Genomic DNA, 72,089 nt, shown 5'->3' with positions numbered 1-72,089 from the left:
AGGCATGCAGATAACTAAATAGGGGAATACTTAGGGGACTAATTAGAGGAGTAAAAAGTAGGTGGAATGTAGGGGAATAGATCATTATGGTATTCTTTTATTAGAACCAAAATCAGAAGTTTTGCCTTATGGCCAATAACCTAGAAAGACATGGGATATTTTCCAGTTAGCAATACAGGCATGAGTTCTGTGTGGAAAGATAAATCAAATAAAAACTAGTGGGTTATTCCCACACCATCAATGCCACTATTGAATCAGTGGGTATGTCTTCTAGACCAGCTTATTTATCTCCCATTATTCACAGCTATTTGAGTCTGTTGATGATGCTCCTTCTCTGGTAATAAGCAGAGAACCTTCTATTGCAATGGAAGCTATGCATTCTTACAACAGTGTTCTAAATAATAACCAAGAGCAGTGACTGTAGGCTATACATTTAAAGAGGTTTAAAGGTACTCACTGACCAACAATTTGAAATCATGTTCATTGATACATATAGTATCTATTTTCTGAAGTATCCTTATTGTCAGCTCACATGTTTCCATTAATACTCAACTACAAGTATACCAAGTGTTTGTTATATAAAAACTCTATGTGGGAGGGAAAGATAGCTCAGTACTTAAGCATCTATAGTGCTTTTGTAGTAACCACTCATTTTGAGCAGTTCATAATTGCCTATAAGCCTATATTTGAGAATATCTAAAGCCTCAGACTGTTTCAAATATCAGCAAACACACACACACACACACACATTTAAAATAGTAAAACTATTTTTTAAGCCGGGCGGTGGTGGTACACGCTTTTAATCCCACCACTTGGGAGGCAGAGACAGGCAGATTTCTGAGCTCAAGGCCAGCCTGATCTACAAAGAGAGATTCAGGACAGCCAGGGCAACACAGAGAAACCCTGTCTCAAAAAGCCAAAAAAAAAATTTTTTTTTAATGAAATACTGAAAAGCATTCACTAAATCTTGGCCTAGTCTTAACTTTGTATTCTCATGAGATCGTGAAAATTCCAAACCAAGTAAGAGAGCAAACATATATCAATAAGCTAATAGTATTTTTAATTTCTAATAATTGTAAATTACATATGCCCTTCGATAAATTGGAGGTAATAAAAATAGAAATTACTTAATATAATTAAAGTAATAAACAAATATGAATAAATAAATAGCCAAGGAACTGAATGTACTTTTTTTTAAAAAAATTCTTTAGAGAAAATATTCATGCCATTTAGAGAAAGATGTTTAGAATCACTAATTGTCAAATAAGTCCAAAAAAAGTTTTATTAAAAAACAAAATCGGGTAGGTAATTCTCTTTTTTAGGCTCAATTGATGATCGAGAATATAATTAAGCCTATTTTCTAATGTACATTCCCTAAAGATTTTGTCAAGACCTGTATAAGTATATAAAAGCAACAGAAATGACTGAATTTAATGTACAAAATTACCATCTATATATTTGGTAAATAAATGGTTTAGATATTTCAATTGATATTTTTAAAAGTTTTTGAAATCTCAAAGAAAGCTTTATTCACTATTTTGGTTACTGCCTACTTGAATTCTTGGTAAGTTGTATGGCATATAATATATATTAAAATCAAGTATATTTATAATTCAGCCTATGTATTATACCAAGTGATCTTGGGAAGCAATAAAAATAGAAAATATATATTAATTTGTTTAGATCTGGAGTACTAGATCTTGAATGCAGGGCCTATTACTGGCAATAATGCTATAAGCCAAGCTAAATTCTCAGCCCTTAAATATTTAATTCTTCTTATAAATAAATATGTTGTAATATGCATGTGTGTATATGTTTGTGTGTGTTTTATTTTGCTAATACATACATCTATTTCAAAGGAAGTATCATATATTTGTCAGTAGAATATAAGGAAGTGTCTGTCATAGTTATAGTCACTAATATGTGTTTTATATTTTGATGTAATAACTACAGGAAAACAAAACATTCCTCAGTTGAAACAGCAATTATTTTTAATTAGTATTTCATTATTTTAATGTATATTAATAGTCTAGAAGTATTCAAATACATCAGAGACTTATTGTTTTATTTGCTTGTTTTGTTTTTGTTTATCTTCTGGGGTAGGGGCAAATAAAAATGCAATGAACTCTAAGACAAATACACACCTATCAACATCTTATCTTTAGTAATTATCAAGTATGAGACTTTCTGTACAATAAATTAATAATACCTGCACACAATTTAATTCCAAAAGTATTTGTTATGTAATGAATTCCAGAATTCTTCTTGTATATGAAAACTAATGATAATTAATGCCAACGAATTTGGAGTTTTCTTAACTCTATTCAAAGTAAATGTATTAAAGTATACTTTCAATAATGTTAACAACAAACTCTGTTATTCAATGTTCAAGGATTATAATTATATTCTGTAGATAATTTAAATTAAAAATATTTAGTATTATTTTTCAGCTATGTCAAATATAACCCTTAATTTAGCATCTGTAAAAACTTATTTCTCATAAAAGTATAAACTAAAACAATTCATTATCCTTTCCTCAAATAAGCCATTGTATTATTTAAAAGATACCAGTAGTAATAAAAAGAGAGCTGAACATGTGTCTGTGTGTATGTGAGAGAGAGAGTGTGTCTCTCTGTATATGTGTATGAGTGTATCTGGGTTTAGGTGTGGGTATATATATGGGATTGTGCATTAATGGCACATACATGAGGACTCGAAGCATATGTAATACAAGTTTTATGTTATCTGATGTACCAGATATATGAATATGGCTTATTCATGCAACAAATGTACATGTGGTATCCCCTCACACACATACACATACAAAGCATGTATAATATATATGCATGTGTATAATATATATATAATTTTTGGTTTTTGGTTTTTCAAGACAGGGTTTCTCTGTGTAGCCCTGGCTGTCCTGGAACTCACTTTGTAGACCAGGCTGGCCTCAAACTCAGAAATCCTCCTGCCTCTGCCTCCCAAGTGCTGGGATTAAAGGCATGCACCCCCACCATCCAGCTAAATATAACTTTTCAGAATATAAAAATTTCAAGGATATAAAATATCAGAAAAACACCATAATGTAAATATATTTCATTGAATTTTATACATATAGAACTAGTGGAGTCATCTAATTCATCAATAGTGTAGTTAGAGTTGTATTAGAGATTCATTTTAACATCATTTGTCTTTAATATCTATTTCAGTCTCATAAAGAAAATGTTAGTGTCCTTGTTCCATAGGTGAATAGATTCCAGAGAATTGTTTTATGATATTTCTAGTATTCTACCGCCAATAATTTTCAAAGTTTCAGAAGCCACTCATGCTTGTATGTTCATGTGATTAATATGGAAGATCTAATATATTTATAAGGTGTATTTAAAGCTGCTCTGGTGTTTTGAGAAATGTCATGAACCCACACTGTGAAAACATGGACATATTGTCCCCTTTCTGTATTGAGTACCATGAGCATACAAGGTGTGTTGGTTTTATTCATTTTTAACCAACCCAGAGAAAATTAGCCACTGTTAATGAATATAAATATTAGTATAGATACAGGTTATGTTCTTTAGACTCAATGCACTCTTCTTCTCTTCTTTTACAACCCCACAAAGCTGTAGCTTATGAATATATTCAGCAGCTTTAAAAGTTAAATATAAAGTTAACACCAAAGTCACTGAATTTGTGCTGAAAGGTCTCATGCACCATGATCACCTACGAGTTCTTTTTCCTTTTGCAATTTACATTTTTACTCTCATGGGAAATTCGGATTGGACTGATTGATCTGATCGTTGGATATTCCTGGCTGCACAACTTACATAATATTTTTGAATGCATTGCCCTAAGCAGATGCCTCCATTTTCTTTTGCTATCATTCCCCAATTGTTAGTAAGTTCTTGTCAGAGAGGAAAGGCATTTCATTTCTTAGCTGTGTTGCACAGATACTTCCTGCTGTTATGTTTGGAAACATAGAATGTTTTCTGTTGACCACCATGATTTATGACTACTATGGGTCCATGTACAACCCACTGCTATATGTATTTAGCCACCAAGAGTCTATTTGACACTAATCACTTCTTGTTATAAAGGAGAAGGCTTGCATGTTCTTATTCACACTGTGACCATTTTTAGCAATCCCTTCTGTGGGTCCAATGAAATCATTCATGTTTTCCATGACATCCCTGCTCACCTGGCATTTTTTGTTCTTACAGTTTCTTCTATCAGCTTCTTCTCTTATGTTGTTCTGTGTTTATTGAGACAGTCATAATCCTAATTGTCCTATGTTTGTATGGCTTCATTCTATCTACTATCTAGAGGATATGCTCTGCTGAAGATAAAAGAAAAGTCTTCTCTACTTGTTGCTTTCATACAACTGCAGTTTCCATTTTTCATGTATATAAGACCAATTTCCAACTATACCTTTGAGTGGGACATTGTAGAATTAATATTTTACACCATTGTGATTCACATGCTAGATCCTCTTTTATAGTTAGAGTAATAATGATGTAAAATGAAAAGAGAAAATGTTTGAAAATTTTCTTATTGATAATATATATTTTCCCATTTAAATATTACAGTGCAAATTTTAGTGTGTTTTCTTTGTCATTATGAGGGTCATAGTGAGAATATTTGCTTAAATTCATAGCTCTAACAATATTGTAGAACATTTTTCAAGTAAAGATAATAGATATTAGTCGACTTTGTTATTTTCAGTAATTTAGAGTTCATTTAGTTCATTAAATCTATATGATACCCATATTAATATATTTATGGTGATATTAAATAACCAAAAATTGCATGCAAATTTTTATGTGTTCTTTACTTAAAATCCTGTGATTCATATTTTATTGATTCCTATGTTTGAAATTGTGATTAAGTTTAATATGATCAAATATGCAATCCTAAGTATACTAATGCTCCAATGTCCCAGGGCATGTCTCAGGAATGTATAATGCACAGTGCTATGATTTATCCTCATAGCTCACTGTTAATGACAAGAAGTAACATGGACAAATTCACATACATTTTCAGTGGTTGAGTTAAGGAGCATAATTTCTTCCTCTTTTATTTCCCACATTAAAAAAAAATAAGTGTTTTTCTTCGGTTTCTCACAGTACATGGAAAGTAGGTATTGAGACTATATTTAAAATTATGAATAACAGAAGAAGGCAGAAGAGCTGGTTCAGCAGGTAACAGCACAGCTGCACACTGAGGGTAAAGATTCATTTCCCAGCAACCATATAGCGTTTCATGACCATGATGAACTTTATTACCTGGAGCTCCAATTCCCTCATCTAACCTTCAGCAACACTGGTAGATTATCTCCACTGACAAAATGAGCCAATTTAAGCCAAAATAAAGTATATAAAGGCAGTTTTATTAGGTACAGCTCTCTGGCTGGTTCAAGAATTTTACAGGAGGAGGTCAAGGAAGTTGCCAGGCAGATGGGAGTCTCAGAGACAGAGAACAGCAGGACAGAGGAGAGAGCAAAGAGAAAGCTGATGCAGAGATAGACAGACACACAGATGAGTGCATGGGCTGGTAAGTTCAGGTAGGGACTGAGGGATGCTAGTAGAACTTAGAGGAGCACGGTCTGCTTTTTTAATGTTAGACACCTAATAGACTGGGTCTGAACATTTTTTTTCAAAACAAATATTTTTATTAGCTATTTTTTTTCATTTACATTTCAAATGCTATCCTTAAAGTCTCCTATACACTCCACCTGCCTTACTCAACAACCCATCCACTCCTGTTTCCTGGCCCCGGAATTCCCCTGTACTGGGGCACATAATCTTCACAAGACCGATTGCCTCTCCTTCCATTGATGGCCTACTAGACCATCCTCTGTTACATATGCAACTAGAGACACAAGCTCTGGAGGGTACTAGTTAGCTCATATTGTTGTGCCTCCTATAGGGTTGCAGACCTCTTTAGCTCCTTGGGTACTTCCCCTAGCTCCTTCATTGGGGGCCCTGTGTTATATCCAATAGATGACTGTGAGCATCCACTTCTGTATTTGCAAGGCACTGGCATAGCCCCACAAGAGACAACTATATCAGGGTCCTAACAGCAAAATCTTGCTGGCATATGCAATAGTGTCTGGGTTTGGTGGTTGTTTATGGGATGGATCCTCAGGTGGGGCAGTCTCTGGATGGTCCTTCCTTCCATCTCAGCTCGTAACTTTGTCTCTGTAATTCCTTCCATGGGTATTTTGTTCCTCATTCTAAGAAGGAACCAAGTATCCACACTTTGGTCTTCCTTTTTCTTGAGTGTCATGTGTTTTGCAAATTGTATCTTGAGTATTCTAAGTTTGTGGGCTGGAATAAGACAGGCATGTAGTACACATTCTTGCATTCAGACAAAATTCTCATGTTGATAAAAGAAAATAAATTAATAAATCAAAACTAAAGAAAATGAAGCAAAATTCAATTCAGAGAGTAAATTTAAACTGAATAGAATATTTGACTCTCCTTAAAGTAGAGAATTTACTCATCATTATCCAATTCTGGAAAGCCTTCTCCCACTCAGTTTTTGGGCAAATTTCCTTTTGACGCCAGACACCTCTGTTTGAGAGTAAAGGCTCTTTGTTATGTGGAAGTTTGCTTACAGCAGAGCTCTTTTCAATGCTCCAATGTCACTTTTAATCCTGAAAACAACTTATATTATTCCTTTGCCTTTCTTGAACTTCTTTTTCTTATTAATAAACTACTCTTTTCCCCTCTGCTGAGGTTTTGTCTGGCTATCTCTCTTTTTAAAATTTTTTATTGGATATTTTCTTTATTTACATTTCAAATATTATCCCCTTTCCCGGTCCCCCCGCAAATCCCCTATCCCACACCCCTCCCCTAATTCTATGAGGGTGTTCCCCACCCACCCACTCCTGCCTCTCCACCCTTGAATTCCCTATACTACTTTTGAATAGTATATTGCAAGATGACAGTAGGATGTCACTTTTAAATTATTATTTAATAAACTTAATTTATCTCTTGAGAGATGCTTTTTATTAAAGAACTATAGCTGGGTGATAACCTTGACCCTACTGCACAGTATGTAAGCAAATATGTCAAAATAAGACAGATAGCATTGTAAGAATACAGAATGGAGCATCCTCTATAGAGCATTCATACTTAGCACCATTAGAATTTGTTGTGCTCTCATGTACTCTTCTTTGTGGTAACACATCAGCTCCTATATTGGCAAAAGTAAAACATGTTCGTTTATACCTATTATTTGCATATATCTAAAAAATTCAAGTTGTTACTAACATTGTATGTGGGTTTATACATGAGTATATTTGTTTATATTATTGAAAAAGAAAGAGTATTTTCCATAATTGAGATTAGAATTTAATTAAAATATTCCTTTCCATAATTTTCTCCCTCAAAAGTCTTCCACAGAACCCACACTCTTAAATAACCACAGTCTCTTCCTCACTAACTATATATACAAGTATGTATATTCACATAAATATTCATAAATATAAGATGCTCAACTCCATATAATGTTACTTGAATGGATGTTTTCAAGTATTACCATTTGGCACTGGACAACCAACTGGTATGCTCTTCTCTCAGAAGTATATTTCTCCTGCTCCCAGTTTTCTTCAATTTCTATAGTTCTTTGTGTAGGGTTGAGACCTATGGACATTTTTTTTTTTTGTCCAGTTTGGCATGCTTATTGTTTTCATCCTTGTTTACCTCACATTAGGGCAGTCATGTTGCTCAAATTGGAGGAGAATCTAGAATGACTAATTTGTCAATCCACCATAATCACTAACAACCATCTATATGCATATGATATTATTCCAACAGAAAACTAGTGTTCATCTCTCATAAAGGGAACTTCTCTTTGCAAGAGAAGGAGATGACAACAGAAAAATACAATTAACCAAAACAGAGTTATGGGGCCTTAGTAGCCCACTGTGATTGCATGGTAAATTCCTACGGCTGATAATGCCATGTTTGACCTGTATAACATAGAGAAATCAATCTCAAAGGCACTGAGAACACCCTTTGTGATGGCTAGTTTTTTTGTTTGTTTGTTTTGGTTTTGGTTTATTTTGGTTTTTTTGTTTGTTTGTTTAGGTTTTTTCTTTTTCTTCTTTTTTTGTTTTTGTTTTTGTTTGTTTGTTTGTTTTTGCCATCCATCTTTGCTTTTATTGGTCTTTGACTCCAATCGAGGGTCTTCTATAAAAGTCTTTAACTTCTTTTTTTATTGATTACTTTATTTATTAATATTTTAATGTTATTTCCCCTTCCCAGTTAACCCCCCCAATCCTCTCTCCTGACCCCTATGCTTCTATGAGGTTGCTCCCCAACCCACCCTCCCACTCCTGCCTCACTGCCCTAGCATTCCTCTATGCTGGGTCATTGAGCCTCCATAAGACCAAGGGAGTCCCCTCCCACAGATGCCAGATAAGGCAATCCTCTGCTACATATGCAGCTGTAGTCATGGGTCCTTCCATGTGTAATCTTTGGTTGGTGGTTTAGTTCCTGGGGGTTTTGGGAGGTCTTGTTGGTTGTTATTGTTGTTCTTCCTGTGGGATTGCTAACCCCTTCAACTCCTTAAGTCCTCAGCATTTAGTCTGAACTTTGGTTGCCTGCATCTGTATCTGCATTGGTCAGGCTCTGACCTAACCTCTCAGGGGACAGCTATACCAGGCTCCTAGCAGCAAAGTGCTTTTTGGCATCAGAAATAGTGTCTGTTTGGTGTCTGCAGATGTGATGGATCCCTAGGTAGGGTAGTCTCTGGATGGTTTTATACAGAAGTTATTAGGTAGAATGATGGGATAGAAATGTAACACAGATATAGCCACTGCTTGTAGTCCGTGCCAGGAAAAGTATGTCCACTGATAGAATAAGAAATAAAATAAAAATAAAAATATCTGTCATAGGACAAATAGTTATTTTCTGGGTGGATGTGAGACCTAATCCACAGGAAAAAGATTTATACTTGTTTCTGTAATCAGCCACATCCAAAAACTCATGGTTGAGGAAATCATAATCCTATGGGTAGAACCTGCTATCATAGTCTCACTAAATGGTAAGGTTATCAATTTGTCTTATAAAAATTTGTGGTTTTACCAATACACCTTGGCTGCTCTCAACCTTTGTCAGAGACTTTCTGTGGGAACCAGCTTTCACTAGAGACATGTTTACCTTCTCGAAGTGCTGGGAATGTGAGACTGAGTGCTCAACACTGACACCACATATATACTAAGTCCCACCACCTAGCCTCAGGAACACTGGGGAAAAGAGGCAGAGTGAACATAGGAGCAAGAAGATGAAAGAAAATGCTGTTTGATATTGTCTACTGAAATAATAATGAACTCACAATAGCTATAATTATCTGCCCAAGACCAAGCCAGCCAAAGTCCTGGCAACGTGGAGGAGACGATGTTTAGGCCACGATTTCTTAGTAGCGCAGAGAGGTAAAAGAATCATTCTTTCTGTGGTGTGACCAGTGTTAGGTTTCCTATGGTCTAGTTAGTTACCACCACACCAATACACATATGGACAAAAGAAACTGAATTTAGTGGTTTAACAAAAAAAGTGAGAACATTATAATGTTCAAAGAGGGTGTTTTGAGGATAACATGATAGTAGTTGGAGAAGGAAAATGGCATTGGGTATGATCATATCTCACTATATGCATATCTAAACTCTCAAAAGTAATGAAAAAATTGAAAAATAAAATAGGTCAATAAATTAAAAATTATAAAGAACCATGAAATTTATCCTTATATAATATAAAAAGCTGCGACATGAAAATGAGTTAGAACTATGATGAATGACAATCAATGATTTGAGAAAGAATACCTATTGATATTTTCACATTGAATCAATAAATGAGAAGTGACTAAATTGTAGAACATCAGTTCACAGATACAAATACTTCAGAATGAATTACCAATGACAAATTTAAAGTCATACAAGCATTCTTACTTAAACATGAATACAGATTCAAGAATAAATGAATCTTTTGAGGCATCCGTATGCATGTTCACTTTCTTCCTAATAGTTTCACTTTTCCTCTTAGTCCCCATGCTTCAAACAGCTGTTAAAATCTCATTTAGTAAACCCCAAATCTGTTCACATATATAAAAAGACTGTTACAATCAAGTTGTAATTTGAAGAGTTCCACATGTGTGCAATGACACATGCATACATGTACTTTCCCATGTATATACATAAACACACACACACATATACGCGCGCGCGCGCGCACACACACACACACACACACACACACACACACACACAGACTGGGAGAGATAGAGAGAGATTTCAGAAGTTTACCAGTATTTTTAATATTAGTAGAATTTCTTCAGTTTAGTAAATTTGGAAAAACTTGTGTTATTTCAAATTGTAAATTCCTGATATACATAAAATTTATATAAATACAAAATTATGTCATATCCTACTAAAATATTATTAATTCAGTTTATGTTGTTTTTTACTATTAAAATATGCAAGATTTGTTTCATTATATAATTTATTTTAATTACGGTTTCATTGTCATGTTATAAACTCCAATTTCAGAATATGCAAGTTTAGGGTTTTGTTTTGCACTGATGTGTCGCACTCAACATCATATTCTAAGGATTCATCCTTGTAATTACACACTGCTCTTTTTTAATGATGAATTATATAGTATTTCCTTATTTGTATTTATATCTAATTCATATGTCTCCAGATAATGTATGTCCCATATCTCTGATTTTTAAATATCCTCTACCATGAATACTAACACACAAACATCTTATGATAAAAACATCATTTGTTTTGGACAAAATTCAAATGTTGGAATGCTGGCATACACAATTACTAAATGCACAAGGTCAGAGGAAAATATACTTTGTTTCTGACAATTAGTGGCTAACTTTCTGCCATTTCATTAAGATTTCAAATGCTTTAGGGATAATCTGCAAATTGTGTGGGATCTCCTGAGGGGAGTCTCAAATGGTGAAAAAAATTCTTTAAATTGTCCTCACCAGTGCCCTGTTAAAGAACACATGGAGAAATAAAGAGGTCTCATTACTAGTCACATAATAGACAGGATACATACAGAATCTAAAACAATGATGAGTTTGTTCTGGCTTTGTCCTCATACGTAAGTGAACATTTCTGATTAACTTTCTTGGATTTCTACTTCCACAAGATGTCTGAGCAACATTTGTTTTTTTTTGTTGTTGTTGTTGTTGTTTTTTTTGTTTGTTTGTTTGTTTTTGCCTACTCTTTCAGATTATATTTGAACTTACAGAAATCAGGACAGTGAGGAACATGAAAAACTTAATTTTGTATATGTGCACATATGGATTGGATGGGTCTTTATGAAAATAAATTATGTGATTTCTCATGAAAGATAAAAATGAAAGGAAGAGATGATGCATAAATGACATAACTATTTACATGTGTGAGTAGGTATATGTGTCTGTATGTATATGTATATATATATATATATATATATATATATATATATATATATATAAAACCATTGAATCTCTCTCTCTATATATATATATATACACATATATATACATGTATATATATATATACATATATATACATGTATATGTGGTAGAATTTGAAGCTGTAAAATTTCAGTCATTTATTTTCATAGTTTTACAAATATTAAACTAGTGAATTATATTCTTTAGTAATCATTTCAAAATAAATTTAAATGTTTAGTATCATAGGATTCCTGATTATATGAATGAATGAATCTCTGTTTCTTGGGATTTCTCTTGTGCTTTTTTCTTCTGTTGGGTTGGCTTTTTTGAATTCCTTTGTGTTAACATTTTAAATTTTATTATATTACATTATTATCAATTAGAAACCTGCTTCTTTTCTAATGAGAGACAGAAAGTGAGTTGATCCTGATGAAGCAGGAGATAGTGGGAGAAGTAGAAGAGGGGAAAATGGTAATCAGGATGTACTATGAGAAAAAAATCTACTTTTAATAAAAAGAAAGAATAGAAATGACTTTCAGGACCGTTTTTTCTCATTGAAATCTAGCACCCATTATCCAAAGGGAATTTCAGGACCTTCATTGTAATAATCTGTATTTCTTCTAATTTCTCTGATTTTTCATTTCCAAAGGTGTGGAGAGAAAATGCATCTGATATCTATAGAGAATGATAGTTCATGTGTAGTGACAGTGCCTCCAGAAGAAAAATTAATATTTTAAGTAATTTTCTATTAAAGTAGCTTGTATTAATTTTATCCAAATGTTTGAGGAGGAAATGTACAATCTTAGTTTTGAAGACACTGCTCTATTTTTGTCATAGTGTGGTAGCTTGGCTTGGCATTATCTGTGGACATAAGACACATGTATTGGTCAGCTTTTACCTGTCTCCCATGTATACTTTGTTGTAGCTCTGAAAAGAATGTAGCATCCCCTGCAAAGGCATGCATACATACATTTTTAAAAGAAGATCTCTTTTGGTAGGTTCCTGTCACCTTTAAGGAAACATCATGTAGTTCATGGTAGAGAATGCTGCTTAAGACTGGCAGGTATATAAATCACTTAATCATCGATCCTGCTTCTCTACAACTGTGCAGAGAAATGTTACCATTTTATAATTAAATAAAGAGTTTCTGTTAATCCTTTGGCCAAGAAAGGTGTGTAAACCTAGTTAAGGTATAGCATAGACTCTATAAGCATACAGCATCATTTGTCATTTTAAATACATTCATATAAAAATTTTTTTATCATAATATCTTACAGGTTTTTTCATAATATATATTCTTATTACAGTTTTTCATAATATATATTCTTATTCCACTATTCCTCTCAGATTTAGATGGTGATTTTGGGTGGGTGTTGAATCCTTTGATTTCCATTTCTCTCTCTGGTTCTGAGGAGAGTGTGGTGGTTATCGTTTGTTTGGTATGGGATTCTGCAATCCTGCCAGGTAGGGTCTCTGGGGGGTGGGGGGTCCTGTTAAAATGTGTTTATTGGTACTGTGACTTGATACCTACATATGGATATGGGCTTGAAGGTGGGCGTTTTGAGATAGTCCACACGAGAGAGGAAAGCAAGGTATGCCACCAAAATAGGCTTAGTTCCCTAGAAGTGGAGGCAGAGAAGGAGGAGAGGTCACAACAGTTAGTAGGCTACAGTAATGAGGATGAGACTAGGGATTGCATTTGTGGGAGAGAAGGGAATGCCTATAGGAGTTGGTGGCTGAAAGAAAAGAGTGGGCTGGTGAAATGGCTGTAAGAGTAGATATGCATGATCTAGTAGATGTCAGATTGGGCAGAGGGGAGGCAGGTCCCATAAGAGACTGGAAGAGAACTGAGGATGAAAACGGGATATTTGATTTTTTTTTATGAGTAATAAAATGTTCAGCTCTTTGCCTATCAGTGTAAGGAATTTTTAAGGACTGTTAGGAAATAGAATGCCTGGCCCAGCATTGGCTGTGTAATTACATTCACAAGCTCTCTATCAAGGATCTACCCATGCCTAAAGCAATAGGCAGTCCATAGTCAATACCAAATTTTCTGCAACCTCCACAAAAAAAGTAAGGTGCATTGACTCTTGACCACCTTGAGTTTGCTAACCTTTACATCAGCTACTCAAGCACAAAAGCAACTCCAAAGCCAGGGGACACTGGCATACTTCTATGTGCACTGGCATACTTCTATGTGCATGGGAGTAATAGTCATGGTGTTCATGGTGGATAATTCACCCTGTGGCCACCTAGTGACTCTGAAAACCCTAAAGCTCAGCATATTCTCCTCCACTTTTCTTCTTTCTCTACCAGCTTCTTCTTGACCTTCTCTACTCTTTCCTTTCCACTTCTTTCTTTGATTTCTCATTCTGGTCACTTACCCTATAGTAGTACCTACACCAGTAACAAAAGGGGTTAGTCTCTCAATCTCTCCTTCTCAGATACTTTGATCTGTTATCTCTTTCTGAACCATCTTTCAGTTCTCTCTCTTTCTCTCTCTCTCTCTCTCTCTCTCTCTCTCTCTCTCTCTCTCCCTCTCTCTCTCTCTCTCTCTCTCTCTCTGTGTGTGTGTGTGTGTGTATGTGTGTGATATAATACTACAGCATCCTATGTATACTTTGTGAGCACATCCTTCAGTTGTAGATTTCCAGTCTCTATTCCTGGCTCCAAACTCAAAGCCATGTGTAGGAGACTTAGTTCATTTCTTGAATAGTATTTTTTTATGCTTTAACTTAGTACTCTACACATTGGGGAGTGACAATCATAGGTACATCTCTGAAATATTCTAAATTACTACATATAGAGATTACATTTAGTTTTGTAACCAATGCTATAACAGGATTCCTGGAGATAACCCATCACAATGCCTTCAGAATTATCAGGAATGGAGCCTGGTTCATGCAGTCAGGAAGCAGCAGAGATTATACTTGTTCTTTATTTTAAATGGAAGAGTTGGTAAAAGATCTTTAATCATGTATACTTCATTTATTAGAGATACTTTTAATGTGGATAGACTAAATATACTAAACATGGCATTCCTCATGTATCCTGTGTTTTCTCTTTTCTGGGACTTCTAGATGGCTAAATTCAGGCATCTACTAGAGACTGTGCTACTTAGAGCACCTGTGGTCTGAGCAAGAGCCTAGAGCTGTACTGAATTTTTAGAACTCTCTTGAGTCTGCCTAGACCTTCGAATCTCTAAACTCTTTCATCTTTCTGGATGCTGAGTCATATTGCATCTAGAACAACAAATAGGTCTTGGCTTAAAGCTGCAATTTTCTCCACCCCCCCCCATTTTTGTATTAGATATTTTCTTCATTTACATTTCAAATCTATCCCCAAAGGCCCCTATACACTCCCCGCGCCCTGCTCTCCTACCCACCCACTCCCACTTCTTGGCCCTGGTGTTCCCCTGTACTGGGGCATATAAAGTTTGCTAGATCAAAGGGCCTCTCTTCCCAGTGATGGCTGACTAAGCCATCTTCTGCTACATATGAAGCTAGAGACAAGAGCTCTGGAGGTACTGATTAGTTCATATTATTGTTTCACCTATAGGGTTGCAGACCCCTTCAGCTCTTGGATACTTTCTCTAGCTCCTATATTGGGGACCCTGTGTTCCATCCTATAGATGACTGTGAGCATCCACTTCTGTATTTGTCAGGCATTGGCAAAGCCTCACAGGAGACAGCTATATCAGGGTCCCTTCAGCAAAATCTTACTGGCATATGCAATAGTATCTGTGTTTGGTGGCTGATTATGGGATGGACCCCTGGGTGGGGCAGTCTCTGGATGGTCCATCCTTTCCTCTTAGCTCCAAACTTTGTCTCTGCAACTCCTTCAATGGATATTTTATTCAGTATTCTAGGAAGGAATGAAGTATCCACGCGTAGGTCTTCCTTCGTGATTTTCTTTTGTTTTGGAAGTTGTATCTTGGGTATTCTAGGTTTCTGGACTACTATCCACTTATCAGTAAACGCACATCTAGTGAGTTCTTTTGTAATTGGGTTACCTCTCTCAGGATGATATCCTCCAGATACATCCATTTGCCTAAGAATTTCATAAATTCATTGTTTTTAATAGCTGAGTAGCACTCCATTGTGTAAATGTACCACATTTTCTGTATCCATTCTTCTGTTGAGGGACATCTGGGTTATTTCCAGCTTCTGGCTATTATAAATAGGGGTGCTATGAACATAGTGGAGCATGTGTCCTTATTACCAGTTGGAACATCTTCTGGGTAGATGCTCAGGAGAAGTATTGCTGGATCCTCCGGTAGTACTATGGCCAGTTTTCTGAGGAACCACCAGACTGATTTCCAGAGTGGTTGTACCAAAAGCTGCAATTTTCTTAAAGCTGGCCATATGTAAAGAAGAGCTGACGTTCCTTCTGGCCTGGTAAAAATGGAACTGCACCCAAGACTTCCAGAACCAACAGTAGTTGGAAGTACTCGCTGAAGCTATTTTTTTTTTTTTTTGGATCTTTGTTGATTCAGCTTCCACCAACTGTGGCATGGCAGTATTTGATTCCTTTGATCTCATTTTCCCACATCTTTCTCTCTCTCTCTCTCTGCTCTCTGATTATGAGCATAAGTATTTCTCCCGAGGAAGCTTAGCAGTCCTGAGTTTATCTTGAGGTAATTTGGCATCTGTATATATCTGAGAATGACCCTAGAGAGATTGTTCACGGGAACTTTTTTCTCAACCAAACACTTGACTACAGTATACACCTGAACTTTCATGGATTTCTAGTAGATTTTTTTCTCAGAAAGTAATAAAGATTTCTCTTGTATATCTTATCAAATAACTTTCAATGCCCCTCTCTATCTCCTCTTGTTTTAAAAAAAATATCTATTGTCAGGCAGTAAATGAGTAGAATTATAAAGCCTAATGTCAGGAAAAGAGTTAAATAGACTTAAATGTGCATTCTGAGTCAACCTCTCATATCTGCAGAACATGTTACCATTACTCAGCCCACCTCCTACTTTGGTTTAGTGCAAAGATTCTCAACTTGTGCATCACAAACCCTTTAGCAGGGTCACACAACTCTTTCACAGGGGTCTACATATCAGATATTTACATTCAGGACAATTGAAAAATTACATTTATAGCATGTAAGAAAAGAAGTTTATGGATGGGGGTCACCACAACATGCTGACTATATTAAATGGTTTCAGTATTAGGAGGAATGAGAAGCACTGATCTAGTGGGGCTTGTTTTTTCTGCATTGAATGACTGTGAGGGTTCAGGAAAATATTATAGAAAAGAGAAGACATATAGTAAGAACTACCCAGGAGCCATGTGAAGAATTGAGCCCTCCTGTGCAACCATGGTATTCATATAATGGAATGTTACGGGTATGGAACATAAAGCAAGCAGTGCTGTAGGTATCACTTGAGTATGGTGGCTTGAAACTTAAATTTGAGCAAGAAATAAAAATGTAGAGATTGATAACATTTACCTAAAGGTTAGGAAAGTCATGTGGAACACTAACAAAGGTATTAAGAATATGTGCTCTGTCACATAGGAAATTGGGGTCTGTATCAGAGTATCAAGCCGTGACTGGTTCTAGTTACACTTAGTAAAAGAGAACGGAGATATTCTTGAGACCTTGGAGATTTCCAAGTTACTTTGCAATATTATGTTTCACAGACTGTGTTCTAGATACACAAGCATTTGTTATATTATTCTTCCCAGTTTTTGTAGCTGTAGACTTTTTTTTTTTTTTAGTAAAAAGGAAATAAAATAATCTTATGTAGGTTACTGACTCAACAGAAGTTAATTCAAGAACTTTATTGGCCTTGTGAATATTCTTGCATAGATATTTTATATGTAAATATGGTCAGAAAAAAGAGTTAAATGAGGCCAAGAGTGGGCTTGATAGGAATGATGGTATGGAAATAGAAAGGGTTTACAAAAGAATGGAAATTCGATCTGTAGAATTTCAGAGTTAGGGTATATTCTTTTAATCATGAATCTTAAAGGGATGAGAATATGGTTCAGCTGTTAAAGTGTTTGCTGTGGAAATATGAGGATCCAGAGCTTAACCCTGAGGGTTCCTGTAATCCCAGCACAGAAGAGATCAAGGGGCTAGGTTGATCCACAGGACTCAAGGTCACCCAATCTATCTAATAAGCGAGCCCAGAACTAATGAGTGACACTGTCTCAAAAAATAAAATGGAATTGACTAAGAAAGACTGACACTGACCTGTCCTTCCCTAGCATACATCAATCCACACTCATGCAATGTATCCATGTACACATGTTCTCAGACAAGCACACAAACATATACACCTGCATACACAAGGAACTTCAATGTGCGGTAATTTATATTGAGTTGCTGTAGTCAAATGTTTGCGATACTAAATTGGGAAAAAAAGATAAACTAATTATCTTACTTTGCACATGAGGAGATTTAACAACATCATCGAGGTTAGGGATTCTTCAGTGCTGGGAAAACTCAGGTTTCCCTGGAAGATTTTAAGATGGTGAAAATTAAACTCTATCAACTTCACTTAGATGTATTATTATGTACTTTTTTTTTGTTTGTTTTAAGGCATTCATCTTTATCAAGAGATGGCTTTCAAGAAAGATCTAAAATTCAATGTTAAAATATTTGATGGCATTTGACCTTTATAAATGAAAATATCTAGAAATAAAATAAATCAATTTATTGAGCTAATATGATTTTATTCACGTAAACTAATCTTTCAAGGCCTATGCAAACATTATTTATAATAGGTGAGACGTCATTGATACTGTTATATAAGGAATATATTAGGAAAGATATACACATACATTTTTTTATAAAAGGTTTATGACAACATTTTATGTGAGCCACTGCATATAACTTTGTTGTTTTCTATTTCACATGTGCATAAATTCGATCACATGTTGGGTATTTGCTCTTTGATGTTACTGTAATGTACTTATTCTATTTTTGTGTCTCTGTCTGGAACAGATTTTCTTATAAAAACTAATGGAAAAGAACAACCTCACAGCAGTGACTCAATTCATCCTGATGGGTATTACTGAGCGCCCTGAACTACAGGCCCCATTGTTTGGATTGTTCCTAGTCATCTACTTGAGCTCAATGTTTGGCAACTTGGGCATGATCATTCTAACCACAGTGGACTCCAAATTGCAAACACCCATGTACTTTTTCATTAGACACCTGGCTATCACAGACCTTGGTTATTCTACAGCTGTGGGACCTAAGATGTTGGTAAATTTTGTTGTAGATTTGAACATAATCTCCTATAATCTTTGTGCTACACAGCTAGCTTTTTTTCTTGTGTTTATAATTAGTGAGCTTTTGATTCTGTCTGCAATGTCCTATGACCGCTATGTGGCCATCTGTAAGCCCCTCCTCTACACTGTCATCATGTCGCAAAGGGTGTGTCAGGTGCTGGTGGCAATCCCCTATTTGTACTGCACATTTGTTTCTCTTCTAGTTACCATAAAGATTTTTACATTGTCTTTCTGTGGGTATAATGTCATCAGTCATTTCTACTGTGACAGTCTTCCCTTGTTATCTTTGATCTGTTCAAACACAAATGAAATTGAAATGATTATTCTGGTCTTAGCAGCTTTTAATTTGATATCCTCCCTTCTAGTGGTCCTTGTTTCTTACCTGTTCATCCTTATAGCCATTCTCAGAATGAACTCGGCTGAGGGCAGACGCAAGGCTTTCTCAACCTGTGGTTCCCACCTGACAGTGGTCACTGTCTTCTATGGTACTTTAATATTTATGTATGTGCAGCCTCAGTCCAGTCACTCTTTTGACACGGATAAAGTGGCTTCCATCTTTTATACCCTGATTATACCCATGTTAAACCCCATGATATACAGTTTGAGGAACAAAGATGTAAAATATGCACTTCAAAGGTCATTGAAAAAGATATACAGCATACTCTCATAAATATTACATACAAGAGGATTTCTACTAACCAGAATTGAATGAACCTTTCCTATGATTTTGTCAGAATGTTTATCCTGGAAATAATGACTCTATTGTATATTTAAAGATAGCCCTGCTTTGTACCAACCCATTTCATATTTCTCTGAATACATCACTAAAAATGCTTTTGTCATTTTAAAATTTATTTGTATATGTGTGCATGTCTTAGAGTGGATGAATACCAGAGTACAACTTACAAGAGTCATTTCTCTCTTTCTACCATATGGGTGGTACCTGAGGGTAAGACTCAATAACAAGGCCTTTAACTTGTTGGGCCATCTCCTTGGCTGCTCTTAATTAGAAGGCAGAATTTTAGCAAAATAATAAAGGGATTTATCTAGTGTAACAGAGTGTGTTTGTATTTATACATTATAAGCATGAAGAACAGGGTGTATACTATTTGCAAGCAAAAATAACTACATTCATATGAGGGATTTATTTGCTGTTTGTGGCATTCCTCCTGCAAGGTATAATATGGCATCTATGTGCATTTGTTTATATATTTATTGTCTTTAGTCATCATAATAGTTCCATTTAGACTTCTTAGGTTCCTGTAGATTGTTTTCAAATCATATTTGGGTATGCTGTCAGCATGTTTAATCATGGTCACACAATGATTAGAAAAACACTAGCATATAAATGTGGACTTCAATGTCATTATGGTGTGTGAAGATCTGAAGTTGTTTATTTTGCTTTCATTTTTTTTCTGCTGTTGTTTATGTTTGTTTGATTTTGTAAGTACATTGCTTTTGTATAATGCTCAAGGGGACTTATTAACATAATACACCTGGCTTTTGGTAACATGTTTCAGCTTGGTAACTTAGTAATTAGTTTTGTCTAATGCAGTATTCCTGTGCATATTAATAAATATACTCACTATAATACACTTTCTGGGTTCTGCCATAGAATTAGCCAGAATTATACTTTTCCTTAAAGACTACTTATTATATCTTTAGTGCATAGTTTTTTTTTTCTACAAAGTGATCATTGCCTTTACTGTTAAAGGTAAAAGAACATTTCATTTTTTATGATGGCCTACATTTTACATTCACTAGCAGAAAATACCTGCTCTATGTTGAATTGTAGTGTAGGGACATCTTTTGGCTGCTTCCTTCATTTTTCTCTCTGTGTACAAATGTTCAGAAGTGCTTCTCTATGTATTTCATTCCGTAACATTACATGACAAAACAAAGAAAATCCTATCAGGTGCTCCATGTTTCTTTTCTAGTGAGCTTGTACTATTATATGCCATACTATTGATGACCATGCTTGCAATGTCTTTGGAGCATTTGATTTTCACCATCAAGTCTTTCTTCTGTCTTCCACTGTTTTGTATACTTAACATATTGCTGTTTAATTTACACTATAAGAAGAATAGTGTTTATTATTATTATCGTGTCTCTAGCTGCATATGTATCAGAAGATGGCCTAGTCGGCCATCACTAGAAAGAGAGGCCCATTGGTCGTGCAAACTTTATATGCCTCAGTATAGGGGAACAACAGGGCCAAGAAGTGGGAGTGGGTGGGTAGGGGAGTGGGGGGGAGGGTTTGGCAGACTTTTGGGATAGCACTGGAAATGTAAATGAAGAAAATACCTAACTAAAAGAAAAAGAAAAAATTATCAGAGTAGCATATCAAATACTAATACATATGGTCTATTAAATTACTCAAAAAATACATGAGTTGTCTTCTGCAAAATATTACTAAATTGCCATGCAAGTATATTGATTGATGTTGGTCATAAGTGTAACCATAGAGCAATAAGGTGATCAAAATGCTAAGCCTTCATTTTCCAAAGGGTTTTGGGCTTCTTGGAAAAAAGGACTGATGCTGACTTTCTCATTCCAGCTACTTTTATTTAATCATTATATAAAATTAATTGGAGCCGAGAAGATTCCAACTACCAAAGTTATTTGCCCTTGCTACCTGAGAGTGAAGATGAGTGACACAAATCTTAATCTCTTTTGGCTATGGCTAGCCACAATCTAAAGTAAGAACTTGAACTTTGCCAGGAGTGTCATAGGACCAAGGTTTGTGCGGCTACACGCTCTCATGTAGTACCAAGTACATAATTTAGAGGAAGACAGCATTTCTTTAAGATTCAAATAGTCTCAAACAATTTCTCATCCTATGCTGATTAACCAACCACAGCAAAAGCTTTGCTGAAACATTTCACTTAAAGTCAGACACAAAGACTTTACATATAATTTAAAACCAGACATAAAGGCTTTACCTTACATATCATTATATAGATATTTTTATTCTATTCTTGGTTAGAATCAATTTTTATTTAGAATTATATAACACATCTTTATGTAAAAAGAAAATATTTTACTCATAAAAATGTGTTTTTTGTATATGTGAACACATATGCACTTTTGTCTATGGTATACACACACACACACACATACACATATGTGTGTGTGTATATATATGGTATAGGCATGTTAGAGTGTGAGCATGCCCAAAGACTCACACACGCAGAGGCCAGAGGAGAACTCTGATGTTATTCTTCTCTCAATTACTGCCTTGAGATAGGTCCTCTCAGTGAAAGAAAACTTTCCACTTCATCTCATCTGCCTGTTCCTTGCTCCATTGGGGTCTACTAATCTGCATCTAGCAATTTCAAGATTGTAAGCATGCTTTACTGTACCTGGATTCCAATGTGAATCAGGGGCATGTGAAGCATGTTTCCATGCTTATAGACCACAGAGAACCCTCTGAGACATATCCCAAGACCCAAAAGTTATATGACTGGCAAATGTAAAATCAATAAACTTTACTTTTAATAAATATAATAAATTATTTTTATTTCTTCTTTTTAAAACTTTCTTTCTCTTCTCTCTTCTTTTCTTTCTAAAGAAAGTAAAATATAACTTTGATTTCTAATCTTCTAGCCTTAGTCAAGGATATGATACCTTTACATACAGTCTGGTCATGTTTAAATTAGTAGCATTTCCAATGCTTTATGTTTTTATAAATCAACTTTAAAAATACATTTTATTACTATGAAGCTATTTGAATATCTGTATTTGAAAGACACATTGCTAATGTGTACACTTAAATGTGCAACCTGTAAACTGAATGTTGATTACACCTTTGATGTTTGCATGGATGAAAACATGAAAAAGTCAAGAAGTTTAAATTTCAGTAATATATTAATTTTAGCGTTTTCTATGTCACTGTCATATAATTTTAGATTTTTTTTGGAATAGAAAACCTAATGTATGACATGATTATTCACTATTATATTGTATATTTTATGTAAACATTTTAATATTTATCATAGTGCACATATATTGCTAAAACATCTGCCTCAATGCCTATTAAGCCACATTTCCCCATTCGCCACATACTTCAACCCTGGCACTACATATGCTGGTAGAGCCGTGATTCCCACCATGTGTTTTCTTCACCTGGGAATCCATCTTACAAACAACCACCAAAAACAGACACTATTGTGGATGCAAACAAGACCTTGCTGACAGGAGCCTGAAATAGGCTTATCTTGAGAGGCCCTGCCAGTGCCTGACAAATACAGAAGTGGATGTTGTCCTCTGCTACACAAATGCCTGTCACCATGAACCAGCCTATGCATGCTCTATGATTGGAGACATAGTCACTGCGATCTCTGAGAGGTCCAGGTTAGTTGATACTGTTGCTCTTTCTATGGAGTTGTCATCCCCTTTCAGTTCCTTCAATCCTTCCTCCAACTCTTCAATAGGTGTTCCAGACTTTAGTCCAATACCATTTGACTGTAAGTATCTTCACCATACAACAAGGACATGTGCTCCACTATGTGCATAGCAGCCTTATTCATAATAGCCAGAAGCTGAAAAACAACTTAGATGTCCTCAACTGAAGAAATGGATACAGAAAATATGGTATATTTACATAATGTAATACTATTCAGCTCTTAAAAACAAGGACATCACGAATTTTACAGGCAAGTGGATGGAACTAGCAAATGTCATCCTGAGTGAGATAATCTAGACCAAAAGAATATTTGTGGTCTGTACTCACTGATAAGTGGATATTAGCCAAAAAGTACAGAATACCCATGATAAAACTCACAGACCTTATGAAATTTAACAAAGGAAGAAGGCCTAAGTGAGGGTGTTTCAGTCCCACTTAGAAAGGGGAAGAAAATTATCATCAGAAGCAGAGAGAAGGGACTATTTATTTTTGTATTTTTTCTTTTCTATCCTTTCCTTTTTAGATGTTGTCCAAAAAGCAAATATGCATTTCTTTCCTTTTTATAGTGTATTGGATTTCCTTACACACTATCTAAAGAACCCCTCCCCATCATGATGCTCCTGGTTTACTGTGAAGTTTACCTCGATGTTGTTTTAGCATGGACAGCATGGCTTTCTCTCTTCTTCCTTTTCCTCTTCTTCCTGTTGGCAGGTATCAAGATCTACAGCCTACCTTCCATGAGGTTTTTATTTAAATTCTATTAAATCTCAATTATTTTAAGTTTGTTTGTAACTTATTTTATTGGTGACACTAAGAACCCTAAGAAAACACTTCTCTTGTATTGTCAGAATTCTCTCATGAAACAAGTGGCCTCTGTAAGTAATGACAGCTTGTCCTGTTTCCAGTATTCCTGGGATAGGCTTGCATCATCTGGACATTTCAAACTAGGCTCTCTTACACTGATACTAGCAAATAAATGAAAAGTTTTCTTTCAGAGACATGGCAGTAGATACTGATGCCCAGTTTGGATGGGAAACATGCAGATGTGTTTTAGCATAATGGGACTCCACTTTTTTTTCTATTTTATTGAGCTAAATATCAAATTGGTACTTTAATATTTCAAATATACAATGAAGTACTGTGGGTAGTTAACTTTTATTATATTTTTGCAATATAGTTTTGTGTATAACTCAGATTACAAGTGTATGTAGGAATGAAAGTTCAGTTCTCATATCCCACTTCCTTGAACCCAAATTCTAATATTTAATTCTTTAAGGACATATCACTCTAGATTCCACATGTAGGTGGCAGCCAGCAGAATTTGTTCTATACCTGATATACTTTAGTGTCCTATTCATAATATATTTTTTTGTTATTAGACAAAGCATATTCTTTCAAGCTGATTAATATTCTATTTTAAACTGCACATATTTTGCTGATTAATATTATATTTTAAACTACAAATATTTTTGGATGAAATTGAGAAGCAGGTTTTATAAGAGACAAGGAAAGAGACAATTATTGGGTCAAATCAAATACTCTAGGACAATCACTGAACAAGTCCTTAGGGGAATTTCCAGTGTGTGTGTGTGTGTGTGTGTGTGTGTGTGTGTGTGTGTGTGTGTGTGATATATATATTCCTAAAAATTCCAAGTTAAGGGCTACAGTAAAGAATTAGGTGAGAAGTCTTATATTCCAGGTTGCAAAGACAGTTTTCTAAAGGTTCTGTATGTTGACTGTTTCAGTGGTAATAGCCACAAGTTGCTGTGGCCTACCCTGGATAGTGTAAGTTCCCATCTGTGACTCAGTCTATATTTCCTTTCTTCTGATAGGGAACAGCAGCCAGACCAGTATATTCTTCATCTTTACATTTGTATCTTAAGTTACCTGAGGAAATGTTCACACATATTGTGGGAAAATGACACTTGTTATGTCAGTTTCATCATGATATCTCCACAGCTGTATTTGTCTCCACTAGCCTTACACAAGACTGAACATATCAACAAGTTATGGATGATAAGGGGCATCTAGTGGCTCAACTATTGATTAATGTTAGATTCTAGAAGGTGTTGACTCATCAGATTCTGGGTAAGGAGAAGTCATTTTCTTTAGACATGTATCCAGGGCTGAGATCACCAAGTACAATAGAAAATAAGTTCTGGAAAAAATAGTTTGTCAAAAAGTAAAACACATGGACAGAGAAATAGACCTAGGGAGAGAAGTAGAGGTTTATAGCATGAGGAGGAAGATAAAAACCAAATGAGATATATCAGTACTAAGAATGCACTATATGTTCATATATTTTCAAAGAAATTATTTAATTTAAAAGGAAGAGAATATAGTCAACTGTGTTCATAAAACTTAAAAACCTTATTTTAATTTTAGTTTTGAAATGATATTATGATTACATTTTCCTATAAATTCCTTACCTCAAAACCCTACCGAATAATTACATGCTCTCTTTAAAGTACATGAATTCTTTTCTGATTAATTGTAATTCTATGAATATATGTATACTTATATACATATGTATTGTTTTTAAACAATATATATCTGCTCAGCCTGAGTAATGTAACTTCTATATGTGATTTTTGGCTGATTATTTGGTCTTGATAAAACAACTGCTGTGTTTCTTCCTGGAAGAATATTTCTTCTACTCTCAATAGTCCTTGCTATCTAGTTCTGTGTTCTTGGAGTTGGACTAACAACATTTTTGAACATAAGACAGACTAATTCTATCTCATTAAACATCTTAGTTAACCATTGCTGGAATGTTAGGTAAAGAGAAAACTTGTTAGCAGTAGAAAAGAAGGGGAAGTTAGTTACTCTCTGTTTCTCTGAATGGCCCTTCTTTGGAATAGGGTGGCCACCCGTAATTGCAGATGATCTAAGCAATAGTAGAAAGTCTTTAGGCCAGGATCCCTCCGGAGCCCAAACCAAGTGTGCTCTATAGTTACCTGGAAGACTCTAGTGGAGGACCTCACCCCCAACCCCCAACCCCATGGATAAAAAAGCCTTTCTTTCCCCAAGACCCACCTTGCAGGTTTTGGCTGTCAGGAAAAAGAAAACACAGGAGGAGGGAATCTGGACCAGTCTCTGTTGACAGGTTTCAAGGAGGCCGATCCAGCAATTTGACCAAGGTACGTGAGGTTAAGCAGGAACCGGATGAGTAGACTGCAACCATTCTAGAGCAGCTCAGGGAGGCATTCCGCAAATATACACCCTATGAACCTAGCAGGAAGAGCACAAAGCTACTGTGACTATGGCTTTTATAGACCAGGCTAGTAGAGATAACAGGAAAAAGCTTCAGAGACTAGAGGGACTACAGGATAAATTCTTAAGGGGTTTAGTGCAAGTTGCTGAGAAAGTCTACCATAACAGGGAGACAGAAGAGGAGAAAGAGCAGAAAAAGAGAAACAATGAAGATGAAAGGGATATTAAAAAACAAAAACAAAACAAAACAAACAAAACAAAACAAAACAAGCCGACAACTGTATCATTCACTGCCCAGGACATCAGAAGGGATGAGACTCACTGGCCTGGGTCAATAATCAGGCAGATAATAACTCAGGAATCTATCTGGCTTCGTAAGAATAAACAAACAAACAAACAAACACTTAGCTGGGTGGGAACACATGCTGTCACCATTCCCTAAATATCTTCATCTCCCTCCTTTGTAATTTTCTAACATTGGCTCACAGCACAGACACTTTTGTTCCTTAAAATTTGAGAAGTCCCTTATATATTCACATTGCATTCTTATTTTTGTAGAGTTGAGAAGTTATATATTTTTGATCTCAGGTATTTATACCTCTGTCCCATAGCTTTAAGGCCTGTCCTGAAGGCCTCAGTGTTTGCCATTTTGCCAAGACATAGCTACAACTTCAACTCCAGGACTTGTGCTGTTTCTAATTATCAAGGAGTCATTAAGGTTAACAAGGAGGACACTGCTCAGAAGGAAAGAGTACTCTACTGCTAGTGTGTCCAGAAAATAAGTACATTACTGGGTCTTCAATTCTATTCCATTGATCTACCTGTCAGTCATTGTACCAGTACCACACAGTTTTATCACAATAGCTCTGTAGTACAGCTTAATGTCAGGCATGGTAATTCCACCAGAAGTGTTTTTATTGTTGAGAATAGTTTTTGCTCTCCTAGGTTTTTTATTTTTCCAGATGAATTTGCAATTGCCCTTTCTATCTCAGTGAAGAATTGAGTTGGGATTTTGAGGGGGATTGCATCGAATCTGGAGATTGCTTTTGGAAGGATAGCCACTTTTACTATATTAATCCTGCCAATCCATGAGCATGGGAGATCTTTCCATCTTCTGAGATCTTCTTCAATTTCTTCAGAGACTTGAAGTTCTTATCATACAGATCATTCACTTCCTTAGTTCACACCAAGGTATTTTGTATTATCTGTGATGATTGTGAAGGGTGTTGTTTCATTAATTTCTTTCTCAGCCCATTTATCCTTTGTGTAGAGATAGGCGATTGATTTGTTTAAGTAAATTTTATATCCAGCTACTGCACTGAAGCTGTTTATCAGATTTAGGAGTTCTCTGGTGGAATATTTAGCATCACGTATTTATACTATCATATCATCTGCAAATAGTGATATTTTGACTTCTTCCTTTTCAATTTGTATCCCATTTATGTCCTTTTGTTGTCAAATTGCTCTGGCTAGTACTTCAAGTACTATATTGAATAGGTAGGGAGAAACTGGGCATCCTTGTCTAGTCCCTGATTTTAGTGGGATTGCTTCAAGTTTCTCTCCATTTAGTTTGACGTTGGCTACTGGTTTGCTATAGATTGCTTTTATTATGTTTAGGTATGGGCCTTGAATTCCTGATCTTTCCAAAACTTTTCTTCCAGTAGTATTATGTCCAATTTTGCTGGTGGGATTGCAAGCTTGTACAACCACTCTGCAAGTCAGTCTGGAGGTTCCTCAGAAAATTGGACATAATACTACCGGAAGTCTCAGCAATACTCCTGGGCATATACCCAGAAGTTCCAACTGGTAATAAAAACACATGTTCCACTATGTTCATAGCATCCTTATTTATAATAGCCAGAAGTTGTAAAGAACCCAGAAGTCCCTCAACAGAAGAATGGATACAGAAAATGTGGTACATTTATACAATGGAGTATTAATCAGGTATTAAAAACAATGGATTTATGAAATTCTTAGGCAAATGGATGTATCTGGAGGATATCATCCATTAGTGAGGTAACCCAATCACAAAGAAGTCATTAGATATGCATTCACTGATAAGTAGATATTAGCCCAGAAACATAGAATACCCACAATACAATTTCCAAAACTCAAGAAAATCAAGAAGAGGGAAGACCAATGGGTGGATACTTCATTTCTCCTTACAATAGGGAACAAAATAACTCCCATGAAAGGAGTTACAGAGACAAAGTTTGGAGCTAAGAGGAAAGGATGGACTATCTGGAGAATACCCCACCTGGGGATCCATCCCATAATCAGCCACCAAACCCATACACTATTGCATATGCCAGCAAGATTTTGCTGAAGGGACCCTGTTATAGCTGTCTTGTATGAGGCTATGACAGTGCTTGGCAAATAAAGAAGTGGATGTTCATAGTCATCTATAAGATGAAACACAGGGCCCCCAATGGAGAAGTTAGAGAAAGCACCCAAAGTGCTGAATGGGTATGCAACCCTATAAGTGGAACAACAATATGAACTAACCAGTACCCCCAGAGCTCATGTCTCTAGCTGTATATATAGCAGAAGATGGCCTAGTTGGCCATCACTGGGAAGAGAGGCCTCTTGGTATTGCAAACTTTATATGCCCCAGTACAGGGGAATGCCAGGGCCTAGATGTGGGAATGGGTGGGTAGGGGAGCAAGGCAGAGGGAGGGTATAGGGAACTTTCAGGATAACATTTGAAATGTATATAAAGAAAATACATATATGTGTGTGTGTGTGTGTGTGTGTGTGTGTGTATACATATATATATTACACGAACAAGTCTCATGCCCACAGCAGCCTTTGACACTCATGGAGGCTCACATGGGGACCTTGTCCCAGGGGTAGGAACCGTGTCATTCTGTCCCCACCAGGGCCATACTAAATTTGGCATAATTAGATCCTATTCCCCCAGGTTTGCCTCCTTTGGGTTTCATCACAGTTGAATAAGCAGATATAAACAATTTAAAATACTGAGTTTTACAGCAAGCTCAAACCTTCATTTGCTCTTCTTTAGGTAAGAACAATTTCAGACAATTAGAGAAATGGTTGATGTAGAACCTAACATATGAAATACAACAAAGTTATTTTATACTAGCTATTGTAGCTTTTACCCATTTTCTGTTCTCTTAAGAAAAAAATATTTTAACATGTCTCTATGAATAACAAGCCAGGTTTCTTAACATAAATGAAAAAAAAAGAAATAAAATATTGAAACAAAGTGTGCATACCAAAAATGGGTGTTTGTTGTAGAGTGTTTACTCATTTTTATGCAATTGAGAAAACAATAAAATTAAAAATGTGCATCATAACTATGCAATCCAGTAATCAAATGAAATAACTACTTATTTTATTTAAAATTTCCAGGCTTAACTATTTGAAAATATTCATAGTAAGAAAGAGGATTTGCTTAAATTCCTTGGGGCAAGCACTTGGGAATCCAATTTTACAAAGAGCAAGTATAACTGGCTTCAGTGTTTACATAACAAACTTGAAAGCATATACACAGTGATAGAGTCTCTGCACTAAGTTACGTCTCTGGGAATGATGAAATTCAACACTACCCTTAATGTTAAAAATGGATTCTAAATATTGCCCTCTTACTAATATATTATTTAATTATTTGCTTAGGGCACATGGAATTCTGTACTGTATAACAATGCATACAAGTAGATTTACATTAATTTAGGAGCTGGGCATATGTTGTTCAATATATACAAAGACTTCTGACTATTTTGGCTATAAACCTTGGGGTGTATTTGATTACTGTTTCCTCAAACAAGCATCTGTTCCTTCCACATCTAGTACAAAATCCTGATTGACAATAAACTGAACTCCACTTCCTCATTTACCAAAAGAATAAATGAGTATATTGAAATGATCACTAACCAAATTCACACTCTTTAAATAGTAACTCATGGAGAACTCAGCAGGATGGCATATACAATAACCAAAACTATTGGGAATCTGAAGCATGATTGCTATGAAGTCAAGGTTATCCTGGCTTACAGTAAGATGGAATCTTAACTCAACCCCTGCAAAAAACTCTACCCCTTCAAACAAACAAACAAAACAAAACAAAAACAAAACAACCATATAATTCTTAGACATAGATGATTAACAAATAATTTTTGTTCTAAAATGTTTTATATATTATAACCCAAGTATTAGACAAGCAATATATATCAGTATATTCTATAATTTGCTTTTAAAGATTTGATCTTGCCATATGTTTTTCTCATAAGGCATTCTGACATGTTATTAATTGGTTTTAATTTTCTTTGTCCACTTTTATACATATCTTAACAAATTATTCTGTAGAAATTATGACAGATTTAGAATTATATTTCTAGTACAATGTTCCATTCATATATTGTAACTCAAGAGGTTCTATGTCAAAGATGATTATTGTACCTAACTTTTTTGTTGTAATTAATAGTGTAAATATTTAATAGAAATGATCTATATCCTATATTGTTGACATACAATTCAAGAAGGAATATATCTATTTTATCTATATTACATATAATGTAGTTATATTTATATAAGGTAAATACACATAATTTTGTTGTTTTTTTTCAAACACATAAATATAAAAAAACACACAGTATCAAATATGCCAATATCTTTACACTCTCTATTAACAAATTAATAACTATTTTTTCTTTGTGTTAACATATATCAGGAGATTGATAGTACATACCATACAACAAAAACTCATTTTGTGTATATAAATTTAATTTCAGTATTTTCTTTTTTTGTCTCTTACACACACACACACACATACACACACACACACACACACACACACACACACACACACACATGTATATGTATATATATATACACAAAGATAGAGAGATACAATTAAAATTTAAAAGGCTATGACTTTGAAAGAAGTGAAAGGAAGAAGGTACATAGGGTAGCTGAAAAGAAAAAAGTAGAACAGAAAATGAAAAGGAAATATCATGAGTTAAGACTATGGGTAATAACAGGAGCCTGTATGTTTCTGATTTAGTTTATCTTCATATAGTTTATGGCTGTGAGGCTTGGTTTTCTTTTAATCCTGTCAGTAGGGGATAGGATTTTTTCTCACTCTTGGGACTTTCTCCTCCAAACGAGTTGCCTCTTCCAGTCTTAATATGGGGGCCTTAATGTAACTTGTTATGCTGTATTCTGGTGATATCCCTGGAAGGCCTGCTTTTTTGTTGTTGTTGTTGTTGTTGTTGTTGTTGTTGTTGTTGTTTTGGTTTTTGGGGTTTTTTTTTGTTTTTGTTTTTGCCTCCCAAGTGCTGGGATTAAAGGCGTGTGCCACCATGCCAGTCTGGCCTGCTTTTTACTAAAGGGAAACAAAAGAGGAATGGATCTTCAGGAGAGGGAAAAGGAGGGAGAGACTGGGAGAAATGGAAGAAGGGGAAACTGAGTTCAGGATGTAAAATATAAGGGGATTTTTTTTCTAATTTCAAAAACATCAAAGAGACACAGGGTAAACACACATGCCCACTGTGTGGTTCTGCAATGAGTAGCATATTAAAACTCAAATCATCACCATGTTATTGTCCTTTTCTCTAATTCTTAAAACCATGTGATATGTACGCAAATTTGTGTCTCAAAGTATATGTTTTCTTGCTTAGATACACATATAACGGCACAGCTCACCTCATTCAGAGCAAAAATACTGTATACTCTAAAGTTATATGAACTATAATTTTCTGATTACTTTCAATTTCTTCTATGAGATTTCAACATGGAAAACATCACTGAAGTCACAGAATTTATACTGATGGGCTTTACAGACAATGCTGACCTGGAGATCCTTTCCTTCTTCCTCTTTCTAGCAATTTACCTCTTCACACTCATGGGAAATTTAGGACTGATTACTCTGGTCATTGGTGACTCCCGCCTGCACAATCCCATGTACTATTTTCTGAGTGTGCTGTCCTCAGTAGACGCCTGCTATTCTACTGTTATCACCCCACAAATGGTAGTTGACTTTGTGTCAGAGAAGAAAGTCATTTCATTCATTGGCTGTGCCACACAGATGTTTCTGGCTGTGACTTTTGGTACAACTGAATGTTTTCTTTTGGCAGCAATGGCTTATGACCGCTATGTGGCCATTCACAACCCTCTTATGTATGTAGTGAGCATGTCACCAAGAGTCTATGTGCCACTCATCATTGCTTCCTATGCTGGTGGAATTTTACATGCTGTTATTCACACGGTGGCTACTTTCAGACTCTCTTTTTGTGGATCCAATAAAATCAGTCATATTTTCTGTGACATCCCTCCTCTCCTGGCAATTTCATGTTCTGACACCCACTTCAATCAGCTTCTCCTCTTCTATTGTGCTGGGTTTATTGAGGTAGTCACTATCCTGATTGTCCTGCTGTCCTATGGCTTCATTTTGTCTGTCATTTTGAAGACACGCTCTACTGAAGGTAAAAGAAAAGTCTTTTCTACATGTGGCTCACACCTAATGGCAGTGTCCACATTTCATGGCACTGTTCTTTTCATGTATGTGAGACCAAGTGACAGCTATGCCTTGGAACATGACATGATGGTATCAATATTTTACAGCATTGTAATCCCAATGCTGAATCCTCTCATTTATAGTTTGAGGAACAAAGATGTAAAAGAGGCAATAAAAAAAGTTTTTGGAAAAAGAATACTTTGTGGATAAAATTATTTTCTATAAATCTTATGTAAAAATATAAAAGTCATACTCTAATAATATAAATATTTATGTTGAAAATGTTCCTTTTGTTCATCAATATATTTCAATCTTCAGTAGACATATTAGAAGAAAGGTATTAGTTAATGCCTCTCCTGTCTTATTTTCAATACAAAAGATTATGTCATCCACATTTTCATGTTAATAATCATATATGTGTTTATATGTATATTTCATATGGTAATGATACACTGTACAAATATATATAATATATTTATACAATACTATATACTCTATATACATATATTTACTTTGATGTATTTATATATATTTACTCAGATAACATTTTATATTGTTTCATTTCTTTTTAAATAATATTCTAAATTCTCTTATATTTTTAATTTTATACAACTTTGATGTTATATCACAATACATAAATAAAATGTTGTTGTCCTTGCTTAGTTCATGCTTAAGCAGTTAAGTTGGCTAGACTTTCTGAATGTTGCTACTGATATTACTATGAGACAGTATCTCACAGAAAATTTCTTGATCCTCCAGCATTACAGTCTTAATACTGCCTCTCCTGCAATGCTCCCTGAGCCTTATGGGCAAGTGTCATTTTATAGATATTCTCATTTGGACTTGGACACAGACATATGCAATTTAATTGTTTTTTTTTTCTGTATGATAAGTACTACAGTGGAAACATGAAACACAAGTGGTCACACATTTGAAAGACAGCAAGTAGTGGAATGTGGAAAAGTTGGGAGGCCAAGAAAAGGGGAAATGTTTGATTATTGAGAGCTAGATTTACAGGAGATTCAGACTAACTAATACATATGATGAAAGAGGACTGCAGTCCTTTACTTAGTAGCAAGTCCACCTAAGTGCTGAGTCATCTGTCCAGGCATAATAAGTATTCTTAATGCAAAACTATGTGAAAAATTTCATCTCTTTATTAATACATGTAAGAAAGTGTTCTGCTATCCTTCTGAGTATAAAATGAACAAAGACTCCTAATGTGAATGAAATGGGTAGTCAGTATGTCATTCTTCCAAATCTCCTCTACTTTCTGTCCTGGCAAATAACCCACTATCCTGAGTGCCTGTTAGGTAAGCTGAGATGGATCATCCTACAGGTATGCCACTGAACCCCACATCCATTACCAAATTCCTGCTCATATCCTACTTGGGTTTCACTTTAACCAGGAATACTAATTACCCTTACCAGAGTCTCCTCTCTTCCTTTTTAATATTTGTAATTTATTAATACATTTATTTGCTTTACATTCCAATATCAGATCCCCTCTCTTCCAAGATCCTACCTCTATTCCCTCCTCTTCTTCTCCTCTGAGAATGGGGAGTCCCACACTGGGCTTCTCTTGCCCCTACTCCACCCCAAACATCAACACTGCAGGTTAAGCGCTTTCTCTCCCATTGAGGCAAGACAAGAAATGCCTGATAAGGCAAATGGGATCCCCAGGAAGGCAACAGATTCAGGGACAGCCCTCGCTTCAGTTGTTAGGGAACCAGCATGAAGACCAAGCTGCACATCTTCTTCACATGGGTAAGGGTTGGGGAGTATGTCCAACTGTGCTCTCTGGTTGGAGGTTCAGTCTCTGGGAGCCTCCAAGTGTTCAGGATAGTTGACACTGTTGGTGGTCTTATGTGGTTACAATTCTCTTTGAGTCCTTCAATCCTTCCCCAACTTTTCCATAACACTCACAAAGTGTGTTCTTGCCGGCAAGACTCGGACAACCGGATTCTTCTGTGTCAGCTCCTGATTTGTTGCTCGCCCATCACCTCATTACTACACCCTGAGATGGGCAGTGACTAGGCGTGAGTTCACTCTTGCACTTGCGCACAAGGCTTGTTTACTAATTAGGCACAGCGGAAGCCAGCGCCATCTTATAATGGCGATTGCTCGCGGCACGGCTCTCCACAAAAATGTGCAACATCCTTTGACATCAGGGAAATGCAATCAAAATGACTATGAGACTCCATCTTTCACCCATGAGAAAGGCTAAGATTAAAAACTAAAGGGACATAACATGCTAGCAAGAATGCGGAGCAAGGCAAACACTCCTTCATTGCTAGTGGGAGTGCAAGCCTGTATAACCAACCTGGAAATCTATTTGGTGGTTTCTCAGAAAATTTAGAGTAATTCTACCTTAACACCCAGCATATATCCAAAAGATAATCTATCCTCTCAAAAGGGCATTTGTTCAAATATTTTCATAGCAGCTTTATTCATAAAAACTGGAAACAACTTAGATGTCCCTCAGCTAAAGAATGGACAAAAATAATACAGTTCATTTACACAATGGAATGGTACTGAGCCATTAAAAACAAGATCATCATGATTTTTTCCGGCAAATGGATGGAACTAAATATATATATATATATATATATATATATATATATATATATATATATATATATATATATATTATCCTGAGTTAGATAATGCAGACCCAAAAGGAAATGTGTGGTATATACTTACTTATAAGTACTTACTTTACTAGTCATAAAGTACAGGATTAGTACACAATAATCCACAGACCCACCCCCAAAAGCCAAATAACTATGAGGGTCCAAGGAAGGATGGTTGAATCTTTCTCAGAAGTGGAAATAAAATAAATATAGGAGGAGTATAGGTGGATGAGGGGATGTGAATGTCATCACTCTTCTTTTTAATCAGGAATAATAACTACCTTTACCAGAGTCTCTGCTCTTCCTCTACCAGAGTTCTAATTTAACCAACGCTTCAATTCTTCTGTCACTTCATGAGGCATTTTGCCTTTACTTGATCTTTATCTTCAGAAGAAGATAAAGACTCCTGAGTCCCATCTGGGAACAGTACTGACCACATTGATCCCAAATCCTAGTTCTGCCTTAGAGATTCTAGATTTACTGAGATCAGATAATTCCACGAATGCTAGGGATACAACTTTGGTCTCCCTGGTGGTTTTGCTCACCGTGTCAAAAATTCCATTTTCCCTCTTCATTTTTTTTTCTGTAGTGTATATGACTGTGTCATGCAAATATGAGGATTCATAACTTTGTTGCCCTTGCAAAAAATTTTCAGAGCCAATATTACTCCCCCTGCACACATTCCTTTTCATATCTATAACTGCACCCAAGTTTTAAAGTGTCTCAGTTTATTTTCTATAGATCCTATCAACACACAAAGAATTTGAACACATATGTTCCTGAAATCTGACTTTCCACAATCTTTACATCATTATGTCCCCTACCCAACATCTTTTTTGAAGGTTGCAGTCAAATTTAGGATTCTCACAAGTGATAAGAAAGGCTTCCACAAGGCAGTGAATAATAATAATAATAATATCCAACAAATCACCTGAAAACCCAACAACCTCTGTTAGCCTATTAGCCACCTTACAAAGGCTGTCCTTAACCATAGAAACCTAGATTGTAATTTTGAATCTGGAAGACAGTACTTACATATTCATTTCATCTCCTAATTTTTCTCTTTGAGGAATCTGAGTATATCAATAAATATCAAACATTTGTTATACTTGGTGGTAGTATCAGTCTCCATATGCCCTCAGAATTGAGTGGTTTGGAATATTATGGGGTATTCCATAGTGCAGACAAGGAATGCTGAGTTGTTCCATCAATAATTATACCCCATAGCAGATTTGAACACATTACTGTATAGTTGGTTCATGGTGTATGGGTGGAGCCCACTATAACTTTGTCCTGGAAGTAAAGGAATCAGAATGTCAATGATCATAGATATTTGAGTAAAACTAGATGAACTTACCTACAGCACCTTTTCCATGTCTGCATTCAGGAGATCTATGTAGCTCCTAGATCTTCATGCACAGCCCTGTCTCATTCACAAATATAGATAATCACAGAAACTCATATTCTTTCTCTATAGCCAAAATTTACTCAGTTCTTTCTATAGATATCCAATTTCAGACCCTTATTAGGCCATCATAAACACTTGCTTCATGGGATCCATAAAATCTTCTTAATCTGCCCAAATCCTATCAGAGGTTTTGACCCTCTCTTTCCAGCTCCAAGAACACCTAACCTGTCTCTCCAATTAAATTACTTTCTAATCTCTTCCCTAATATGTTATTTTTTTGTTTTTACCTACCTAACCTCTACCTTCTTTATGCAGAGGAGATCTGCCAAAATTGAATAAGACACCCAAGATTCATATAACATTATCATCTTGACCTCTAATTCAGATTTATGGGCCATGCTAGTTGTTTCTATCAACCTGACACAACTCTAGTCTTATCTGAAAATAAGAAGGGATCTTTCCTGGTAAACATATCCCTATGAGATTGGCCTATAGACAAATGTGTATGATATTTTATTAAATAATTGATGCAAGAGGGTCTAATTCACTCAGCAGTGCCAGGAAAGGGTGAGTGTTCCTAGGTATTATAAGAGAGCAGGCAGTTAAAATACAAGGAAGAAGCCAGTAAGCAGTACACATTTATTCATAGACTCAGGTTCAGTTGTAACTATCAGAATAATGACTTTATTCCTTGTCTTGGTTTATGTCAATGAATTATGACACAGGATATGTAATTCAAATAAAGCATTTCTTCCCCCAGTTGCTTTTGGTCATTATGCTTTCATACACATAACACACACACACACACACACACACACACACACACACACACACACACACACACACAAAGTGCACTACCCACGACATTGATCTTAGCTGATGTGTTATCTGTAAATAATAAGGATGATATCAAGCATATGTTCTACAAAGCTCATCCTCAAGTACTCGTGTAGAAAATGACTTTTGGTTATTATGCTTACACACACACACAACATGCACTACCCACGACATTGATCTTAGCTGATGTGTTATCTGTAAATAACAAAGATGACATCAAACATGTGTTCTACCAAGCTCATCCTCAAGTACTCATATAGAAAATGACTTAGTTACTTGCAAGTGCTTTCTTACTGTCACAGCAAACTCATCCTAGATGTTTACAATTTTCTAATAAACAGCAGCATGTAATCATACTCCACTGTAATAGAAACCAAACCAGGATTCCCTATCAGCTTAACAAATCCCAAAGCTGATAAAGATGCTAAGCTCTAGATTACAAGTTTCTCCCCTATCATTGTTGTGTTGCCATTTGGCCCTCCTTCTTACTCACTGGAAGAAAAGACAAATAAAGCAGAGATGCCAGTGTATGACATGGTTGTTGAACAAAGGTGAAATTAATTTTTCAAGGCAAAAAGCTTAAAATCTTAATGACTAGTGTTTCATGATCAATTTCACATGAATTATCACTGCCAGGTCATCCTTCTGTAAAAACAAATTGAAGATTCTATTTTATTAATGATTGTCATCATGTTACTTAATTCATAAATGTCAAAACACCATGCCATAAATATTCATTAGGATAGAGTCTTTCCTTGTCCATCTACCAGAGGACAAACTCCTGGTAAGACTGGCAATGCCATTGAAAATTCCTGGAAAAAATGAGTTTTAGACTGATTGACTGAAGTTCAGCAATCTATTTACCTAATCTCTAGCTATCGTTAGTTGTTGAATGTCTATGCCTTCTTTAAGAAGTAACAACCAGTGACTATCAGATAAAATTTTTTTTGGAATCCATTAACTGAAAAGACCATGAGCTTCTAACAATACAAAAAGCAAAGAATGCCATCAAATAATATCTGAGGCCAAGAGGAGAGATTTCCCCCAACTTGCTGAAATCACCTCTTTAATGTATCTGGCAGCATATTTGAAAACCATCATAATTTATATCTTTCTTTGTTTTGCCCCTACAAAAAACTTCATGAAACTGCTTTTACATTGGTAAAGTGAATTTGGCATCACCTGAATGAAACTGCAAGATTCTAACTTCTCTACTCGACTGTATTTCTAATCAGTCAATAGGTCTTTGCAAAGACAACTCTAAGACCATAGTGATTTGACTTTATATTAAATTATCTCTTACTACTTTTGAGGTTGCATAAAAACAAGCACAAAATAACTGCACAAGTAATCTTGTTGTGTTCATGAGAATCCATCTACAACCCTGGACTCCATGTGGTCTATGATCTTTTTTTCCCTTTTCTTATTAGATATTTTTTATTTACATTTCAAATGTTATCCCCTTTCCTGTTTTCCCCTCCCAAAATCCCATATCATATCTTTCCTCCCCCTGCTCACCAACCCATCCATTCCTGATTCCCTGTCCTAGAATTCCCCTACACTGGGGCACTGAACCCTCTTAAGACCAAGGGCCTCTTCTCCCATTGATGTCCAACAAGGCCATGGTCTTTAAAATTGATGTGTAAAATTTTCTTAACGCTGGTAAATTTTCCTTGCATACCATATCTGTAGATTTCTATGTATTTTAGCTCTCACCTACATGAAGTATTTCATAAGACACATCACTAATAAGATACACTCAAAGATTGCCCCTGAGTCACAACTATTTCTTTTTCACACTGATAACTTGGTTTATTTAAAAAACATTAATGTCTAACTGTTTACTCCAACCTTATTTAGGATGCCTTATTACTCAAATTCTTCTAAGCTGTCCAGTCTCAGCTTTTGTATTCATGTTTCAAGGTTAAGGCTGGTACCAGGATTGCAATTATAACAAAATTACACTGCTATCTGTTTCAGATTAGATCCCATTCCAGAATAACAACTTTATCTAGAGTCAACATTCAATAACACAACCATTCTTGACCTTCTAAGAAACCTCAAACTAATTTTTAAATTTATGTTTGGAATTAAAATATAATTACTCCATTTTTACTCCCTTCAAAACCTCCCATATGTTTTTCCTTGTTTTCTATCAAATTGATATCTTTTATATATTCATTAAGTTTTATTAAATGTGTATATGTATTAATATACACACATGTAATCCTAAATATATCCAACTCAATCTGTATAATATTACTTGGGTGCTTGATTTAAGAGTTGATATTTGGCAGTGAAATGACCAATTAGTGTGCTTCTCCCTGGGGATGACCATTTACTTTCACTTTCAGCACTCTTTGGCTCTCTCTGTTTTGTTTGTTTATTTGTTTTCATTTGTGTGTGTGTGTTTGTGTGTGTGTGTGTGTGTGTGTGTGTGTGTGTGTGTGTGTGTGTGTGTGTGTAAGGCTGAGGCCTCAGATTATTAAGATCTGTTCATTTAGAGATATCTATTACTGCTCTCTATTAGCTCATGTGTATGCAATAATGTTGATGAGAATTAAGAATGAAATGTGGGGCATTACTAGGAGACACACATTCTCATCCCCAAATCTGAATCCTTTTCTTCTTAAAAGCTTGTTGCCTGCCCTTTTGCAATACTTCGTGATTGAGCATTAGGTGCAAGAATTGTTTTAGAGGTTTAAGCCCAAGAATTAGGGTCCAAAATCCTGCAATTAGATTGGTTGTAGGTTTATGTAATGTCTACCATTCACTGCAAATAATGTTTTTTTGAGAGATGTGGATTACAAATATCTGTGGGTATAAAGCCACATACATAGAAGGATTGAAGTATCCACACTTTAGTCTTCCTTTTTCTTGAGTTTCATGTGTTTTGCAAATTGTATCTTGGATATTCTGAGCTTCAGGGCTAATATCCACTTATCAGTGAGTGCATATCATGTGTCTTCTTTTGTGATTAGGTAACCTCTCTTAGGATGACATCCTCCAGATCCATCCATTAGTCTAAGGATTTCATAAATTCATTGTTTTTAGCAGCTGTGTAGTACTCCATTGTTTAAATGTACCTCATTTTCTGTATCCATTCCTCTGTTAAAGGACATCTGGGTTCTTTCCTGCTTCTAGCTATAATAATGCTGCTATGAACAAAGTGCAGTATGTGTCCTTATTACAAATTGTAAAATCTGCTGGGTATATGCCCAGGAGTGGTATTGTTGGAAATTCCCATAGTACTATGTAAAATTATCTGAGGAACTGGCAAACTGATTTTCAGTGTGGTTGAATCAGCTTGCAATACCACCAGCAATGGAGGAGTGTTCCTCTTTCTCCACATCCTCCCAGCATCTGATATCACCTTAGTTATTGATCTTTGCTATTCTGAATGGCATGAGGTAGAATCTCAGGACTGTTTTGGTTTGCATTTCTCTGATGACTAAGGGCTTTGAACATTTTAAAAATTTTTTTATTAGGTATTTTCTTCATTTACTTTTCCAATGCTATCCCAAAAGTCCCCCATACCTTCACCTTCACCTTCCCACTCCCCTCCCCACCCACTCCCACTTCTTGGCCCTGGTGTTCCTCTGTACTGAGGCATATAAAGTTTGCAAGACCAATGGGCCTCCCTTTCCAATGATGGCCTATTGGGCCATCTTCTGATACATATGCAGCTAGAGGCACGAGCTCTGGGGTGTACTGGTTAGTTCATACTGTTGTTCCTCCTATAGGGTTACAGACCCCTTTAGCTCCTTGGGTACATTCTCTAGCTCCTCCATTGGGGGTCCTGTGATCCATCCAATAGCTGATTGTGAGCATCCACTTCTGTGTTTGCTAGGCCCCGGCATAGCCTCACAAGAGACAGCTATATCTGGGTCCTTTCAACAAAATCTTGCTAGTGTATGCAATGGTGTCAGCGTTTGGAGGCTGGTATGGGATGGATCCCCGGATATGGCAGTCTCTAGATGGTCCATCCTTTTGTCTCAGCAACAAACTTTGTCTCTGTAACTCCTTCCATAGGTCTTTTGTTCCAAATTCTAAGAAGGAACAAAGTGTCCACACTCTGGTCTTCGTTCTTCTTGAGTTTCATGTGTTTTGCAAGTTATATCTTGTATCTTGGGGATTCTAAGTTTCTGGGCTAATATCCACTTAACAGTGAGTACATATCATTTGAGTTCTTTTGCGATTGGATTACCTCACTCAGGATGATGCCCTCCAGATTCTTCCATTTGCATATGAATTTCATAAATTCAGCTTTTTAATAGCTGAGTAGTACTCCATTGTATAAATGTACCACATTTTCTGTATCCATTCCTATGTTGAGGGACATCTTGGTTTTTTCTAGCTTCTGGCTATTATAAATAAGGCTGATATGAACATAGTAGAGCATGTGTCCTTCTTACCAGTTGGAACATTTTCTGGATATATGCCCAGGAGAGGTATTGCGGGATCCTCCAGTAGTACTATGTCCAATTTTCTGAGCAACTGCCAGACTGATTTCCAAAGTGGTTGTACAAGCTTGCAATCCCACCAACAATGGAGGAGTGTTCCTTTTTCCCCACATCCTTGCCAGTATCTGTTGTCAAATGAATTTTTCATGTTAGCCATTCTGACTGGTGTGAAGTGGAATCTCAGGGTTGTTTTGATTTGCATTTCCCTTTTGATTATGGATGCTGAACATTTTTTCAGGTGCTTCTCAACCATTCAGTATTCCTCAGGTGAGAATTCTTTGTTTAGCTCTGAGCCCCATTTTTAATAGGGTTATTTTATTTTCTGGAGTCCATCTTCTTGAGTTATTTATACATATATTGGATATTAGTCCCCTATCTGATTTAGGATAGCTAAATATCCTTTCCCAATCTGTTGGTTGCCTTTCTGTCTTATTGACAGTGTCTTTTGCCTTACAGAAGCTTTGCAATTTTATGAGGTCCCATTTGTCAATTCTTGATCTTACAGCACAAGCCAATGCTGTTCTATTCAGGAATTTTTCCCCTGTGCCCATATCTTCGAGGCTTTTCTCCACTTTCTCCTCTATAAGTTTCACTGTCTCTGGTTTTATGTGGAGTTCCTTGATCCACTTAGACTTAAGCTTTGTACAAGGAGATAAGAATGGGCAATTTACATTTTTCTACATGCTAACCACCAATTGGTTCAGCTCCATTTGTTGAAAATGCTGTCTTTTTTCCCACTGAAAGGTATTAGCTCCTTTTGTCAAAAATCAAGTGACCATAGGTGTGTGGGTTCATTTCTGGTTTTCAATTCTATTCCATTGATTCTATGTGTCTGTCATTGTACCAGTATCATATAGTTTTATCACAATTGCTCTGTAATACAGCTTGAGGTCAGAGATGGTGAATCCACCAGAGGTTTTTAATTGTTAAGAATAGTCTTTGCTATGTTAAGATTTTTTGTTATTCCAGATGGATTTGCAAATTTCTCTTTCCTACTCTGTAAAGAATTGCGTTGGAATTTGATGAGGATTGCATTGAATCTGTAGATTGCTTTCGGCAAGATAGCAATTTTGACAATATTAATCCTGCCAATCAATGAGCATGTGAGATCTTTCCATCTTATGCAATCTTCTTTGATTTTTTTCTTCAGAGACTTGAAGTTCTTGTCATACAGATCTTTCTCTTCCTTAGTTAGAATCACACCAAGGTATTTTATATTATTTGTGCCTATTATGAAGGGTGTTGTTTCTCTAATTTCTTTCTCAGTCTGTTTATTTTTTCTATAGAGAAAGGCCACTGATTTGTTTCAATTAATTATATATCCAGCTATTTCACTGAAGTTGTTTATCAGGTTTAGGTGTTCTCTGGATGAATCTTCAGGGTCACTTATATATACTATTATATCATCTGCAAATAGTGATGTTTTGACTTCTTCCTTTCAATTTGTATCTCCTTGACCTCCTTTTGTTGTCTAATTGCTCTGGCTAGGAATTCAAGTACTATATTGAATAGATAGGGAGATAGTGGGCCACCTTGTCTAGTCCCTGATTTTAGTGGGATCGCTTTGAGTTTCTCTCCATTTAGTTTGATATTGGCTTCTGGTTTGCTATAGATTGCTTTTATTATGTTTAGGTATGTACCTTGAATTCCTGATTTTTCCAAGGCTTTTATCAAAAACTTTTATCATGTTGGATTTTGTCAAATGCTTTCTCAGCATCTGAGGAGATAGATGATCATGTGGTTTTGTCTTTGAGATTGTTTATATACTGGATTATGTTGATGGATTTCCATATATGTACTATTCCTGATATGTTCTTGGATTCAGTTGGCAAGAATTTTATTGAGTATTTTTTCATTGATATTCATATGGGAATTGGTCTGATGTTCTCTTTCTATGTTGGGTCTTTAGGTATCATTGTAATTGTGGCTTCAAAGAATGAATTGGGTAGAGTATCTTCTGTTTCTATTTTGTGAATTAGTTTGAGGAGTGTTGGAATTAGGTCTTCTTTGAATGTCTGCACTAAACACATCTGGTCCTGGGCTTTTTTTGGTTGGGAGACTATAAATGATTGTTTGTATTTCTTTAGGGTATATGAGACTTTTTAGATGGTTAATCTGATCCGGATTTAACTTTGGTACTTGGTATCTGTCTAGAAAATTGTCCATTTCAACCAGGTTGAGTATAGGCTTTTGTAGCAGGATCTGATGATTTTTTGGTTTTCCTCATTTTTTTAATGTATCCTTTTTCATTTCTAATTTTGTTAACTATGATTCTGTTCCTGTGTCCTCTATTTAGTCTGGCTGAGGATTTATCTATTTTGTTGATTTTCTCAAAGAACCAGCTCCGGGTTTGGTTGATTTTTTGAACAATTCATTTTGTTTCCACTTGGTTGATTTTAGACCTGAGTTTGATTATTTCCTGCTGTCTACTCCACTTGGGTAAATTTGCTTCTTTTTGTTCTAGAGCTTTGAGTTGTGCTGTCAAGCTGCTAGTGTATTCTCTTTCCAGTTTATTTTTTGGAAGCACCCAGCTCTGAATTTTCCTCTCAGGACTGCCTTCATTGTGTCCCATACATTTAGTTATGTTGTGGCTTCATTTTCATTAAACTCTAAAGTCTTTAATTTCTTTAGTTCTTCCTTGAACAAGTTATCATAGAGTGTTGTTCAGCTTCCACTTATAAATGGGTTTTCTATTATTTATTTGGTTACTGAAAATCAGCCTTTTTAAATGGTGATAAGACAGAATGTATGAGATTATTTCAATATTTTTGTATCTGTTGAGGCCTGTTTTGTGATTATATGGTCAACTTGGAGAAGGTAACATGATGTAATGAGAAGAAGGTACAGCCTTTTGTTTTAAGATAAAATGTTCATGGATATCTGTTAAAGCTATTTGTTTCATAATTTCTGTTAGTTTCACTGTGTCTTTGCTTAGTTTCTGTTTCAATAATCTGTCCATTGTCAAGAGTGGAGTGTTGAAATCTCCCACTATTATTGTGTGTGGTGCAATGTGTGCCTTGAGCTTTACTAAAGTTTCTTTAATGAGTGTGGAGAATATATGTTTAAAGTTGAGAACTCACCTTTGATGAGTATGAAGTGTCCCTCCTTGCCTTTTTTGATAACTTTAGGTTGAAAGTTGGTTTTATACGATATTAGAATGGCTGCTCTACCTTGTTTTTTGTCACAATTTGCTTGGAAAATTGTTTTTCAGCCTTTTATTATGAGGTAGTGTCTGTCTTTGTCCCTGAGTTGGGTTTCCTATAAGCAGCAAAATGTTGGGTCCTGTTTATGTAGCCAGTCTGTTAGTCTATGGCTTTTTATTGGGTAATTGATTTCATTGATATTAAGAGATATTAAAGAAAAGTAATTGTTGCTTCCTGTTACTTTTGTTCTTAGAGTTGGGATTCTGTTCATATGGTTATCTTCTTTTTTAAATTTGTTGAAAGATTACTTTCTTGCTTTTTCTAGGGTATAGTTTTCCTCCTTATTTGAAGTTTTCCCTTTATTATACTTTGAAGGGATGGATTCGTGGAAAGATATTGTGTAAATTTCATTTTGTCATGGAATACTTTGGTTTCTCCATCTATGGTAATGAAAGTTTGCTGGATGTAGTAGGCTGGGTTGTCATTTGTGTTCTTTTAGAGTCTGTATGACATCTGTCCAGGGTCTTCTGGCTTTCATAGTCTCTGTTGAGAAGTCTGATGTAATTCTAATAAGTCTGCCTTTATATTTACTTGACCTTTTTTCCTTACTGCATTCAAAATTCTATCTTTATTTAGTGCATTTGTTATTTTGATTATTATGTGTCTGGAGGAATTTCTTTTCTGGTCTAGTCTATTGCACCCCCTCAGGCCCAAGAGCTGCTCCTCCAACTGATATTCAACAGGGCAATCCTCTGCCACATATGCATTCTGAGCCATGGTTCCCTCCATGTGTATTCTTTGGTTGGTGGTTCAGTTCCCAGGAACTCCTAGGGATCTGGCCAGTTGAAACTATTGCTCCCCCTAATGGGGCTGCAAACACTCTCAGCTCCTTCAGTCCTTTCTCCAAATCCTCCACACCACACTGTTCAATTGTTGGCTGTGAATATCTGCCTCTGCATTTGTCAGGCTCTGGCAGCATCTTTCAGGAGACAGCCATATCAGGATTCCATCATCAAGCACTTCCTAGCATCCACAATAGCATCCATGTTTGGTGACAGTATATGGGATGAACCCCAGATGGGGCAACCCCTGGATGACCTTTCCTTCAGTCTTTGCTCCAAAATTTGTCTCCATATTTCCTCCTGTGTGTATTTTGTTGCACCTTCTAAGAAATACTAAAGCATCCACACTTTAGCCTTCCTTCTTCTTGAGCTTCATATGGTCTATGAATTGTATCTTGGGTATTCTGAGTTCTTAAGGTCGATATCCACTTATCAGTGAGTACACATTGTATGTATTCTTTTATATCCCTGCATTTAAAAACTGAGAGCATAACACCTGACAGGCTATTGCTTGAAGAAGTAAAAGTGAAGCCTGAATTGTTTTGGAAAGTTATTTCAAATATGCAGAACTATGAGATATAGGATAAAGAAAGCAACAAGCAGAAAGAAGAACCAGTGTAGGAAGGAAAAAGCCATGTATGCCACCATAAGGACTTGACCACATCATAGTTCAAAATGCTTTAAGTAAAGCTTTAGTTTTCTCTATAGTCTTTATAGTCTCAGCACAGTTCCAAAGTCCTAAACCCAATGTCTCTCCTGTTAAAATATCTTTTAGATAATGATAGCATTATTTGAAGTTTTAAAGTTTTATTTATTAATATTTGTGTGTGCATGCTTGCATAGGTGTCTATGAGTGTGTATATGTGTATGTTGAGAGAGAGAGAGAGAGAGAGAGATCAAAGCATTTTTTAATACATTGTCTCTATCATGGGTTCTTGGATTCATGTCTTCATGAGTCACTTTATGATTGCCAGGCATTCCACTTGTCTGACAAGTGGATTTATCCAATGAGGCATCTTGACTATCCATTTCCAAAACTTTAAAAGGAAAACCTAAGAATTATTATGTTGTTTTCTATAACAAAGAAATGTAATGACAAACACAAGTTCTCTATGCCAATTCTTGTTCAATCCCCAGGCACTTCTTTATGTATTCAAATACTTTAGGGATTGTCATCATGTTCCTTGCAACCCCACAGGGAGAATATCTGAAGTCAAGTTCAAATCTATAGATTGTCCTTAAAAATATAGAGTTAGGAAATACATAGGAAAATAAAGAGAAACGTTTCATTCACTTACAGAAAGGTGAAATAATAGATGAGAAGAGTGGTCACATGTGTTCTGGCTTTGATATCTCTGTAAGAACTCATTCCTGGTTCACTTTTGCATTTCCTATTGCTCCATAATGCCTAAAAAGCATACATTATATGTTTATTTTTACTTTTGAATATTTTCTTGAATTGAATATTACATTTGAATGTTTGGAGCTTAAAGAGTCAAATACATGTCTGATATACTGAATTGATTTTTAGTGCTGAAAAGTATATTTTATTGCACTATAATTTTATCTACAGATTTCTGAAGTAAGTACAAATTAAAGTTGAGTATATAAGAAATAATACTTTAGAGGGGAAAAATTGAAACTTCTTTTTCATTTGACTTTCTTCTAATGATTAGATATTTAAATGACTCAGACTGTGTTAAGGAAAAGATGAAAGGCATTCACTATTATTTTATTAAAGACAAAGAGATTTTCTCTTCACAATGAGATATTGAAAACATTTAAATGACTTTTGAGCCCCACTTTCATGGTTGTAGATAAAATGACTGTACTCTGGAATCTAAGTTAATTATACTAAATATATTAATTTATAATAGCCAATTTTATACAGTTAACAAAGTATGAAAAGGCAAAATGTTTCTTAGAATTTAAAACATGGTGAGAAGAGACAAAATTTCATTATTTACCATATATACTTATATGTACTAATCATATACACTTTACTTTTTAGTATTTCATTATTATACCCTTCCCTCAACAAACCCTTAAGATTTGAACTGTTTCTTAATCACATGTACTAATGACATCTAAAGCTATAACATGATCTATTTTGTCAAAATTAGGAATTATTATTATTAGAACATTATTTGAAGGAGCCATAAAATGAGTATTTATGCAACTATAATAACACAAAAACTATATTTCATATGATTGATCTGTGATGATATTTATCATATATGTATAATGTGTGTGTATGTGAAACTTTTGTGATCTCATTTATTTGCATGTAGCACACAACTATATGTTGATCACTACACCTTTTACTGAAGTTTGTGCTTTTTCATTGTATAATATTTATTGACAATTTTTGTTCATGGTTTTTCTAATTAATAATTTTAGCTTAATATCATTTGCAGCTGTGATATGCTGCCTAATTTCTACATTACTAAAATTATTGAGCTTATTTGTATTTGGCTGTATACTTGCTTATGTGTATAGTATCCTGTAATGTATTTGAAAGGAATTCTTGTATCAAAGTACACAGATGCACACACATACACACACACTTATATAATTGACATTTTATTCATTCTTTGTGATATCATATTCTTTAATACTGATTCTATATACCATAGAACTACATGAAATTCCTTACAAAACATTCATACTATAGTTTGTACTATATATTATTATTATTTTCTCCAAAGAAATTTACAAAAGGCTTAATTGCATAAATCCAATTCAAATGTCCTATTTTCTTCAGTCTTCTTAAATGTACACAATTCTTCCAGGTTCCTCAACAATATATTAAATGAAATTTGTTATATTTGAATAAATATATAATTAAAATTTTCACAATAGAACTTTAAGAGTTCTATTGAATTCATTAAAATTTATGTAACATTAAAATAGAATTAAAATTATAAATACTACATGAAAAGAAAAGCAACAAACAAAATTCTGTTATGTCTTACTTTAGTCAGGCAATGAGAGTCAGTAAAAAACTCTGAATTTTTAAAAAATTTTTATGTCCTAATTAACATTTAGTCATCTATTCATCACTATATCACAATACCAGGATTGAAGTCCTTCTACAGAAGAATAATCATGTAAATATAGGTCTTCCTTACAAGTTTACTTGGGATTAAAGAGTAAAAACTCTTTAACTCTAAAGGGAGAAGGAAGAAGGCAAAACAGGAGTAAATTGGTGGGTCTTTATTACAAAACAGTTTTAGCTGATCAGGGTATTTGGTAGTAGATCTGTTGCTTACCATGACAATAGAAATTTAGATACCATGGGAAATCAGAATCCTTTCATCTTCATCTATTTTAACAAGGCAAGGACTTCATGTCTTTTAACATGCAGAGAATTATATTAGTATAGTGCCTGTGCAAGGCATCCTTCAAATATGTCACATATTGCATATCATGCTATACCTTGTATTTACAGGAATGGAGCTTCTTTTTGTTTATTCATGAAGTCAGTTTCGGTTGTCTTCTGTTTTAATACTTTTATGTACATATTTATCCAATATTTACCAATGTTTTATCAAGGTGTAACACCTGTAGGTATAAGAACTGTGCTTTGAAATGATTTGTCTATGCATTTTTAGAATTTGACATTATGAAATCATAGCCTGAAATTGTAGTTTACTTGGTGACATTCAATATGTTGACTGTTAATATCATTTCATAATTAGGTAAAATAGTAAAAATGATTTTTACAGTAATTATTCACTATCTACTTATGTAACACCAAAAGAATAGGTTTTTAAATTATTATATTTATCTCTTCTATCTGTATCCATGTCTGTATCACATCATCTAATCTACCTGCCTATCTTAGCATGTATATCATTTCTTCCTTTATTTTCCTCCTCCCTTTATATTTCCTTCCTCCCTTCTACCTTCTTCCTTCCTTCCTTCCTTCCTTCCTTCCTTCCTTCCTCCTTCCTTTTTTCCTTGAGTTACTCTCTTTCTTCTTTCATGCCTTCCTTTTTCCTTCCTTAAATGAATTCTTTTTTCCCCTCAGAAATCTCTTAGGTGGCGTTTGTGTGAGAGAAAACACTGAAACAGTCGTCAACTTGGTTTAAGCCAACTGAATGAGGTATAGAAAAGCCTTTGTTTGGAGACAGACTGTCACTAAGATAGAAGCAGATCTTTGATTTCTTTACAAGGGAACTGATTGGCTGAACATTTCTGAGTCCCAATTCGGATGTTTTATAATAAATGGTTGGTCAGAAAGGCAAGTCCCTAGTGTATAACCATTCCCAAAACAGAATCCCCTGCTATGTACCGGCAGACAGGCACCAGAATTATGCTGGACAGGGGAAACCTCTACTTTTCCCAGATTAAGATTTATTAAACCATTATGTTTTTTCCTGTATAATTAATTAATTAAATTCTTAAAGAAGCATATATATTGCTTATGACTGAAATTTGGATGAACTGAAAAGTGTTTAAGCTTAGGTAGTCTTTAAACCATTCACTGCCAATAACTTTTCACCTCAAACTATATATGAATGTATTAACTTGAGACACTGAATGGTTTTTAATTTAAAAATACCTTATATGAGAAACAAATCCCTGTTACTGCCTCTGTATCATTCATAATTCATTGTATATGAATCAGATGTATATTCATTTTCAAATGTTCTATATGAAATATTTAATATATCACATACATTTACAAGAGATTTATTTAGCAAATGTTCTGAAGAAGACAATGTCTCAAGTTTTTGTTTTTGTTTTTTTTGTTGTTGTTGTTGTTGTTTTTTTGACATCATAATTTTTTCTACCCTGGACAGAATCTGAACTATACCTGCATGGAGAAACAGAATCTCACAGTGCTGAGTGAATTCATTTTGAAAGGCATCACTGACCGTCCTGAGCTGCAGGCCCCACTCTTTGGGCTGCTCTTCATTATCTATCTGATCTCAGCAGTGGGTAATTTAGGCATCATCATTATTACTAATGTGGACTCCAGTCTCCACACACCCATGTACTTTTTTCTCAAACATCTGGCTTTCACTGATCTTGGATATTCTACAGCCATTGGACCAAAAATGTTAGTTAATTTTGTTGCAGAGCATAATTCAGTCTCCTATTATCTTTGTGCTACACAGTTAGCTTGCTTTCTTCTTTTTATTACTTGTGAACTTTTTATTCTTTCTTCAATGTCTTATGACCGTTACGTGGCTATATGTAACCCTCTTCTCTATACTGTCATCATGTCACAAAGAATATGTTGGGTACTTGTGGCGGTCCCATATATCTACAGTGTATTTGTATCTCTAATTGTCACAATAAGATTATTTACTTTATCCTTTTGTGGCTACAATATCATCAATCATTTTTTCTGTGATTGTATCCCATTAATATCTTTGCTCTGTTCAAATACACATGAGGTTGAAGTGATAATTAGGTTCTTTGCAACATTTGATTTGATTTCCTCTCTTCTGGTCGTCCTTCTGTCTTATCTGTTTATTCTCATAACTATTCTGAGGATGAAATCTGCTGCAGGCAGATGCAAGGCTTTTTCAACCTGTGGGTCTCACCTCACTGTGGTCATTGTCTTCTATGGGACTTTGATATTTATGTATGTGCAGCCCAAGTCCAGTCAAACATTTGAGACTGATAAAGTGTCTTCCATATTTTACACACTTGTTATCCCAATGTTGAATCCCTTGATCTATACCTTGAGGAATAAAGATGTAAAAGATGCCATAGAAAGAACCTGGGAAAAGATAGTTACCAGTTTTTCTTAAAGGTTGCATACAAATATAGCCATGACAATCCATTTCTAATGTAAACCTACTTTGGTTTCTTCATAGAAAAGACGAATAGGCTCAATATATATTACTTCTGTTTGAATTTTGGGTACTAATCTTACTTTTTTATTATAATTATATTAGAGAAGAAAAGAAAAGTGCTCTTGCTTTCCTTCAGGGGGAAGGGAGAATTTAAATAGCAGGACTTGAGTACACTCTGTAGAAAGTAGTATCACATTGAGGGCCAAGTGATCGCAAATGTGTGTCTTTGAGTTCTATGAGGCCTGGGAAAGCAAAAGAGACTTTGAATTGTTTGTGTAGTTTATCAACATTTCAGTGAAAAAAAAATGTAGGGTCTATTGTGTGTTTATTTCTGTTTTTCTATGGTGTACAAAGGCAGGCTTTCTATTTTAGGCTACAATTCATTTATATGTGTTGCCTTCAAATCAAATTTGATTATGACATCAAACTTCTAATTTCAGCTCATTATTTAAGAGTCTTTTATTAAAATATGTTCAAGTACGCATTCCTCATGATACATTTATTCACGTTCTTTTTTCCTTAAGTGTTCTCTCTATTGTATATGAAACTGCTCACTGTACATATTTGACCTTTCAGTAGGCAAAAGATAATGAAGCATCTGATCTTGTGTAATCCATGGGATGTTTGTGCACAAGAGAAACTACCAGTTACTGTTCATCTAATGCAATACAGTTATTCCTTAGGATTAATCATGATATGCACAAGTTTGAACTAGAATCTATGACGTCTTTGTACTACTGTGTCTTGACTTCTTTAAATTCAAGAGTGATGCTTATTTAAAACTCAGAGGTGTTTGTTTGTTTAATTATTATTTATTTATTTATTTGTTTATTTATTTATTTATTTATTTATTTATTTATTTATATTTTTTAGTTCTTCCATAAGAAGCCTCTTGGTAGACATGTTTTTGGCTTTTGTTAAGGCTATTGTTGTGTTTCATCCATAGACTGCATTTTTCCTTTCACCGGTTTAGCATTTTTTATTTGGTAATTTAACCTCTACATAGCTAGCAGAAATAGTGATTTGCTTTGATATATACTGTGTCTAAATAAAGTGGTAGGTTAAATATTTATCTATGAACTTGCCATGTGTTATGCATTCCCAGGAACTATCACATAAACTTCTCTCCTGCAAGAAATTATATAAGATCTAATGTTTAGAATTTGGTATTTAAGTTTCATCATGGCTTTATTGATGTCTTTCCTTAGTATGACATTCATTCAATAAAACATTTTAGAAACATACATAGAAAAAACCTATTTATTGCAATTATTAAAGCACATAGGTTTTACATTTTTAATTTTTAAAAGTTAATACATATATAAAAAGAAATATGAATGTGTCTACATATCACTCCCTTCATCCTTTTGCCCCATATCCCTACAACACTATTTCATACTTTTTCTTTTAATTATATATTTCTGACATTAAAATATGATTGTATTATTTTCAGAAGATAAAATATTTACCGAGTTTATCTATACAAAACTTGACTAATGAAGTAGTTATGATCTTTAACTATTGATGAACTTGTGGAACTGTGACAGGTGATGAATGTTTAGCCAGATAAATACTTCTAATGGATATACATGTTTACTCACTTCTTATTTGATTTATGATTTGATCTTATGTGTGAACTAGTGATGATCTTTTTACCATGTAATCATGTATTCTAAAAAGATATATAAGTGGAAAAGAGAGGAGGGTGAAAAATTCTCCCTTATCCCCCTTTTTACTCATTCTCTTTTTCCCCTATAGAGAGCTTTCATAGGAAACTTTTTACAACTTAGAATTAAACACTAAAATCACTTTTCTTCCTGAGATTTCAACTAGCAGGCTGAAAGATCTGCACAATTCCTGCGGAGAGAGAACAAAGGCTACATCATCATCATCATCATCATCATCATTATTTTCATCCACATTTCAAATGATATCCATTTCCAAGTTGCCTCCCACAACCCCCCTCTCCCCTACCCCCTCCCTCCACAACCACAAGGGTACTCCTCCACCCTCTCACACACTGCTACCCCACTGTTCCAGCATCCTCACAAACTGAGGCATCAAGCCTCTGCAGGTCCAACTCTAACTACACTGAATGCGAATGATAACTTCTACAAAGTCCTATACACGTTCTTGCTCATTCTAAGGGTTAAAAGCCGCTGGTTTAAGTGAATAACACCTGTAGACTAATAGGGGGAGATTAAGTAATGTAGCCTACAAGTGTTAATCACCTAAGCCAGTGGCTTTTAACCCTCAGAAGGAACAAGACATTTTTTTTTGGACTTTTAGAAGTTATCAGCATTCAGTACAGTTAGAAAGCTTGAGTTTCAGAGACCATCAGGCTTTAAAGCCACACCAGAGTCCTACTCTGTGTCCTGTTTAAATGCACTCCAGGCCAGCAGGCTCCAGGCAGATTAAGACAATCTTAGTACTGACACTTAATACCAAAAATATGTCCAACCTCATATAAAAGTCAGAGGTAGGTGGCTTCAATCCAGTAAATATCTTGGGAAAATATCTGAATAATCATTTCATTTTCTACATTTTTGACAATAAGAGGGAATAAAGATATTAGATGTGCAAAAGATAGATAAAAGCATCATACATGGAATAAAATAATCATAGGAGTCAGAGGGAGGGAGGGAATTGGGTGGGAAGTAGGAGAGTAAGGGACTGGGTGTGTCAGGATCAGGTGTCTGAGAGACAAGCAAGAGACAGAGCGCCAGGAGAATAAGTTTAAACCCAAAGCTCCCTGAGTGAGGGAGTAAGGGAAATCTCTAGGAAGTTCAGAAACTTGGGTTGGGGGAGGATCCCAGGAGTCAACATGGGTAACCTTAGCCAAGATGTCTAACAGTGGGGATATGGAACCCGAAGATGCCACCTCCTATAGCCAGGCAGGTCCCTCAGTGGAGGGATAAGGATACCAAGCCACCCAAAACTTTTGAACCAAAATATGGTCTGCCTTAATAAAGCAGAACAAAACAACAAAAATAACAACAAATACAACAAAAACAACAACAAACAGGGAGGGGGATGGACAAAGAAGGAACAGAACCCGAAGGAATGCCAACCAATAACAGGCCCACCTTGAGACCCATCCATGTATAAGTACCAGTACCTAACACTATTAATGATACTCTGTTATGATTACGGACAGGAGCCTAGTATAACTGTCTTTTGAAAGGTTCTACCCACCAGCTGACTAAAACATAGGGATATATCCACAGTCAAACATTGTACAGAGTTCAGGGACTTTATGGAAGAGTTGGAGGCAGGACTGAAAGCCCTGAAGAATATAGGAACACCATACAACGACCAACGGAGTCATCTGACCTGGACCCTTAGAACCTCTTAAAGACAGAGCCACCAACCAATGAGTATTTATGGGCTGGACTTAGCCCCAGATACATATGTAGCAGATATACAGCTCAGTATCCTTAACAAATGAAGCAGAGGCTGTCCCAAAATCTGTTGCTTGTCTGTGGTATCAGTTTACCAGCAGTGATGTCTTATGTGGCCTCAGTGGGAGAGGATGTGCTTTTTGCAGATACATGATACAGCAGGGAGGGGTTACCCAGGGTTGGCCTCTACCCTCTAAGAAAAGAAGGGGAGTGGGATGTGGGAAGAGACCCTGTGAGGGGAGAACAGTGAACAAGCACAAGGATTGAAATGTAAAATTAATTAATTACTCAAAAATTGCAAGTATGTTGTTGACTCCTAAAATATATACAAATACATGGAATATAGTAGTTTGGCCATTTATTTTTACTTCTCAATTGCTTCTATTATGTATGTTATATATTGTATGCCTCTTACAAGTGTGAGTTATGTTGTTGAACAATATTTTTTAACATTAAGCATTGGCTCTGAGGTTAAGGGTATGTGCTGCTCTTGAAGGGGACAGGGATCAGTTTGCAGCCATTACACAACATTCACATTCCCGGGAACACCATGTTCTCTTCTTGCCTCTTCAGTGATCAGGCATACAGGTATAATGTTTGTGTGTATGTGTTTCTCTCTCTCTCTCTCCCTCCCTCTCTCTCTCTCTCTCTCTCTCTCTCTCTATATATATATATATATATATATATATATATATATATATATTCTATAATACAAATATACTGTGAATAAAAGTTTAAAACATTTTTATTAAACTGACATTATTAATGATTTGTCTAGATCTTCAAGTAGTATGCTGGGTAGATAGGGAGAGAGTAGGTGCCTATTCTCATTCCTGCCTTTAGAGGGATTGCATTGTTTCTCTCCATTTAATTTGATGTTGGTTTCCTGCAGTTTGCTTTTATTACGTAATGTATGTGCCATGACTTTCTGATCACTCTGAGACTTTTAGCATGAAGAGGTGTTAGATTTTGTTATACCTTAAGATTTAGCTACACCATTCCTGGGCATGTACCTAAAATGATGCTTTACCATACCACAAGACATCTGTGCCACTATGTTCACAGCAGTTATATTCAGAAAAGCCAGAAACTAGAAGGGACCCAGTTGCACCTCAAGCAATGAAGGGATACAGAAAATGTGATTCATTAACACAATACAATATATTTAGCTATTAAAAAGAGGACATCGTGATTTTTGCAGGTAAATGGATAGAACTAGAAAATATCATCCTGAGTCAGGTAACTCAGACCTAAAATGTCATGCATGAAATTTAATCACTGATATGTAAATATTAGTTAAAGGTACAGAATACCCAAAATACCCTCCACAGACCAAAAGAAGTTTAACAAGAAGAAAGGCCCAAGTAAGGATGTTTCAATCCTATTTAGATAGGGGAACAAAATAATCACAGGAGGCAGAAGGGGATTTCTGAGTGGGAGAGGAGAGGGTGGGTGGTGGGGGGGCAGGATTAGGTATGGGAAGTAGAGAGGAGAGAAGCCTAGAAATCCAGGAGAATGAATGGAAACATGCAGCTGCAGGGCTGGGAGGTGGAGGGAAACTCTAGAAAGTCCCAGAGACTAGGGTTGTGAGAGGCTCCTAGTGCTAAATGGGGTAAACTTAGCCCAAATGTACAAAAATGGGAAGATGACACCTAAAGATATTATGTTCTGTAAATAGACATGGCCCCCAGTGAGGGATATGGTCACCAACAACACACCTTCAAAAATTTGACCAAGAATTGTTTCTGTCTATATATATATGGACAAAAATGAAGAAGAGACTGAAGGAATGGATGTCCAGTGACCTGTCCAACTTAGGATTCATCCTATGGGCCTGTACAAAACCCTGGTACTATTGCTGATACTATGTTGTGCTTGCAGAAAGGAACCTAGCATGGGTGTTCTCTGAGACGCTCTACCACCAGCTGAGACAGATGCAGATACCAACAGCCAACCATTGTCCTGAGAATGGGAACCCCTATGGAAGAATTACAGGAAGGTTGAAGGAGCTAAGGTGGATGGCAACCTCAGTGACAACTATCCCAGACCCCTGGGAGCTCCCAGAGACTAAGCCACCAACCAAAGTGCATACATCGGGTGATCCGTGGCTCCTAACATATATGTAACATAGGTTCCTTGTCTGATGTAAATGTGAAAGGATGTACCTAATTCTGCAGAGACTTGATCCTCCAGGGAAGGGGGATGAGGGGGTAGCACCCTCTCAAAGTCATAGGAGAAGGTAGATGTGGAGAAGAACTCTGGAATGGGGGACCTGGAGGAAGGCAATATTTGGGATATAAATATATAAAATATTTAATTTTTAAAAATGCCTCCATAAAATGAAATTAACTAATCAGAAATGCTGTTTCAGGTTTGACAGAATAGTCTCTTCCTCAATGATGTTATCTTTGCAAAGATATTATCATTCTTTTCTCCCAGGATAATGCCACTTCCAAAAGTCTCACTGCCTCTGAGACTTCCAGCATCCTGTTTCTATACTATTAAATATGTATTACTATTGAAAAAAAAAGAAAAGAAAAGAAAAGAAAAGAAAAGAAAAGAAAGTGAATTAAAAATAAAATTGTGTACTGGACTGGAGAAATTAAGGTCTTACATGGTTGAGGAAGTCAGCTATATTCACTGGTACACCATCAACACTGTAAAGTGTTCAGCCAACCTGTGCAGATACTGTTTGCTGGAAATAGAATGTCTGCATTCACTTCAATGGAAGTAGACAATCATGCCTTACTATGACAGTGAGTTCAGACATGCTTAAGATTGACATAGAATATATCAAACTACGAATTAACTAGAGTGATGCATACAAAATAATGTAGAACTATTAGAAATAAAAACAGGGAAACTTTTAAATGTTAAGTATTGAGAAGAAATATGTAAGTGGGATTAAATCAAACTAAAAAGCTCATAATAGAGACAACCGGCCACCTTCCTGGTGAGAGCACAGGGGTCCGCCCGGCCCGAGAGGTTTCTGCCTCGGGCCCCAGCGTGAGCCTCCTTGGCTCCGGGACTCCGCAGAGGGCAGGCTGCACAGGTGAGGGTGTGGAATACAGAGGCCAGCCGTTTCTGGCACAGACGAGAGCCACAGAGCTTCTGAGGCGGTGCTATCTTCAGCTCCAGACAACCGGCCACCTTCCTGGCCAAAGCAACACAGCTTCTGGGAAAGATCCTGTTTTAGGCCTTCTTCTTCAGCCAGGAGGAGGTCCAAACACCAGATAACTGTGCACCTTCCCTGAAATAGAACTTGCCTGCAGAGACTGCTCTGACCACTGAAACTCAGAGGAGAGAGCTAGTCTCCCACGTCTGCTAATAGAGGGTAACAAAATCAACAGAGGAACAATCTCTAAACAAAGACAACTATAACAACTAACTCCAGAGGTTGCCAGATGGCGAAAGGTAAACGTAAGAATCCTACTAACAGAAAACAGGACCACTCACCATCATCAGAACCCAGAACGCCAACTTCGCCCAGTCCAGGGCACCCTAACACACCTGAAAAGGTAGACCTGGATTTAAAAGCATATCTCATGATGATGGTAGAGGACATAAAGAAGGAATTTAATAACTCACTTAAAGAAATACAGGAGAACACTGCTAAAGAGTTACAAGTCCTTAAAGAAAAACAGGAAAACACAACCAAACAGGTAGAAGTCCTTATAGAAAAAAACAGAAAAACACATCCAAACAGGTGATGGAAATGAACAAAACCATACTAGACCTAAAAAGGGAAGTAGACACAATAAAGAAAACCCAAAGTGAGGCAACACTGGAGTTAGAAACCCTAGGAAAGAAATCTGGAAAAATAGATGCCAGCATCAGCAACAGAATACAAGAGATGGAAAAGAGAACCTCAGGTGCAGAAGATTCCATAGAGAACATCAGCACAACAATCAAACAAAATGGAAAATGCAAAACAATCCTAACTCAAAACATCCAGGAAATCCAGGACACAATGAGAAGACCAAACCTACGGATAATAGGAGTGGATGAGAATGAAGATTTTCAACTCAAAGGACCAGCAAACATCTTCAACAAAATTATGGAAGAAAACTTCCCAAATCTAAAGAAAGAGATGCCCATGAACATACAAGAAGCCTACAGAACTCCAAATAGACTGGACCAGAAAAGAAATTCCTCCCGACACATAATAATCAGAACATCAAATGCACTAAATAAAGATAGAATACTAAAAGCAGTAAGGGAAAAAGGTCAAGTAATATATAAAGGCAAGCCTATCAGAATTACACCAGATTTTTCACCAGAGACTATGAAAGCCAGAAGAGCCTGGACAGATGTTATACAGACACTAAGAGAACACAAATTCCAGCCCAGGCTGCTATACCCAGCCAAACTCTCAATTACCATAGATGGAGAAACCAAAGTATTCCACGACAAAACTAAATTCACCCATTATCTCTCCACAAATCCAGCCCTTCAAAGGATAATAACAGAAAAAAAAAAAAACAATACAAGGACGGGAACCACGCCCTTGAAAAAACAAGAAGATAATCCCTCAACAAAACTAAAAGAAGACAGCCACAAGAACAGAATGCCAACTTTAACAACAAAAATAACAGGAAGCAACAATTACTTTTCCTTAATATCTCTTAATATCAATGGTCTCAACTCCCCAATAAAAAGACATAGACTAACAAACTGGCTACACAAACAAGACACAACATTTTGCTGCTTACAGGAAACTCATCTCAGAGAAAAAGATAGACACTACCTCAGAATGAAAGGCTGGAAAACAATTTTCCAAGCAAATGGTATGAAGAAACAAGCTGGAGTAGCCATCCTAATATCTGATAAGATTGACTTCCAACCCAAAGTCATCAAAAAAGACAAGGAGGGGCACTTCATACTCATCAAAGGTAAAATCCTCCAAGAGGAACTCTCAGTTCTGGATATCTATGCTCCAAATACAAGGGCAGCCACAATCATTAAAGAAACTTTAGTAAAGCTCAAAGCACATATTGCACCTCACACAATAATAGTGGGAGACTTCAACACACCACTTTCACCAATGGACAGATCATGGAAACAGAAACCAAACAGGGACACAGTGAAACTAATAGAAGTGATGAAACAAATTGACTTAACAGATATCTACAGAACATTTTATCCTAAAACAAAAGGATATACCTTCTTCTCAGCACCTCATGGTACCTTCTCTAAAATTGACCACATAATTGGTCACAAAACAAGCCTCAACATATACAAAAATATTGAAATTGTCCCATGCATCCTATCAGATCACCATGGACTAAGGCTGATCTTCAATAACAAAATAAATAATAGAAAGCCAACATTCACGTGGAAACTGAACAACACTCTTCTCAATGATACCTTGGTCAAGGAAGGAATAAAGAAAGAAATTAAGGACTTTTTGGAGTTTAAAGAAAATGAAGCCACAACATACCCAAACTTATGGGACACAATGAAAGCATTCCTAAGAGGGAAACTCACAGCTCTGAGTGCCTCCAAAAAGAAACTAGAGAGAGCACATATTAGCAGCTTGACAACACACCTAAAAGGTCTAGAAGAAAAGGAAGCAAATTCACCCAAGAGGAATAGAAGGCAGGAAATAATCAAACTCAGGGGTGAAATCAACTAAGTGAAAACAAGAAGAACTATTCAAAGAATTAACCAAACAAGGAGTTGGTTCTTTGAGAAAATCAACAAGATAGATAAACCCTTAGCTAGACTCACTAGAGGGCACAGGGACAAAATCCTAATTAACAAAATCAGAAATGAAAAGGGAGACATAACAACAGATCCTGAAGAAATCCAAAACACCATCAGATCCTTCTACAAAGGCTATACTCAACAAAACTGGAAAACATGGAGGAAATGGACAAATTTCTGGACAGATGCCAGGTACCAAAGTTGAATCAGGATCAAGTTGACCATCTAAACAGACCCATATCCCCTAAAGAAAGAGAAGCAGTTATTAATAGTCTCCAAGCCAAAAAAAAGCCCAGGACCAGATGGGTTTAGTGCAGAGTTCTATCAGACCTTCAAAGAAGACCTAATTCCAGTTCTTCACAAACTATTCCACAAAATAGAAATGGAAGGTACTCTACCCAACTCATTCTATGAAGCCACAATTACTCTCATACCTAAACCACAAAAAGACCCAATAAAGATAGAGAACTTCAGACCAATTTCCCTTATGAATATCGATGCAAAAATCCTCAATAAAGTTCTTGCTAAAGAATCCAAGAACACATCAAAACAATCATCCATCCTGACCAAGTAGGTTTCATCCCAGGGATGCAGGGATGGTTTAATATACGGAAATCCATCAATGTAATCCACTATATAAACAAACTCAAAGACAAAAACCACATGATCATCTCGTTAGATGCTGAAAAAGCATTTGACAAAATCCAACACCCATTCATGATAAAAGTCTTGGAAAGGTCAGGAATTCAAGGCCCATACCTAAACATGATAAAAGCAATCTAGAGCAAACCAATAGCCAACATCAAAGTAAATGGTGAGAAGCTGGAAGCAATCCCACTAAAATCAGGGACTAGACAAGGCTGTCCACTCTCGCCCTACCTATTCAACATTTTACTTGAAGTCCTAGCCTGAGCAAGTAGACAACAAAAGGAGATCAAGGGGATACAAATTGGAAAGGAAGAAGTGAAAATATCACTTTTTGCAGATGATATGATAGTATATATAAGTGACACTAAAAATTCCACCAGAGAACTCCTAAGCCTGACAAACAGCTTCAATGAAGTAGCTGGATATAAAATTAACTCATACAAGTCAATGGCCTTTCTGTATACAAAGGATAAACAGGCTGAGAAAGAAATTAGGGAAACAACACCCTTCTCAATAGTCACAAATAATATAAAATACCTTGGCGTGACTCTAACTAAGGAAGTGAAACATCTGTATTATAAAAACTTCAAGTCTCTAAAGAAAGAAATTAAAGAAGATCTCAGAAGATGGAAAGATCTCCCATGCTCATGGATTGGCAGGATCAACATAGTAAAAATGGCTATCTTGCCAAATGCAATCTACAAATTCAATGCAATCCCCATCAAAATTCCAACTCAATTCTTCAAAGAATTAGAAAGGGCAATCTGCAGATTCATCTGGAATAACAAAAAACTGAGGATAGCAAAAACTCTTCTCAAGGGTAAAAGAACCTCTGGTGGAATCACCATGCCAGACCTAAAACTGTACTACAGAGCAATTGTGATCAAAACTGCATGGTACTGGTATAGTGACAGAAAAGTAGACCAATGGAACAGAATTGAAGACCCAGAGATGAACCCACACACCTATGGTCACTTGATCTTTGACAAGGGAGCTAAAACCATCCATTGGAAAAAAGACAGCATTTTCAACAAATAGTGCTGCCACAACTGGCAGTTATCATGTAGAAGAATGCGAATTGATCCATTTCTATCTCCTTGTACTAACGTCAAATCTAAGTGGATTAAGAAACTCCACATAAAACTAGAGACACTGCAAATTATAGAGGAGAAAGTAGGGAAAAGCCTCGAAGATATGGGTACAGGGGAAAAATTCCTGAATAGAACAGCAATGGCTTGTGCTGTAAGATCAAGAATCAATAAATGGGACCTCATAAAATTTCAAAGCTTCTGCAAAGCAAAAGACACCGTCAATAAGACAAAAAGGCCACCAACAGATTGGGAAAGGATCTTTACTTATCCCAAATCAGATAGGGGACTAATATCCAATATATATAAAGAACTCAAGAAGGTGAACTCCAGAAAATCAAATAACCCCATTAAAAAATGGGGCTCAGAGCTGAACAAAGAATTCTCACCTGAGGAATACAGAATGGCAGAGAAACACCTGAAAAAATGTTCAACATCCTTAATCATCAGGGAAATGCAACTCAAAACAACACTGAGATTCCACTTCACTCCAGTCAGAATGGCTAAGATCAAAAACTCAGGTGACAGCAGATGTTGGCGAGGATGTGGAGAAAGGGAACACTCCTCCATTGTCGGTGGGATTGCAAGCTTGTACAACCACTCTGGAAATCAGTCTGGTGGTTCCTCAAAAAATTGGACATAGAACTACCAGAGGATCCCACAATACCTCTCCTGGGCAAATATCCAGAAGATGTTCCAACTGGTAAGAAGAACACATGCTCCACTATGTTCATACCAGCCTTGTTTATAATAGCCAGAAGCTGAAAAGAACCCAGATGCCCCTCAACAGAGGAATAGATACAGAAAATGTGGTACATTTACACAATGGAATACTACTCAGCTATTTAAAAAAATGAATTTATGAAATTCCTAGGCAAATGGATGGACCTGGAGGGTATCATCCTGAGTGAAATAACCCAATCACAAAGGAACTCTCACAATATGTACTCACTGATAAGTGGATAATAGCCCAGAAACTTAGGATACCCAAGATATAATATATAACTTGCCAAACGCATGAAATTCAAGAAGAATGAAGACTAAAGTGTGGACACTTTACCCTTTCTTAGAAATGGGAACAAAACACCCATAGAAGTAGTTACAGAGACAAAATTTGGAGCTTTGACGAAAGGATTGACCATCTAGTGACTGCCATATGCAGGGATCCATCCCATAATCAGCTTCCAAATGCTGACACCAATGCATACACTAGCAAGATTTCGCTGAAAGGACCCAGTTATAGCTCTCTCTTGTGAGACTATGCCGGGGCCTAGCAAACACAGAAGTGGATGATCACAGTCAGCTATTGGATGGGTCACAGGGCACCTAATGGAGGAGCTAGAGACATTACCCAAGGAGCTATAGAGAACTGCAAACCTATAGGTGGAACAACAATATGAATTAACCAGTACCGGCGAGCTCTTGTCTTTAGCTGCATATGTATCAAAAGATGGCCTAGTCGGCCATCACTGCAAAGAGAAGCCCATTGGACTTGCAAACTTTATATGCCCCAGTGCAGGGGAACGCCAGGGCCAAAAGGGGGGAGTGGGTGGGTAGGGGATTGGGGGTGGGTGGGTATGGGGGACCTTTGGGATAGCATTGAAAATGTAAATGAGGAAAATACCTAATTAAAATATAAAATAAAATAAGCTCATAATAACGAAAAGAAACTTACATATTGTAATGTGAATCTAAAGTGGTGGTTCTCATGGTGTGACCCTTAAATACAGGAGCTCACGTAGTGCTTACCACTAACCATAAAATTATTTTCATTCCTACTTTACAACTGTAATGTTGCTACTGTTTTATAAGTCATAATGTAAATATCTGTGTTTTCCAATGGTTTTAGGTAATTCCTGTGAAATGGCCATTCAACACAAAAGTAGACATGACCTAAGGGTTAGAACAGCTGATCTAGAGTGTGAGATAAAATTTTTGCCACCTAGAAAATTTAGTCTATAGTACAAATGAAATAGAAAATACAGTGGCTAAAATCAATTTGTATAACAAGAGAAATTGTTGTGGAAATTTTCCTAGTTGAAACATACAAATTGAGAAAGCGTTTATTTTAAATGCACTCTACCATTCAAAACACAACCCGCAATGTTACTTTCTCTTATTTATTTATTTATTTATTTATTTATTTATTTATTTATTAAATTCACTTGGGATTTCTTTTGAGATGAGTGTGTGTGTGTGTGTGTGTGTGTGTTGCATTCATAGATGTGCCTACAAGATTTCAAATTTGTAAAGTGCATATCAATGCCCATAGATACAAATGACCACTAGCTTTCTTGTTACTAGTGTCACAGGTTGTTGTCAACCACTATGTGTAGTCTGAAAACTGAACTGAGGTCCTTTTGAAGACTACTACTCAACCTTTAATTGATCATCCATTTCTCCACCCCCAATACTTCCTCATATGTAGACTGACCATTCTCCAAATATATGCTAGTACTCTTTGACAATAAAAATCCCATAAACAAATGTATGAAAATGAGGGCATTTTAAAATGGACATACTTTATTAATACCCCCTGTGAGTAAGTTTTGAATATTTGAAAGCTTTCTATTGACTATGGCTCAAATAGATGCTATTTACAATATCTATACTTTAACATTATGTTCTGGCTCATCTTCATTACATTATATTATTTTCAGAATACAATTTTTAAGGCTGGATGATATTCCAGTGACTATATGTAACATATTTAACATATCTATTTGTTTATAAAGGAATATATAAGTTGTTTGTATTTTATATTAAGTTAGAGATAAGGTACAAATAATTTGATGTTGTGATTATCTCTTTGAGATAATAATGCAAGTTGTTAAGATAAAAACGGACATCTGTTGGCTAATTTTATAGTGTTAGCTCATTCATACTGAAACACAGATTCTTCCTGACAATTAGTGGACAGTCTCCAGACATTTCATTAAGTATTCTGACATTTCAGGTTAATCAAGGATTTGCATGGCTCACCCACAGGGAGACTCCTTAAAGTTTGAAGAAATATTCATAAGTTATCATCTAACAGTGTGTTAAATTATTCATGGGTGAAGTACTGAGGACATCTCATCACAGGTAAGGGATGCAGCAGGTTTTATGTTATCAGTATCTATGGAAAAGGACACAGTTTTTCCTATTTTTATCTTTGAATATCAGAGTCCTTTTGTATATTGTCCTTATCTTTTTCTCCTATTTTTTCCTGACTGAACAAGGAAATCTTTCTCTATCAACTTAAGGTAGAAAAAGAAAGTTGATGAGCAATTTTAAGAATTTACATTTTATATATTTCTAAAATATTTAGTTTATTATATATTAGAAGTAAAAACTGACCCACACACATAAAATGAGATGAGGTCTTATTGAAAAATAAGAGTATTGTCAAAGCAGAAATTAAAAACAGAAATTCTGCTTTGTAATATGCTTTAAACACTTAAGCATTGTGACTGCAATGTTTTCTATAATTATCCCCAAAGTATACAGTATGTATATAATTACACTGCTGAGAATGATACTCCATAAATTATAAATAAACATTCTATATCATCAATATCTTGTATATCATGTAATGGCAACTAGTTGTATTAAGGGAACTTTAAGTAATAGCCTTCATGCCTATGATAAAATAGTCTTGTTTTCTACAGTGATCTGTCCACACTTTTGTAGGGGTGTAGGTTTAAAATTTTAATTTGATTCATTGGAAAAGAGAATAAAGTAGCAGTATTTTGCATAAGATTAAGCTCTAAAACTATTAAGACAAAGTCTATGTGTGTTTCTTCACCATACATGATTACTGTTATATCCTAGCCACACATCTTTTATTCAGTAATATAATAATGATGATAATGATAATAATAATGATGATGGTGATGATGGTGATGATGGTGGTGATGATGATAATGATGATTATCACAAAATCCAGCAAAATAAAAGAGCAAAGCAAGATTTAAAGAGTTTCTCATTGTGAGTTTGGAAGACACTTCTCTAATATTTTAAAAGTCCATACTTGCTATATGTATATAATAAAGTCTTTTGGATAGGACAGTGTGGACGATCAGTTATGGGCAATCATCTGAGTAATATTTAAGTGAAGTATGTGGAAATAACAGAAAACATATTCCATGAATAGTGTTGGCAGTCATATGATTTTATTCAATTTCTTGCAGATCTTGTAATACTTACCATTAAAATATCTACCAAAACTGTCTTATATGTGATAAGTGAAAGTAGTATAACATATAACTGTAAAAATTATAATCTCCCTTCCTATCTTTTCCCATCTGTCTGTCTGTCTGATTGTCTGTCTGTCTTTTTATGTTTTTTGAGACAAGGCTTAAATAGCCTCTTATATTTTCACAAGACATTCTTGATTTAGAGAATGGTGAACTTGAACTACTACTACTACTGTATCCATGTTCACAAAGTTGTAACCAAAGATGTGAGCCAATTAGCTTGGCTTTGGTATTTTAAATACTGCAGTACTCAATCCAAGGGGAATGTTTTGTTTCTTTGTTGCATAAAATCTACTTTAAGTTCTCTTTTTCTATAATCTAAACAAATTGTCTTGGTCTCCTAGTTTTTTCCACAACAAAGTGTAATATATTTGTTACTTTAAAGTAAACAAATATTAAATATAATAAAATGACCACACTAATAGAACAATATTCTAAGAAAGTGACATAAATATAACTTGAAATATTTTGCATTTATAAATGTTAGATGATTAGTTGTGAAAATCAAAAACATTGATTGTCAACCTAGTGACTGTCTTGGAAGGAGACAGTGGAAAATAGAAAATTGATGTACTATATTCTAATAGCTTTGTACATCTTGTTATCACTTTTCATATTTTAAAACTTGTATACAATATATTTTGATCTTATTATATCCCATCCATCAATACTTCCTAGGTCTTCTACACATCCCTACACTCACAGGTTTATTTATTTCCTCTAAGTTAAACAAATGAAGCATGCTTAAATATTTAATCATGGGATAAAACATAAAGAACAGAAAAAAAAACAAAAACAAAAGAAAGCACATGAAAAAAATTGGAGTAAATTTGTTTTGACCAACGAAACGTAAATCTGAGGCTTCCTTGATATACAGTGTCATTCTACTAGAGGAAACTGATTTTCCTTTTTCAACACAAATTAATTGCTAATAGCCTTTTATAGGGGTGGAACTTTGTGATCCTGTCTCTGTACTGCCAAACATTTTTGAAAAAAAAAATTATTTGTAGAGAATACGTCATTCACACACATTGTAAGTTACTTCAAATTAATATTAAAAGCTCTCCAGAGAGTAATGTTGTCTACACAATGAGACTCTGCTCAAAGAGTTTTACTGTGGGTATTATTGCTCAGAGATAAAATTCTTGGCAAATATGTGCAAGTGCCTAGGTTTGAACCCTAGTAAATGCAAAACACGTTGAATTCTATTTGAGAATGAATTCAGGATATTATTTCAATATTAAAATATTTAATTGTGCTTCCAAAACTGCCACAAAGACATCTTTGTAGTTTGTGACAGTGTTTTATGAAAAACATTAACTGCACAAAACAACCCTTATCTTTATTAAGTATACAACTCAGTTTTATTCCTATATACATCTATCCAGTATTTTGTTTCTTCATAAGAAGACAATATCATATCTGATTATGCTGATTTTTATTCATAAAGACATTGTTTACCAAGATTATTAACACCTTCAGCGGCATCATCTATAATAAATACTTCAGAAGGTGATACACTAAAGAATTTGTGTGCTTTATAAATTTAAATATTTATAAAGTACCAATTGAATATGTGTGCTAGAACTACTTGCATACTCGACAATAGAAATGTGTATAGTTACCGCTGAGTCAGCTCTCCTCGCACAGGTTTTCATATTTTACCTGTCATAAAAATTCTAAAAGAATTGGCATATATATTACTGATGTTTTTAAACTAATTATTGTTACCAATTGAAATTATTTTGATGCATATAGAAAACAATGCAATGGTAATTCATTCACCATTTATCTAACAATTAAAGTTCTAATAGTATTTTATTATAATTTTACTTTAAATTTCTTTATCTTCATATCTGCATTTATTCGCTTGTCTCATCAGTATATGTATGTGTGTATATGTGAGTGTTAGTCTAAAATCTATATATATATTTTGATACTGTCTATCTATCTATCTGTCTATCTATCTATCTATCTATCTATCTATCTATCTACCTATCATGTATTAACTATTAAGTATATAAAATAAAGAATATTAAATATATAACAGAATTTTCTACTTTTATACATGAGTTGTTAGTATCAATATTATTTAGAGCTTTATAAGAAATAAATATGGTGTTTACCAGACTAACTGGCTGTAAGCCCTTTGAACAGTGCCAATTCATGTTTATATTGACTCTAGAAATTTCATGAATCACAAAAAGAAATTACCTTCTTTTTATTTGTATATCCCCATGAGTAAATATGTTGTTTTAAAATTATTAATTTTTTTTTTGAGACTGGGTTTTTTTGTGTAGCCCTGGCCTTCATGGAACTCACTCTTTAGACCATGCTGGCCTCGAACTCAAACATTCTCCTGCCTCTGCCACCCAAGTGCTGGCATTAAAGGTGTGTGCCACCATGCCTGGCTCAATATTAATATTTTAAAATATTAAGTTAGAAATTTTAGATATTTCTTTTTCTCTTTTTTATTATTTTTATTAGATATTTTCTTTCTTTCCTTTTTAAAATTTCAAATGTTAAACCCTTTCCTAGTTTCCCCTCTGAAAATCCCCTATCCCTTTCCCCTCACCTCTGTTCCCGATTTCTAACATTGGAATTGTTTTGTCCTTCATATAATAAATTCTGAAACATTTGCAATTTTTCTGCCTCTGCTGATGACAGGTCTTCTGATAGAGAATGGATAAACACAACCTAACAGTTGTGACTGAATTCATCCTGATGGGAATCACTGAGAACCCTGAGCTGCAGGCTCCATTGTTTGGGTTGTTCCTAGTCATCTACCTGACCTCAGTGGTTGGCAATCTTGGGATAATCATCCTCACCAATGTAGACGCCAAGCTACAGACACCAATGTATTTCTTTCTTAGGCATTTGGCTTTTACTGACTTTGTTTATTCAACAACTGTGGGACCAAAAATGTTGGTAAACTTTGTTGTAGATCAAAATGCAATTTCCTACTCTCTTTGTGCTACACCGCTAGCTTTTTTTCTTCTGTTCATTGGCAGTGACCATTTTATTTTGTCTGCAATGTCCTATGACCGCTATGTGGCCATATGTAAGCCTCTGCTCTACACTGTCATCGTGTCTCATAAAGTATGTTGGCTTCTAGTCACAATGACCTATCTTTACTGTACATTTATGTCCCTTGTAGTCACCATAAATATTTTCTCTTTATCCTTCTGTGGCTACAATGTCATCAATCATTTCTTTTGTGATTGTATTCCCTTAATATCATTGCTTTGCTCAAATACACAAGAAGTTGAACTTATAGTTATGTTCTTTGCAGCTTTTGATTTGATTTCTTCCCTTGTCGTCGTGCTTATGTCCTACCTGCTCATTCTCATAGCTGTTCTCAGGATGAACTCTGCTGAGGGCAGACGCAAAGCTTTCTCTACCTGTGGGTCCCACCTGACAGTGGTTACAATATTCTATGGGACACTGATATTTATGTATGTAAAACCTGTATCTAGTCATTCAATTGATACTGAAAAAATATCATCTATACTTTATACTCTAATCATCCCTTTATTGAATCCCCTGATCTACAGTCTGAGGAACAAAGATGTGAAAGAAGCTTTACAAAGAACATGGCAAAAAATATTCAACACATTTTCTTAAAATTTAAATGCCATACAAATCCTTCAAACCAGGTTTGAATATAAACCATTTTACTTTCTTCCAGAATGTAGAACAAGCTCCAGTGTGTGAATCCTGTATTATCTACTTGAATTCTGGTGCTAATCAAGGTTCTAAATATCATGCTTCTATTAGAGGAGAATAATTTTCTTCTTGGAACATTATTTACTGCACATAACTGCCAAGCCTGTTATGAAATACAAACAGATTTTGTAACTATAGAACTGAAGGTATATCTTATAGAGCTGAAGTTATATCTAATGATGCATCTTGTGCATGAGAGAAATTATAGTATGTATAAAATATGATTTTGAATGTTCAAGCAGAGTTTTCTACTGAAATAAACACTGTAACATTTGTATATGTCTGCATGTACCTCTGTTTTATGAAATTATACTGCTTTGATTTAATTTTAGTTTATATATTCAAGTTTCATACACTAGTAAAATAAACCTTAATTACTGTCACTTCTACTCTTGACTCCCTCATCATCCTTATCCAAATGAAACATTTCTTTTCAAATATCCTCTTCTACTTTCTTCTGTGATTTGTAGCACACTAAATTAATAAGAGTTACAATGTGTTTTAGGTATCAGAGTAATTGTGGCTTCATAGAATGAATTGGGTAGAGTACCTTGTGATTCTATTTTGTGGAAAAGTTTGTGAAGAACTGGAATTAGATCTTCTTTGAAAGTCTGATAGAACTCTCCACTAAACCCATCTGGTCCTGGGCTTTTTTTTTGGTTGGGAGAATATTAATGACTGCTTCTATTTCTTTAGGGGATATAGGACTGTTTAGAACATTAACCTGATCCTGATTTAACATTGGTACCTGGTATCTGTCTAGAAATTTGTCCATTTCGTCCAGGTTTTCCAGTTTTGTTGAGTATAGCCTTTTGTAGAAGGATCTGATGGTGTTTTGGATTTCTTCAGGATCTGTTGTTATGTCTCCTTTTTCATTTCTGATTTTGTTAATCACGATGCTGTCCCTGTGCCCTCTAGTGAGTCTGGCTAAGGGTTTATCTATCTTGTTGATTTTCTCAAAGAAGCAGCTCCTCCTTTGTTTGGTTCTTTGAATAGTTCTTGTTTCCACTTGGTTGATTTCGCCCCTGTGTTTGATTATTTCCTGCTGTCTACTCCTCTTGGGTGAATTTGCTTACTTTTGTTCTGGAGCTTTTAGGTGTTTTGTCAAGCTGCTAGTGTGTACTCTCTCTAGTTTCTTTTTGGAGGCACTCAGAGCTACAAGTTTCCCTCTTAGAAATGCTTTCATTGTGCCCCATAAGTTTGGGTATGTTGTGGCTTCATTTTCATTAAACTCTAAAAAGTCTTTAATTTCTTTATTTATTCCTTCCTTGACCAAGGTATCATTGAGAAGAGTATTGTTCAGTTTTCACATGAATGTTGGATTTATATTATTTATTTTGTTATTG

At 35.5% G+C, this 72,089-nt stretch overlaps 4 protein-coding genes and 1 pseudogene across 4 annotated transcripts; all 5 read left to right on the top strand.

Moving 5' to 3' along the window:
* On the top strand, positions 3,652-4,492 carry Olfr1088-ps1 (olfactory receptor 1088, pseudogene 1; annotated as a pseudogene).
* Positions 18,433-19,374, top strand: Olfr1087 (olfactory receptor 1087). The gene has a single exon (NM_146846.2). The coding sequence runs from the start codon at positions 18,433-18,435 to the stop codon at positions 19,372-19,374; it is 942 nt and encodes a 313-aa protein (NP_667057.2).
* A 12,692-nt stretch (positions 19,375-32,066) lies between these two features.
* Positions 32,067-33,007, top strand: Olfr1086 (olfactory receptor 1086). The gene has a single exon (NM_146592.2). It carries the CDS (start codon positions 32,075-32,077, stop codon positions 33,005-33,007), a length of 933 nt encoding a protein of 310 aa, NP_666803.1. The 5' UTR covers positions 32,067-32,074.
* A 17,942-nt stretch (positions 33,008-50,949) lies between these two features.
* Positions 50,950-51,891, top strand: Olfr1085 (olfactory receptor 1085). The gene has a single exon (NM_146590.2). It carries the CDS (start codon positions 50,950-50,952, stop codon positions 51,889-51,891), a length of 942 nt encoding a protein of 313 aa, NP_666801.2.
* A 17,796-nt stretch (positions 51,892-69,687) lies between these two features.
* Olfr1084 (olfactory receptor 1084) lies at positions 69,688-70,641 on the top strand. The gene has a single exon (NM_207135.2). The coding sequence runs from the start codon at positions 69,700-69,702 to the stop codon at positions 70,639-70,641; it is 942 nt and encodes a 313-aa protein (NP_997018.2). The 5' UTR covers positions 69,688-69,699.
* Positions 70,642-72,089: the final 1,448 nt, after the last annotated feature.

The sequence above is a fragment of the Mus musculus genome, chromosome 2 (assembly GCF_000001635.26).
Source record: "Mus musculus strain C57BL/6J chromosome 2, GRCm38.p6 C57BL/6J".
NCBI classification, from domain to species: domain Eukaryota; kingdom Metazoa; phylum Chordata; class Mammalia; order Rodentia; family Muridae; genus Mus; species Mus musculus.
The sequence above is the reverse complement of the archived record's forward strand: the minus strand, read 5'-3'. Positions and strand labels throughout refer to the sequence as shown.

Coding starts and splice junctions, on each gene's coding strand:
- Olfr1084 (NM_207135.2), top strand. CDS start 69,700: ATGGATAAACACAACCTAACAGTTGTGACTGAATTCATCCTGATGGGA.
- Olfr1087 (NM_146846.2), top strand. CDS start 18,433: ATGGAAAAGAACAACCTCACAGCAGTGACTCAATTCATCCTGATGGGT.
- Olfr1085 (NM_146590.2), top strand. CDS start 50,950: ATGGAGAAACAGAATCTCACAGTGCTGAGTGAATTCATTTTGAAAGGC.
- Olfr1086 (NM_146592.2), top strand. CDS start 32,075: ATGGAAAACATCACTGAAGTCACAGAATTTATACTGATGGGCTTTACA.